Source organism: Oryctolagus cuniculus, chromosome 2 (assembly GCF_051225735.1).
Source record: "Oryctolagus cuniculus isolate XC-2025 breed Fujian yellow rabbit chromosome 2, ASM5122573v1, whole genome shotgun sequence".
NCBI classification, from domain to species: Eukaryota; Metazoa; Chordata; class Mammalia; order Lagomorpha; family Leporidae; genus Oryctolagus; species Oryctolagus cuniculus.
This window is the reverse complement of record NC_142868.1, coordinates 111,246,036-111,304,201: the sequence shown is the minus strand read 5'-3', so window position 1 is coordinate 111,304,201 and position 58,166 is coordinate 111,246,036. Positions and strand designations below refer to the sequence as shown.

Sequence of the window (58,166 nt, the reverse complement as noted above, 5' to 3'; positions counted from 1 at the left end):
TTTAGGCATCTGTGGAAAGACTTGTTGGTTTTCTTCTCTGAGGACTTTTATCTTTGAAATATGACTCTATAGCTTAGTGGAGTGTCAGCTTCCTTAGCATATATCCAGAGGAGTGTGCTGGGTGAGTCCCATGACCCTGGCCAGTGCTCAAGGGTGGTAGATCTCTCTTGTTAGCATCAGCAGGGGAATGGTACGATTGGGTTGGCTGGTATGCTCCCAGCCTCCACCCCGCTCTTCCAAGGTAAACCAGCTGCCCCTGGTGAATTCATAGTGCCTACACACTCCATAAATACTTTGATGACTTTTTATATTCTCGTCACTGGCACTGTTTCCACCAGACACTGTGAATCTGTAGATTCATGTGTCTGGAATGTTTTCCCCACACTCCCTGTTACTACTCTTGGAATAGGCCTGAAAATAAATCTCAGATTCTTCCTGCAATCCTAGGTAGACTTGTGACACGCAGTGAGTATATTTGAGGGCTAATTCTGACTATAATTGCTATTTCCTCTTCTGGCCTCCTATCATTCTAGATAAACATTTTGATCTTCATCCCAGAGTGAACTTAGCCTTCATTTTTGTGTTTTATATCATTCTGTGGTTGTGGGTAGCCCTAGTTTCATGTGTTCAGCTGCATCAGTCTTCTGTTAGAATTTTAGAATCTTCAGGGAGGATGATATCTCTTCTTAACAGAGACGCTTCTTAGATAAGCCCTGTATGACTAATAATGGTCTCAGAATGTTCTAAATATTAAGTTGTTATAGTGACTCTGTCAAAGAACAGAGACATTGCTAATTATATTCTGACACTTTTGCTTAATAGATACTTGGCAGGTGTTTAAGGCAGTGGTTAAGCCTCCATTTAGGATACCTCATCCCATATGGAAGCACCTGGTTTGAGTTTCAGTTATTCTTCCAATTCTAACTTCCTGCTAATATGCATACTAGAAGGCAGTAGGCGATGGCTCAAGTATTTGGGACCCTACCAAATTACTGGATTGAGTTCCTAGCTCTTTGCTTCAGCCTGGCCTGGACCCAGCTATTGTTAGTTTTTAGGGAATGAACTAGCATTCCTTTCCCTGCCTTTCAAATAAAATGAAAAATAAAATAAATTGATACATATCAACCTCAGTGAGTTTAGACTTTAAAGTTATTTTCTCTCTGTATTGAAAAAAATATTGCTTCAATGGGTGGTGTTAGAGGGCCTTTTTTTCTATAGAAGAAGAAGTCAATCACAAGAAAAGCTTCCGCTTTTATCTTAAAGGTTACCAGTTTGGGGGTTAGCTTCACAAGAAGAAAAAAAAGCCACAGCTGAAAACTTTGAATTGAGTGCTAATATTCTTTACAGGAAATTTCTGTAAAGGAAACACACTTACTCACTCTTTCAACTAAACCCAACCACAAGCCTTTTCTAATCAAGAAGCTTGGTCATAGAAGAGTTTTAGACACTTCACCTATCAGCCATTTCCTTCTCCTGATAGGGATAGTTAATTTGATTTTTTTCTCTATATGACCAGGTATTTCACAATGGCAATGGTCATTTATAAAATAACAAAGGATTGCTTTATCCCTCCAGGTGTAATTTCTAATTTCTAAATTGTGTGGGTCAAACAGCTGTGTTTCATCTCCTTCATATATATCTCTGGCTAGGAAGAAACTCTTTGAATATGGATATTTTTCACTTGCTTTTCTTCAGATACAAATCCAGCAGTCACTGAAAAAAGAACATGAACTTCCTTCTTCTTTTTGTGTGTCTTAAGAACAGGAAATAAAGGTAAGAGAACAATACATTGCTTTGCACTGGATTTCCTAACAGGATAATGTAAGTTGTAAAAGGAGCTTTTGTAATTTAAAAAAATGCATTGCTATCAAAATTATTTTTCATGAAATATTTTCATGAAATATTAGATAGCAGATATGCTATCTAACTAGCAACATTTACATCTCCGTATATAGCCTTTACTTAGAAAAAAACTGGTGGTTCCCTGTTGAGGGGACAGCCAAGTAAGGTCAGTAACTTTGCAGGCAGAACTGTAAATCTCCTTTTAGAGATTCCACCTAACTTTTCTTCAGGCCAGCTCTCCTCCCAGGCCAGCTAGGTAACGGAAGTCAACAGGGTGTCTTCCCTAAGGAGGTTCACTCCCCCTTGTTTGCCTCTTCCAGCACTCCATGTGAAGAGATGGGTAGGTCTGGCCAGGCCTTGGTGCCCGCCTGATTGTAATAGGCCCCTCTTGTCACTTTCTATTTTCTTCTCAATGTGGTTTGGATAACATCTTTCTTAGGTCCTCTAATAATGACTGTCCTTTGTTTTAGACTGTGCATTTAATCTGCTTGTTAGATTAATTTTCTCCAGATTGAAACAGTGAACGTCTGGATGGCCATGCAGATGAAACCTCAGATGGAAGCAGTTTCTGCAAGTTAGCACTATTCCCCCCTTGAGAGGCCACCTCCTGCTGGAACCCTGCCTTGACTGTCTTTCCCTATTCCACCCCTACTCAGCTTGAAGAAACCAGATTGGTCCTTGTCCTATACCTCCTAATGGACGTTAGGGTCCATTCTTGTGGGGGAAGGAATGTGAGGAGTTACACAAGTTAATAGACAGTCAAGTTGGTCCCAGTAGAAATGTAGAATGCACAATGCTTGCTTTCTCCAAAAGTTATCTTTAGCAAGTTCAAAAGTACCTGCTTCATTTCTTAAGAATTTCCAATTTTACCATGAGAATTGCAAGGGAGTGGTGATTCCACCCTTCTGAGCTCCCAATTTAATGTAAAACAAATTAAGTAGTCTACCCTTTTGTTTTATCATGAGCAGGCAAGAGAGGGTAAAAAGATTACAAATCAGGTCTTTTGATGGGTTTGTCCCTGCCTTGTACTGATTGACAATTTCTTCCCCAAAACTGTGCTTGAAAACCCCAATACACCAGCCCCTTTGGGTTTTTTCTTTCTTGAAGCCCCTCTACAGGCCACTCTGGCTGGAGGTCTCTGACTTAAATAAATCTTACTATTAAAAAAAAAATCCTGGTGGTTATAAAATAAACCTATCTATAGTGCTCTGAAAATTCATGAGATGCACTGAAGGCAAAGGTATTCAAGATGCTTGCTGATAGCACACCCCTCTTGACTGACTGTGAGGTCTGCGAAAGTAGGAGTTCTGTACTTTATTTTATATTATCCCTACCCAGTGGGATCTAAAAATACCATGGATCAACGAGACTCATAATGATGTTAGTCAGACTATTGCTGTTACTATTAGATCAGACCAAGTCTACTTATACGTGTGTTTTAAATCTGCCTCCGACTAAGAGTCCTCCTCCCCAGAAACCTGTTGACACCTGCTTTCCGTAGCACTGTGCTCTCTCCCAGCCATATCTTTGTCGGTAAAAATTTTGGTTCATTATCTTTCCCAAAGATAGTTGAAGGCATAGCCTTGAGTAACTGGAGGAGAAATCTTCATTGTCTCACACAAGATATTAAAAGCTGAGGCCAGGGCCAGGGCAGTGGCATAGGGGATAAAGCCTCTGGCACTGGGGCAACAGGTAAAGCCTGCTGCCTGTGGGGGTGGCAGCAGCAACATTCCATATGGGTGCCAGTTCGAGTCCCAGCTGCTTCACTTCTGCTCCAGCTCCTTGTTAATGACCTGGGAAGGCAGGCAGGTATGGCCCAAGTCCTTGGACCCTGTACTCATGTGGGAGACCCAGGAGAAGCTCCTGGCTCCTAGCTTTGGATGGGCTCAGCTTTGGCTGTTGTGGCCATTTGGAAAAGTGAACCAGCAGATGGAAGGTCTTGTTCCCCCCCGCCCCTCTGTCTGTCTTTCTAACTCTGCCCTTCAAATAAATAAATAAATAAATAAAAATCTTTTAAAAATGAAATTAAAAGTTCAAAAAACACACCTGGAAAATGCTTTGGGAAGGAGACTGCAGATTCTTAAAGTCATCCCACTGGGCTCTCATCTCCATGGTGGTGGGAAACTCAGAAGCTCTGAGACCATCTGCTTCTGTATAAGGGTCTCTGTCCTAATACTGACCAGGTAGGTGCCTGTCATTAATAATGGGACTGCTATTCTAGGCAATGCAAGTCTTGGTTGTCCAAACGTACATTGAGAAGGACAACACCCATCTTTCCAAGTGTGACCAGAAAGTAAGGAATTGATTCATTTAGTAAAATTGTCTGTCATTGTACTCCTAGCTTGGTTTAGCTTAAGTTGCCTGATGCTCAATGAACAAAATACTCTGTGCTTTGGGGATTCCTTAGGATTCAGTCAAGCACGTTGGTGATGGTGGAATAAGAGGCATCACTTAGCCTTTAGATGTTCTTGAAAATCAGGTAGATATTGACAACTAAGCCACATGCTGTGTTATCCTCCATAAATGGGATCTCCTGGATGGGCTGCTCCTGCATTGCTCAGTAGCCAACAATGCTGGTCACAGTTCTTGTAACTCACATGCCCAAGCTGTGTTCTTATCCCCATGGAGGGCTTCCCAAAGATATCTCCTGGGTCACAATGACTGCCCTGACGCTTCTTTACAAATTAGGGTGTAGCGTTCTCTCCTTGAGAAGGACAGAATGATTTAGGAAATCTTTGGGAGCCCATAAAGATGCATTTGTAGCTTGTATTTGGGGTGGTTTATATAGTCAAGGTAATTTGAGAAACACTCTCCAAGAGGCAAAGCTGCAGTTTGGGAAGAGCCCTGGGCAGCGTGACATTGGAGATCAGCAGGTGGATGCACCATGTAGGGAGAATCTATAGGTCAAGGTTGGGATGGGATTCCTGAGGACTGGAGACTGCTAGTGTTATTGGTCAAAATAAGATCCAGGCTGCTCGCCACTTGAAAACCATTACTCAATGCCAATTGTTAAATCAACAACGGGATTCACTGGGTTCATGCTCCCCATGCAGGATCTCTGTCCTTAATATGTTTATCTATGAAACTCAAAAACAACACTACTAGTCGAACAATACCCTATACCTGGTTCGGTTGTGTGAGTGCAACCTGTTGAAATCCCTGCTTAGTATATACTAAGTTGATCTTCAGTATATGAAGGTAATTGAAAATGAAACGTGATGAAGGGCGGGATGGGAGAGGAAGTGGGTGAGGGGAGGGCCACGGGAGGGAGGGAGGTCGGGGGGAAGCCACAACAATACAAAAGATGCATTTTATATTCTACTTAAAACTATTGGTTGAACTCTGTAATTAATACACAATTACTCTTAGGTGTTTAATCAATGCTATAACTAGTACTCAAATAGTATTTTACACTTTGTGTTTCTGTGTGGGAGCAAAATGTGGAAATCTTTACTTAACATACGCTAAATTGATCTTTTGTATATAAAGATAATTGAAAATTAATCGTGATGTGAAAGGGAAGGGGAGAGGGAGTGGGAGAGGGGAGCGTTGTGGGTGGGAGGGAAGATATGGGGGGGAGGAGGCTATTGTGATCCATAAGCTGTACTTTGGAAATTTATGCTCATTAAATAATAAAAAAAAAAAGAAAAAAAACCATTACTCAAGAGAAAAGAGCTGATGCAAAGATATAGAAGCCAGCATTCTTGGGGGATGGCAGACTTCTTTTTAGTCCCAAATATGTTCTTTGCAAATTGCAAACTAGCAAAAGGCCTTTTAAAATGAACATAAAGGAGAGATAAGGGCAGTCAGGAATAAGGAGAGTAAAGTATACAGCCAGCTGCATGTTGGCCTCCAGACACACCATAAGGGGCTGGGTGGAGTCACAGTGGCTACTTTCATCCTGTAGTCATAAATCTGATCCTCGGGCTGTGCTGACCAGGGAGGGCCAGATTACTTTGCAACTTCAGCTGCCAATCCCAAGGTCAGTTTGTGGAATTACAAAGCAAGCAATATTTGTCTGTGGAATTGAACACTGTGATTAGTCACAAGCTCAGTGGTTAGTGTTTGTTCATCAGAGCATGAAATGGAAAAGAGAGATGTGTTCAGTAGGGTTACTTTGGGTTTTGCGGTAACCAATTTGCTGCCAGCTTTGGCATTCAGACTCACAGAATGGGAGAGCTAGGATAATCTTACCAACCATCTAGTACTAGACCTCAGAAATCAGGGAGCTTTAAAAAGAAAAAAAATTCCCTGCTTAACCCCCCTAAAAAAAAATCAAATCCACTAGCTATAAAATAGAATAACTACTGAAACAGTGGAAACAATTTATTGTGCTGGTAAGAAAGCTAAAATCTAAAAAGAGCCTAAGTGATTTACCTGGAGTCCCACAGCAAGTGGATTGTGCTAATAGATTGGTGCGTATTTGTTCTGCTTACTCCCAAAGCATTTTTTTCATGTGTTCAGACCAATAAACTGATTTCTACTTAAGCATCAGCAGTGTTCCCCGGGCTGGATCTGACTTTTGAAACAGGGTCCCTGTGTTCCAGGATCTCCCTGTCCAGTGGGAAGACAAGGCCCACGGGCCCACAATTGCACTGCTGAGTGACCCACTGTGGGCAATGGTTACTGAGCTTCTGGTATCAGCCACGCACTACGCTGGACAGCGGATACAGGAGCCAGGAAGAGACTCAGCTCCTGTTGTCATGGAGTCTAGTTGGGGGAGAAGTTTTAAGAATAGGAGACTTCCAGGTAATAAAATGTGCTAACACAACAGGGATGCAAAACAAGCAATAGGAGAGATGGATTCTGGCTGGTGCCATGATGAAGAGGCAGGGGGATCTTTATTCAGATGGTAAGGAAAGGACTCTGAGGAAAGAGTAGGAGAGAAGACAGGAGAGAGACAGAAACTACAGGGTGCTGTTTATGGAGTTTTGGAATAACTTCCTTTTCTCAAGGGCCATGGGGCCTTGCAGTTTATGGCATGGAAATGGTTCATCCCTTGGAGCACTCTGTTCCTGGCCTTAGGGGCACAGGAGGGGGCAGTGTTCTACTAGGGCCTCAGTAGACAGAGGCAGGGAAAGCAGGAGACCAGTTGCTTACCCTGCCTCATTCCCTGACTCTGGTCCTCGTCAGATGAGTTCTCTCTTGGTCGTCACCACTGGGGATTGAGAGCACACTTTCAAGGCACTTCTCACGAAGACGCTCTGCCCCAAGCTTGTCCTTCTTCCCAGCACACGGCCAGGTGAGCAGCCAAGTGGGAACCTCCTGTACTCCCCTCTCCCACCTAGGCAGAGAAACCTGGGTAGGCCTTTTTCCCCTGCATAGCTCTGCCTTCCCCCTGCTTGTGATGCATTCCGCAGGGACCAGGGATCCTCTGTCTTCAGGCCTCCCTGGAGAAATGGGTGCCTGCAATGACTTCTCATCTTCATTTGGGTTCAACTCACCATCCTGCTGACACACTGCCTGCACAGAGGAACCCTCCCTGAAGCTCTGTCTTGTTCAAGATAGGAGCAGACACTCCTCTCATATCCCCCACTCAGAGCATCCCATGAGAGTGAGATTCTGCCCCCTCCCCCCATGCTCTCATCTCTTCCCTTCCCCCAGCCCAAAGCTGGCCAGAGTCTTACCCCCGTGCAGGGGCACACCTCTTGGTGTCCACACCACATGGACACACTTCAGTCCTTCTGTGCCTGCTGCTCTGCAATACTTGACATTGACATCTAGTCCCTTTCCCAAACTTTCTCTGTCCTCAGTGTCAGGGTGATCTCTCTACTTTGTTTTCCTTCCTTTAGGCTTTTATTGTTTGCTCTCCATTGTCCCTGCTCTGCTTTTAAAAGCTGGTGTTCCTCAGGGCCATGGCTTCTCCTCTGTCACTACAGACCCCCGTGGTTTTACCTCTCCCTTGGGCTGCTAACCCAACCCTAACCCTAACCCTAACCCTAACCCTAACCCTAACCCTAACCCTAACCCTAACCCTAACCCTAACAAGACCACGAGACCCCTACAACACACACCCTTGGGAGTGCTCTAGTTGGCTTCCCCAGTTGTTTCTGTTAGAGAAACACTGAGTATGAATAATTAACTTAGTTTTTAAAGATTTACTTTTATCTGTTTGAAAGGCAGAGTTACAGAGAGAGGATGGAGAGAGAGAGAGAGAGAGAGAGAGAGATCTTCCATTCACTGGTTCACTCCCTAAATGGCTGCAATGGCCAGGGCTGGGTTAGGTTGAAGCCAGGAGCCAGGAGCTTCATCTGGCTCTCCCATGTAGTTTCAGGGGACCACGGACTTGGGTCATCCTCTGCTACCTTCGCAGGCATAATAACAAGGGACTAGATCAGAAATGGAGCGCTGGGACTCTAATAGGTATCCACAACACTGGCCCCTAAATAGTTCATTTACATTGATTAAACTTATGCTCTCTTCCTGCATCTGAAGATGTTAGAGATGTGTGTGTGTGTGTGTGTGTGTGTGTGTGTGGTGGTAGTGGTAGGGGTGGTGGGTATGTGTGGAAGTGTGTGTGTGTGTTGCAAATGGTTGGATATGAAGACTTTTGTAAGGTTAGAAAAGCAAAGTACTTCTTTCTGAGAAAAGATGAAGCTATCTGGAGAGAAAGGTCTGGGAAAATCGGGGTGGGAGAGTGGTGGCAGGAATGGCCAGAGAGCATGAGAAGGAGGGAGTTGGAGTGAGTGCTCAGGTATGGGAGATGGGGAGGAGGGACAGAAAGACAAGAGACAGGCTTCCTCTGTTCTCTCCCAGTTAGCTTGGTAAACAAGAACTATTCAGACAGTCTCATATGCTTACGTAGGAACTGTAGCTCTAACTTCCCTCACCATGAAAACATGACATTTCCATCAGAGTTGCGTCATCATTTTGGGAAAAACTTACACTCAACTCTTTCTAAATTACTCATGGGGAAAACCATCAATTTAATATGTATATGCCTGTGGACCCCCCCCCCCACACACACACTCGTGTGTATGTGTGTACATACTAGATGAGAACATTAAAGAAAGAATTCCCTGAGGGAAAATGGCAATCAAGAGCACACGAGGGGTGCTTGGGTTCAGGGAGTTCATAGACTTGAGATGCTCCACCTCCTGTGGGTGTGTGACAAATGTCTCCACACCACTGAAAATACCCACAGAGCTTACAAGCATGCAAAGGCCCGTTGGGGTAGGACCTGCCCTTTGAAAGCTTCCTGTGTGACTTGCTTTTGGCCACCAGTTCCAGTTTCTCTATTTCCTATTTTTTGGTTTACAGAAATGAGGATGTCCCTCAGGGAAGCTTTCTGACTCTCGTGTTCTGCGCTGGCAACAGAACAAGGTCCTGGAGTGATGACAGCCACAAAGGAAAACCATGTGCTGCTTGGGCTGGATGTTTCTTTGGCTTGTTGCAGAAGAGAACATTCAGGGACTTTCTATTTCAGGTAGGAGTTTTCACTTTTCATATCAGCACCGGGAGTCTTGTCGTCAGTTGACAGGGACAGATAATCTGATCCAGCAATGGCACAACATGATACTCAGCATTTCCTCCCCACTGTCAAGGAGGGAGAGGGAAGGAATTATTGCAGTGAACGGCTTTCAGATGAGGCTAGGCATGGCTGGGGAACCCAGTGGCCACTGCTGGGTGTCCAGTGGAAACTGCTGAAGAGGAGTGAATGATAGTCCAGCAATAGTTTAAAGGATGCTAAGGTCCTTTGGTAGAGAATCAGAACATGAACTTGTTTTCTACCATGATATAGGCACAATTTAGATGAAAGACACACAAGGAAGCTTGATCCATTGTGAGATCAAGTATTCTTTGTAATGATAGCATTATCTTTTTTTTTTTTTTTTTTTGACAGGCAGAGTGGACAGTGAGAGAGAGAGACAGAGAGAAAGGTCTTCCTTTTGCTGTTGGTTCACCCTCCAATGGCCGCCGCGGCCGGCGTGCTGCGGCCAGCGCACCGCGCTGATCCGATGGCAGGAGCCAGGAGCCAGGTGCTTTTCCTGGTCTCCCATGGGGTGCAGGGCCCAAGCACCTGGGCCATCCTCCACTGCACTCCCTGGCCACAACAGAGAGCTGGCCTGGAAGAGGGGCAACCGGGACAGAATCTGGCGCCCCAACCGGGACTAGAACCCGGTGTGCTGGCGCCGCTAGGCGGAGGATTAGCCTAGTGAGCCGCGGCGCCGGTGATAGCATTATCTTCTAATAAGCTTCTGTGTCGCTTTGCTTATTGTGATTCTCAGAGTGCGCCACCAAAACACTCCTTTGGACATATTCGGCAAGCAGTGAAGAGGAGTTTGTCATATTTTGTGATTTAACAGAGGCAGAGAAATCATACTTACATCATAGAAGTCAATGCTCAACGACCCAAGGCCCTCAACGCCTGCCCTGCAGTGGCAGTAGGGACCTATCTGATGTGCAGTGGTACCTACAGCCACAGGATGGGGATCCTCTTGGCGAAATCACTCCAAGCCATCCTCATATCATTCAAGACAAGAGCACTCTTCGTTTTTTAGCCCCAGCGACGAATAATTCCGGGTTATATGTTTGTAGACCCAGGATTAGGTAAATTCCACATGAATTCTTATCTGAAAATATTCCCAAATTCTCTACAATTTAAATAAGATGTCTATGCTCATGGGACCTTGTTAATCTCCTAGGACCCCGTGGGATGAGGCCTGTTGTGTGAAAACAATCTTAAAAGTTAAACCTCAGACAAATGCGTCCTGCAAGAACCATGTCTCACATAAGCAAAGCCTTCTTCTCGGTAGCACCGCCTATATTTATTGCCCCGGTCTCAACTGCCAAAGTGATATGCAAAATCCAGAGATGACCTGGTACCAGGTAAGACTGACTTCCATGACATTTTTTAAAAAATATTTATTTATTTGAAAGGCAGGTTTACAGAGAGGCAAAGGCAGAGAGAGAGATAGAAGTCTTCCATCTGCTGGTTCGCTCCCCAGATGGCTGCAATGGCCGAAGCCAGGAGCCAGGAGTTTCTTTTGAGTCTCCCACATGGGTGCAGGGGCCCAAGGACTTGGGCCATCTTCTACTGCTTTCCCAGGCCATAGCAAAGAGCTGGATCGGAAGTGGAGCAGCCAGGACTCGAACTGGCGCCCATATGGGATGCCACCACTGCAGGTGGCAGCTTTACCCGCTATACCACAGAGCTGGCCCCTCCATGACATTTTAGTAGGAGTGTTTGTTCTTATGGTAACATCTCTGTAGGTGCTTCCTAGAAATGTGTGTCTGAGAATCTGAGGTCCAGAACATACCAGGAGACCTGACTTTCTCACGTGGTCTTGTCCCCTAGGTAGCCACAGCACCTGGAATTCCAATTATTGGAGCCATCCGTTTGTTCCATGCCAGAAACATTTCTAAAATCCAAGTATATTGAGGTGAGACAAGCTCACTAACAATGGCTAATGCAGGAGAACACGCTAGTTCACGTGCACTATTTGTGAAAAGCAATGGCTATTTCTAAAGGGAAGACAGCAAGCATGTGTTTGAAGGGTTTGTGAAAGAAACTGGAGAGTTGAAGACTTTCCAAAGAGGACACGTCTGGGAGGACAGTTAGGACAAACGTGGGGTCCACCTGGGGAGCAAGTTTCTTGCCTAGGTGAGATGATAGGGAGAGAGAGAAGGCTGCTGAGAGGAAAAGGCTATGAGAGGCAGTTTCGGAATGACACTGAGGTAGGAACCACAGCTGAGCAAACATCACAACTGCATGCTTTCATTTTTCCCAAGTGTTAAGCAGGTATTTCACGCTGCTTAAGAGTCTTGCCCTGCAGAGTCCCTTGTCAGTGGAAACCCTCCCTGTGGAATCTGGGAATGGAATCTGAGTCTTCTCTGGCAATCACAATGGCTGTATGAAGCCTGATATTTTACCTTAAAAATCATGCAAAAATCCTTTTGATTTCATAAAATACAAAGGAAATTTTAAAAGTTAAAGGAAAAATAGAATTAACAGAGAAGTTTATTTTGGTGCAAGAATATTTTAAAATCCATGCATAGGTTTTGCATAATATGCATTTTCTAATAATGTTTGGAATATTTCTCATTTGTGTTTTATTATGATAAAATAGTATTTTAAATTGTCACTGATGAAAGACAGGAAGGTAAATTATGTTGACCTGGTAGTTTCGTTTTTTTTTCAAGATTTATTTATTTGAAAGGCAGAGCTACTGAGAGGCAGAGGCAGAGAGAGTGGTCCTCCATCTGTTTATTCACTCCCCAGATGGCCCCAATGGCCTGAGCTGTGCTTCTCGGAAGCCAGGGGCCAGGAGCTTCTTCCGGGTCTCCCATGTGGGTGCAGGGTCCCAAGGACTTGGGCCATATTACACTGCTTTCCGAGGCCACAGCAGAGAGCTGAATTGGAAGTGGAGCAGCCAGGACTCCGAACAGGCGCCCATATGGAATGCCTGCACTGCAGGCAATGGCCCCACCCAATACGCCACAGCGCTGGCCATCTCTATGCACTTTCAAAACTGAGAGACTCTTGGGAATAGTTACTGTGGTGAAGGATGACATTTTCTTCACCTAATTGGCCTGACATTGTAATGCCAGGTAGACGGGTGTTAAGTCCATTACAGAGAGCAATGTACAGAGAGAGTGACCAGTGTGGTTTATAGCCTTACTCACATTTGTATTTAGAATGACAAGAACAATACTGGCTGTGGTGGCATTTCATTTAGAAAACACTTTCATAATCTCTTAAAAGAGGCTAGTAGAAAGAGCCAGTGGTTCTGTTCACATTTTCAGTTCTCTCTTAAGATCAACACTTCCCTCGGGTCACAGTATCTGAATTCCGGGATGGCAGATGTCTTGCTCTCTAGAGGGGCTGTTTTCAGGCCACAAAGCAGCCTTCCTTCCATTTTTTTCCAGATGAAAATGAATTTGCATTTTTAATTAATGGCATACCTGTGAATAAAGCTATTTTTCCTTACAGGTGCACACAAGCTGTATAGTGGTCTCTAGCTCTTAGCATCCACTGCTCTTAAAAGCTAAACCAAGGTAGCTTTGTTTCCATTCTCTGAGGCTTGGACAGCAAATATCAGTATGTGTTTAATTGTGAACAGGCAACAGCCATCCTAAAATCCACTTAGCAATGGCTGTGATGAACCTGTTGCTTTGGCACAGATTTGGAGAGGTTATGTTTCATGAGTTGCATGCCCTCAGGAATCTGGAAGTCACAGATCTCATGGCACTGGTCAATCATGCAAAGCGATGATGTGAGGAGAGAAGTAACAGCTAGCATCCTCTCCTGCATGCTAAACCCCAGGTTCTCAACTGTTGCTTGGGTCACACCCAAGAAGAGATGAAGCCGACAGGGATGAAAGGATAAAGGCACAGCACTGTCCAGGTGAAATGGTTGACCAGAAATACGCCCCACAGACGCTCTGAACATTACCTTGAAATAAATCCGAGGGTATAGGGTCTCTGGAAGTACATCAAACAGTGTAGGTTTGATGATACTTTTTTTCCCCTCAAAATCAACCATATTTATTATTTTAAATTAGTAAATCATAATTCCCTAGATTTATGGGGGCTAATATGATGTTTTGATGCATGTATACAATGTGGAATAATTAAATCAAGCTCATTAGCACATCTGTCCCTTTGCTTACTTACTAGCTTTTGTGATGAGACTTTTGAAATTTACTGTTAGCTATTTTGAAATATATAATACTTCATTATGATTACAATAATAGTTCTCAAAATGTATTACTCTGGGGCTGACGCCGCGGCTCACTAGGCTAATCCTCTGCCTGTGGCACCAGTACTCAGGGTTCTAGTCACGTTGTAGCAGCGGATTCTGTCCCAGTTGCTCCTATTCCAGTCCAGTTCTCTGTTGAGGCCTGGGAGTGCAGTGGAGGATGGCCCAAGTACTTGGGCCCTGCACCCACATGGGAGACCAGGAGGAAGCACCTGGCTCCTGGCTTCAGATCTGCACAGTGCGCCGGCCATAGCGGCCATTTTGGGGGGTGAACCAATGGAAGGAAGACCTTTCTCTGTCTTTCTCTCACTGTCTAACTATGCCTATCAAAAAAAAAATGTATTACTCTTCTCTGATGCTGTGTACTCTGACCAACCATTTCCCCACTCCTCCCTATGCCAGCTCCTGGTAGCCATGGTTCTGCTCTCCACCTCTGTCATTCAGCTTTAGGTTCCATATATAAATGAGATCATGGTGTGGTTTTCTTTCTGTGCCTGGCTTATTTCATTTAGTGCAATGTCTTCCAGGTCCATCCATGTTGTCACAAATGACAGAATTTCCTTCTTTTTAAGCTAAATGGTATTCCATTTTATTTTCAATGCCACATTTTTCTTATCCATTAATCTGTTGATAGATACCTAGGTTGACTTTGTATCATGCTTTTGTAAATAATGCTGCAACAAACATGGGAGTTTAAGCTATCCCTTCAACATATTGATTTCAATTTGTTTGGCTATGCACCTCAGAGTGATACTTCTCCCCAAATCCTCTTCAATGCTCTTTTTCACTCATCTTTTTGATAAAGGTCCTTCTAACAAGTGGCTCGTTCTTCTAGTTGTACGTTGACAAGAAATGGGGAGTGCACATTTTTGTATCATCCTTGATCTTATGGGAAAAGCATCCCAGTTTTAACAGTTTAATCTCACGTCAGCTATGGGCTCATCATAAAACAGCCTTTATTGTGTTGTGATAATTCTCGGTTTACCTAATCTGTTGGGAATTTTTTATCAAGAAGATGTTGAATTTTGTCAAATACTTTTTCTGCATCTTCTGAAATGTCACAGTTTTAATCCTTATTTTGTTAGTACTCATACGGTGTACCACACTTGCATGTGTTGAATGATTCTTGCATCCAAGGGGTAAATATCACTTGCTTTATAATGAATGCTTCTTTCAATGTGTGGTTAAGTTTGGTTCACTAGTACTTTGCTGATGATTTTGAATCTATGTTCTTCTGGGATATCTTTAATTTCCTTTCCCTGTATAATCCTTGCCTGGCTTCAGCAGTAGGGTGATGCTGGTTTTGTAAAATTAGTTTGGAAGTATTTGCTCAATTTTGACTTTTTTGCAAGAATTTAAAAAGAATTGCCATTCTTTTAAAAATATTTTGTAGAATAAAGCAATGAGGTCTTGCAGACCTGTGTTTTTCTTTGATGGAGGGCTTTTATTACTGATTAAATCTCCTTACTTGTTATTGGTCTGGTCAGATTTTTCATTTCTTTGTAATTCAATCTTGATAGGTTGTATGTGTCTAGAAATTATTTACATTGTGTAAATCTTATTGTTTTGTTAGCATAGAATTGTTCGTAGTACTTTTTTATTTATATAAAGGGGAAAAATTCATGTTTTTCATAGTTTTTTTAAAGATTTATTTTTTTTTAATTTTTTATCTGTGAGGCAGAGTTACAGAGAAGCAAAGGCAGAGAGAGAGAGAGAGAGAGACAGAGAGAGAGAGAGGTCTTCCATCCACTGATTCACTCCACAAATGGAGTTGCAATGGCCAGAGCTGAGCCAATATGAAGCCAGGAGCCAGGAGCTTCTTCCAGATCTCCCACGTGGGTGCAGAAGCCCAAGGAGTTTGGGTCATCTTGTACTGCTTTCCCAGGCCATATCAGAGATCTGGATCGGAAGTGGAGCAGCTGGGATTCAAACCAGCATCCATATGGGATGCTGGCACTGCAGGTGGTTGCTTTACCCGCTACACCACAGTGCTGCTCCCCATATATAGGGTTTTAAGAGCACCATGATACTTCTCACCATACCCATCCTTCTTCTTTTCTTATGTTTCTTTAAAATTTTACAATGACAAATGTTCAATTTACTTTATAATCACAAGCTTAACCCTCCACTAAATAAAGAATTCAACAAGTAGTAAATATTAAAGCCATTATTCCTCAAGAATATAGACAAGGGCTATAAAGAATAGTCAAATCTCAAAATGTTATTTTTGCTCACATACATTACACTTTTTGGTACTCTGCATATTAGTTATTACAACTCAAGGAAAACATATTTGTCTTTTGGAGACTGACTTATTTCACTAAACAAAAGGGTCTCCAGTTGCATCCATTTTGTTGCAAAAGGCAAGATTTCATTCTTTTTTTACATATATATGTACATATTACAATTATACATATATAAAAGAAAGATTAAATTCTACTGGGTATGTTAAAGGGATAACTGCATTATTTTGGGCCTTTCTGGTTCACTATATATTTAAATTTAAAAAGCTGGAGAAGGAAGAAGTTGTTTCAATTAGGAATGAAAGAGAGGTGATGTATACAAATCTAAACCCAGTGTATCCATGACGCGGGAACATTAAAACAGATTGAGAACTTCAAGTCCATCATGCTGGACTGAGCAGAAATGTAGCTCCTTGGAGTTCTCCCAGACTAAGGTGATGGTAGCCCAGGTAGGCGATCCATTGAGTCGCCCAGTTCCGGGAAGCACCATTTGCATACAATAACACAACAGTATTTCAAAAAGTCGTGAAAAATTAAAAGTAAATTCATGTGAAAAAACTTTGAAATCCAGGTGTAGTTTTTCATAATACAGCCTTTCCATGACTTATCTGAAATGGCTTGTACAGAGTACGTGGTGCTCCTTGGAGTAGCTGTGCTGCCTAGTTGCACAAGAACATGATGATACTATATTACAATATTGTGTAACTATCCCCACTAATGAGAATAAGTTTGTTCTTCTTGCTTCATACATATTTTGCAAGTTTTTGATCTTCAGATTTTTTTTTATCCTTTAGTTCTTTTTAAGACATATCAACACTATTCATACAGATTAACAACAGAGGATGCTCCTCCTTTGATATTTTGTTTGTTTCACATCTGAGCATAACAAAGATTTACTTGCAAAGCTACCTTAGCCTCTCTCTTTTCTATTAGGATCAATTGTGATTATGTTACTAAGCTGATTTTCCCATGATCCTTGGTGTAAACTTCTGCTCCCTGATGGCTTTCTTATCCTGAATGTTTTCTTTGTGTTCTATCTCAGGCAGCCCTAATGATATGTACCGAAGCATATTTATCTTTTTATGAGAAAACAATCAAGTCCATCTTATTACCCGTACTCTTGGTGGCTCAACTGAGTTCTCGGTGACAACTCTGCATCCTCTCTCTATCACTTTCTCAGGTGATATGCTACACACCTCCAGTCTAAATTGTCACTTGTGTGGTATTGCTGAGTTCTCCAAAGTCGTATTTCTGTATCACTCTTCCCTACCCTTACATTTCCTTCTAAGTGTTCGCAACCCTTGAGATCACTTGGTAAATATTTAAGCTTGTCTCTCTTCAACTTTTGACTTTGCTTTACTTCCTATTGCAGCTACCTCTCTCTGAGCAGTTTGGCCCCTCTCAGACTCTTTGCCAACCTACTGGAAATTCCTTTTTTGGACCACAGAAACCACACCAGAGACTTGGAATGGGGGAAGTCCTTGCTTCTACCAGTTAGCAGGCAAAGTGGGAGGGAAATTAATCAGAACAGGAAACTCACAGTTAAAAGGTGTAGGCTGTCTGTCAGTTTTCTCACTAGTCTCTCACTTGCTAGCTTTTATTTCATTCCAACAGCGCTATTTTCTTATTTATAAAATGGAAGAAGTATAATCTGTACAGTCCAAGTTAGGGAATTCTTGGATGATTATATGCAATAATACATGAGAAAGAATTTTATAATCTCTCTTTAGGACAGGTCTTTATTATTTTATTACTTTTGTTGCTTATTTCTTTTCTATCAACTACAGTGCTAAGAGATATGCTCCTGGTATTCTTATTGAAAATTGGAAAGTCATGTGCCATGGAAATATTACTATACTCAGTCATGGTGCTGAGGTGTTTCAGGATGATTGGTGCAGTGATAATCAATCATCCAACAAATACTTATGGAGCCTCTTCTATGCCACACTAATAGTAATATAAAGCTGAGTAGGACAGTTTTTCTTTCAACTTTCAAGAGCTTCCATACCTAGTTACAAGGGTTTTATTTTTTCCCCAAAGTATTGATCATGTGATTCTCTTGCTTCAAAACCTTCCCTTCAAGTGTACCTTTATTTATCCGCTCATCATTTACAAAGAACTTACCATCACTGTCTCACTCATTGTATGCTGGAACACAAAAGCTCATGGACAATATATCCCTGGTTCAAACTTCCGAGGTTTTTCTACAGATGTGACTAATAGGAATAAAAACTTTCCAGTTCAATAAAGCTATGCCATTTTCTTATTTTGGGATTAGAATGGAAGACTCCTCTCTGACAAAAGGAATAACCCCATGATGGTGGATGAGATTTATGACTATCACCAGGGCACGTATGTGTGTGATTACACTCAGTCGGATAATGAAGGCTCATGGATAGTCAGAGCTGTTGTTCAAGTAAGAACCATTGGTAAGCAAGATTTTACCTTAACAATTCATATCTGAATCCCAGCTTCCTATTACTTTGTCTTAGTATTTTTTTCCTTTGCTTGTAGCCATGCAAAACCTTGATTTGGGAAAAGCATCAGTTCTTCCATTAACTCAGATCCCATCCCCTAAGGAAGACTTTCTTTTGGATCAGGATCAAATTGGGTTGTTCCTGCATTGATCCCTGATTTGGTTTTTATAAATAGTTTTAAAACGTATTAAATATTTCATACATAAGCTATTACATGACAACTGTGTACCTTTCACCAACTTTAACACATTAATGTTTTTTCATATGCTTAAAATCTTATTTTCTTTAAACAAATCTTATTTTCTTTAAACAAATAACACATTGTGGATATAGTTGGAGGTCGTCTCAATCCCTCCCACATCCTGCTCCAGTGCAGTCACAATCTTGTGGTTTATATATCCTTTCCTTTCATGGTTTTATGCCTTTTCTACCTCCCTATGTATCCAATAGTGACACAATATTATTTTGTGCTATAAAATGTGTTTTGTGGTCATGTATAAATTCTCACTATTCCCAAGTAATAGGAGAATGTTTTAAAAATTTTGTGGAACATGGAATTGAAAGATGTTTATTTTAGTGTGAAAAAAAATTCAAACTTTTTCAAGGGCATGCATTTCCCATGCACTGTTTGAAGGCTCTTAATGTTTGGTGTTGTCCGACTTTTTGACTGATGTCAAGTGTGTGTGTTGGTTTCTTCCCGATTTACATCTCCCTGACTAATGAGATGGAGCCTCCTGCCATGTTTATCAGTGCACTGAATTTCTTCTTTAGTTTTTTCTATTTTGCCCCACCCTTTCCTTTGGTTCACTTTTACTAGACCTACAAACATAAACATGGAGAAACTATATGATGTAGCTAATTTAGGCATGGCCTGTGGAGTCAGAACATAACTGAGCCAGTAAATGTATGGAAGAGCTGGAAGTGTTGACTTCATTCTTAGTTGAGTTCTCAGTCAACGTTACATCTTCTTCTTTTATTGCAACATTCACATGGTATAGAACAGCTTAGGATCAAGTGAAACATGTCTGTCAACTCCATGGCACTTACTCTTTCTACCACTTCAGATCTCAGTCATTTTCTTTTTTACATCAATAATTTGAAAAGAAGTTAGAGTGTGAATATTCCACTTATACCACACAACTCTCCAAATGATAGTTTCTCTTTTAGTCAGGCGTTACTTGGCTCCTCAAATTCTCACTGGCTTAATCTACTTTCCCCTCCCCCAAGGAACATCTGGCACCAATTTTTGCCTCTAAATCAGTCAAAGCTTCTTTGTTACCACTTCTATCTTCTCTATTCACTCATTTCTCCTTATGGCTATTGATTCCCACACAGATATTTATTGAATATCTGATTTGTAGCAAGTTTGGAGCCCAGGATGTAAGAATGAGGGCACTTTCTCTGACCTCCTGAGAACACAATCATTTTGTGGGACAGATAGGAACCAGGTGAGCACAGTGAGTGAGAGACAGAGGAGCAGTGAGTATATAAGGCACCTTCCAGATGCAACCAGCTCCAAATAACTCAGGAGTGAGGTCAAATAGGCTCAATTACACTGTGCGAGATGCCATTCCAAGCATAGATGATGTCCCTGAAGTGAAAGAGAACATGGCTCAATCCAGAATGAGACGTAAAGTCAATGGAGGGAGAAGGTGTTGAAGCAAAGCCAACCTCACACTGTTCCAATAAGTTGAGAGCTTCATACAAGAAACAAAGGAGGAGATTCCAAGATGGTGGAATAGTGACAGGGTGATCTGAATTAGGCTGAGTAAAATTAACATAAAAAAAGTTGAGGCAGGCACCGCGGCTCACTAGGCTAATCCTCCGCCTAGCGGCGCCAGCACACTGGGTTCTAGTCCCGGTTGGGGCACCAGATTCTGTCCTGGTTGCTCCTCTTCCAGGCCAGCTCTCTGCTGTGGCCAGGGAGTGCAGTGGTGGATGGCCCAAGTGCGTGGGCCCTGCACCCCATGGGAGACCAGGAGAAGCACCTGGCTCCTGCCATCAGATCAGCGCGGTGCGCCGGCTGCAGTGGCCATTGCAGGGTGAACCAATGGCAAAGGAAGACCTTTCTCTCTGTCTCTCTCACTGTCCACTCTGCCTGTCAAAAAATTTTTAAAAAAAGTTGAGAAAGTAAACTCTCAGAGTAAAGCTGCAGGGGAAACATCAGTGGGAGATCCTGCAAAAGCAGTAGAAATAGCCCAGACCTGTATGGAAAATACAGACACGAAGCAAGGTGCAAAAAGACAATGAAAGACCCAGCAGCTTGGCTGGGGGAAGAAAGCGCCCACCTTGGCAAACCAGGTGAAATTGGATTGCACAGGCCCACACCACTGTTGATGTAGCAGGAGAGAGAGCTTAGTGAACTGCACCTTTCTGAGTCTGGCCTGATTCCCTCAGGTCAGTGGGGCGACTGCACATCCAGAGAGGGGGAAAGGTGGTGCAATTCTCTTTCTCCCCATCTCCCTACACAACAGTGGCCTGCAGCCAGTGGAGAGAGGGCTGGCACCATTTTTGGACACAGGAAGGTAGTGACTACTCCAGCTCCTGTGCATGTACCCAGCAGTTATTGGGCTCACCCTCCACCCAGTTGGTGGGGGCAACCATAGCAATTCAAGAGCAACTGACAGGCCGGCGCCACGGCTCATTAGGCTAATCCTCCACCTTGTGGCTCTGGCACACCGGGTTCTAGTCCCGGTTGGGGCGCCGGATTCTGTCCTGGTTGCCCCTCTTCTAGGCCAACTCTCTGCTGTGGCCAGGGAGTGCAATGGAGGATGGCCCAAGTCCATGGGCCCTGTACCCCATGGGAGACCAGGAGAAGCACCTGGCTCCTGGCTTTGGATCAGCATGGCGTGCCAGCCACAGTGCGCTGGCCACAGCGGCCATTGGGGGATGAACCAAAGGAAAAAAGGAAAAAGAAGACCTTTCTCTCTGTCTCTCTCTCTCTCACTGTCCACTCTGTCAAAAAAAAAAAAAAAAAAAAAAAAAAAAGAGCAACTGACAGAGATGGTCTCCACCATGCCAGTTGCACCTGCCCAGCAACAGGAGGGGAGAGAGAGCCATCCATATTGAAGGGAAGTGCTAGCTGAGGCTCTCTCCTACACGCCTGGCACAATTGTGAATGGAGTGGGGCTGTGACTGGCAGATATTTTGAGCAGCTGTGATCGAGAGATCTTACCAGAGAGAAAACCCCGTGTTCCCCACTGACATCGAATCTGGTTGGGAGGACCGGACAGCGGCTCTCGGAACACTTCTACTTCCTTGTGGACAGGAAGGGCTAATCGGGTGCAGCAGCCCCACTGGCACTCCTTGGCCCTAAGAGCCCTGGGAGCTGAGACTGAGAAAACACTGTGACTGTGTGAGAGAGGCAGGGTGCAGCTGGTTCTAGGCCATCACAGAGGGCTGCTGCACATGCTTGGAGTGCCTTGGTTTTCAAGAGCAGCTCACAGTGAAGGGAATGGTGCTCACAGGAAGGACTGCACAGATCATATGTGCAGTTCATACAGCAGTGCTGATGAGTGTTGAGCACACTGGAGGCTAACACCTGGGCATGCCTCAGCTTGGAGAAGGGCTGGTGGCACCAACAGAGATGACAATTCCTCTCCATCCAGTTAAGCAGAGGAGAGCTACCACACTCAGCTTGGGTGTTACCATGGATACTCGCCCCATCCTGGAGCACTGACCAGAGTTCCCTGGCCACACCCACCATACACCTCTTGCTATTCACTGAAAGAGTAGACATCCCACTAAGCCACAGAGGCATAGCTTAAAGATAGAAACCATCAGAGGGGAAAAAGAAAATTCTATAAATGCCTAAAAATAAATGCAGAAATTCAAGAAGCAAGGAAATGATGCTATGATCCAGGATGTAGATCGTGCTACAGATAAGACCTATGTCATTTTACTAAAATTCTTCCCTTTTGTTTTTTTATAAAGCAGGTGTTGTATGGGATTACATTGGCCCCAAAAATCCAGGAGGGGTAGAGGGATGATGATCTGTCTTTTAGAGCTATTTCCTGCTGACATGGGGTGATAAGGTACTCTCCACTGGCATGGTGCAATGTCTCAAGCCTCAATCTCTTGGGTGGGGACCCAAGAGTATATCCCTGTAGCAGCATTTGGTTGACCATCTGGTTGGTGAAGGCTTTGGTTCATTCCATTATCACCTCCTGTAAACATTTAAGCAGACATGGTAGTATAAAAGACAGGGTGAGAATTGCAGCCAATGATACTAACAGTGGCATTAACCAAGTAATGAGAGGATTTCATGGAGAAGAGGAAATGAGTCGGGGGACTCTCGACCCTAGTGAAGGCTCTTTGATGGATGTGGTTTTGCCTGGCCTGATTGCTTAACATAATAATAACACAGTTAAGGCCCATCTGTAAAGCAATCTTAAACAATAAAAAAAAAAAGCATGAGTCATCACAATACTAGACCTCAAGATGTACTACAGGGCAAAAATAATCAAAACAGCCTGGTACTGGCACAAAGTTAGACATATAGACCGATGGAGAAGAATAGAAACTCCAGAAATTAATCCATGCATCTACAACCAACTTATCCTTGACAAAGGAGCAAATATCAGCCCCTGGAGCCAAGACAGTCTCTTCAACAAGCAGTGCTAGGAAAACTGGGTCTCTGCGTGCAGAAGTGTGAAGTAAGACCCTTACCTTATACCTTACACAAAAATCCACTCAAAATAGATCAGAGACCTACATGTGATACCAGAAAATTACTAGAGAACATTGGGGAATCCCTACAAGACATTGGCATATGGACAGACTTCCTAGAAAAGACCCCAGAAGCACAGGCAATCAAAGCAAAAATTAACCTGTGGGTTTACATCAAACTGAGAAGCCTCTGTACTGCGAAAGAAATACTTAGAAAAGTGAAGAGGTAACTGACAGAATGGGAGAAAATATTTACAAACTATGCAACTGACAAAGGATTAGCTTCCAGGATCTGTAAAGAGCTGAAGAAACACAGTAACCACAAAACAAACAACCTAGTCAAAAAATGGGCAAAAGACCTGAACAGACATTTTTCAAGAGAGGAAATTCAAATGGCCAATAGACACATGAAAAAATGCTCAGGATCACTAGCCATCAGGGAAATGCAGATCAAAACCACACTGAGGTTTCATCTCACCCATATTAAAATGGTTCTCATACAGAAATCAATAAACAACAAATACTGGTGCAGATGTGGGGAGAAGGGTACCTTAATCCACTGTTGGTGGGAATGTAAGCTGATACAGCCACTGTGGAAGACAGTTTGGTGATATCTCAGAAATCTGAATATAGACCTACAATATGACTCAGCCATCCACTCCTGGGAATTTATCCAAAGGAAATGAAATCAGCATATTAAAGAGTGATCTGCGGGGGCCGGCGCCATGGCTCACTTGGTTAATCCTCCGCCTACGGTGCCAGCATCCCATATGGTGCCAGGTTCTAGTCCTGGTTGCTCCTCTTCCAGTTTAGCTCTCTGCTGTGGCCCAGGAAGGCAGTGGAGGATGGCCCAAATGCTTGGGCCCCTGCACCCACATGGGAGACCAGGAGAAGCACCTGGCTCCTGGCTTCGGATCAGTGCCGTGTGCTTGGCACAGCATGCCAGCCGCAGCGGCCATTGGGGAGTGAACCAACGGAAAAGGAAGACCTTTCTCTCTGTCTCTCTCTCCCCATCTACTCTGCCTGTGGAAAAAAAATATGCCTCTGACTGATCTGTGAGTAGATTTAAAAAATGGGAGAGGAGGTAAGTATTAGTCTTAAAAGGATATTTAGCCACCTAAGTCATAATGACAAATAGATATTTGAATTAACCAGACTAGATAAAAACTTAGGGGGCTTTCAGCTATATAAATCAAAGAGTAGACATGCATCCAAATCTTTTGCAAACAGGCTTTCAGATTTCCCAATGTACATGACTTTTTCCTCTTTTTTTTCCCCCTCTTTTAGTGAAAAACACTAATCTCAAACCAGATATTCTGGAACCCATCAAGGATACCCTGGAAGTAGAACTTGGTACGTGGTTGCATTGTCACCTTTGAATGACATTGTATTTCTGGGACCAGCTCTTAGAGTCACCCAAGGAAGAGAGCACTGGGGCCTGTAGTCGTCCAGAGTTGGGCATGCAGCTTGGTTCAGCCGCGACTACTTCTGTGGACATGCACTGTGACTTAATCCTTTTAAACCTTTAATTTGCAAAACAAGCACCATAAAAATGACCTTATAAGGTTACAGTGAAACATATTGGGAAAATGTCTGGTAAATAGCCAGTGCCTTGGATATGATCAATATATTTTACATATTTCCTTACTCCTCCCAGGAATAAGTGGTTATGTAAATTGGTGAGGTTTATTGATTATTCCTATAAGATTACCAACTTGAGTAGTGTTAACCCTTATGAATGTGATACTTGGTCTTGCCTTTAAGAGAATATGGTGGAATTATATAAACCTTGTTCAAAAATTTAGTATTGTCCAGAGTTTCTTTTGTAGAGAGGGGAAATTGACTCCCCTGCAGTTTCATTTCATTTTGTCAACATCAATAATATTCATCTCTTTCCATACAGCCAAATAAATTTTTGTATTTATTTTTGTTACATAACCATTATAATTTAGTGAATATGACATGTATAATTTAAATATCTATAAAATAATAAGGTATCCACACACTGTAATACACACACACACACACAAACACTTGAGAGAAAAACATGTGGTATTTATCTTCTGTGTAGATGTAATGGAATATTACTCAGCCATAGAAAAGAATGTAATCCCAACATCTGCAAAGAAATGGATGGAACTGGTGATCATTATGCTAACTGAAATTAGCCAGACACAGAATGGCTGTATGTAAAACCAAATGCTAGTGTTTTAATAAAATAAGTTATCCTTTAAACACTAATAAAAGATTTATTATTACAGGAAGAAACATAAACATAGATATTACAGCATAAGGATATTGGTTAGCGGTACTATTATATTTTAACTGTAGAAATAGTGATAGCAATATTTGCAACATCACAAGGATCCGTGGAAAAGGAAAGAACAAAGAAAAATTAATGAATCCAAAACGCATAGTCAAGTCACTCATGGCATAAGTGAATTTCAGAATATTACTGAAGTAAAAGCATTAACGTACAAAGGTGCATTTTTGAATACAGTTCCTAGTGATATCATGGTAAAATATTAACTTTCAGGTAGAACATATTTGAATAACATTTATAGAAAAAGTGAGTAGTAAAATAATAATAACAATAATACACATGCCCATCCCTGAACAGCTAAATATCTGAATAATTTCCTCTTTAAATTTATGCTACAGTAACTTCAGGATTTTCATTTCAATATGTAAATATTGGTCAATAAAAATGTTATAAGACTTATTTTTTTTGAAAGGCAGAGTGAGAAAGAGAGAAGGAGGAAGAGAGGGAGAGAGAGAGATCTTCACTCTCCAAATGCCCTCAACAGCCAGGGCTGGGATAGGCTGAATCCAGAAGCCAGTAACTCCATCTGGGTCTCCCACAAGAGTGGCAGGGGCCCAAGCACTTGGGCTGTCATCTGCTGCTTTCCCAGGCCACGAGCAGGGAGCTGGATCAGAAGTAGAGCAGTGGGGACTCAAAACTGCCCTCCTCTATGGCATGCTGGTATCTCATGCTGAGCCTTAACCCACTGTGCCACAACACCAGCCCCAGTAAAAAGTTTTTTATCAGTGCACCTTGAACTTGAACACCTGGAGCTCTGCATTTCTGAAAGAGGAGTGGCAGTATCTAGTTATTCCTGGCACCTTTGCTTCATCTGCACACCTGACTAAGCCAGGAAACAACGTCTGGTCACATCTTCCTCCCCAAGATGACACAAAGCCTTCTCACACCCTCCCTTCCTATTTTCTCCCTTGTCTGCATTTTCAGGAAAACCTTTAAGTCTTCACTGCAAAGCACGATTTGGCTTTGAAAGGGACTTTAACCCTGTGATAAGGTGGTACATCAAAGAGTCCGACAATGTGTGGGAAGTCCCAATACCTCAGGGAAAAAGGTAAGAAGGAAACTAGTGGACTTCAATCTTGGTAACCCTGAGTAGATGCTCACATTTTAAAGAAACAGCTAAAATACTCAGTTCTTGGGTTAGTCTCTAGCGCCAACTAGTGGTCTGGTTAAAGTTAAACATGGGGGCCTCACAGTTTGTGACAGGACTGTAAAATAAAATCTTTAAGCTGATTTTTTTTAAACAACTTCTATTGTTGCTTCATTTGTAGCCACAGTTTGATGTGACTTTAAAAAAAATGAGCCATGGGGGCCAGCGTTGTTGTGCAGTGTGTTAAGCCATTGATGGTGGCACAGGCATCCCGTATCACAGGACTGGTTCGAGTCCCAGCTGCTTTGCTTTCTGATCTGGCTCCCTGCTTATGTGTCTGGAAGGGCAATGGAGATGGCACAAGGGTTTGGGGTCTGTGCTACCCCTGTTGGAGACTGGGCTGGAGTTTCTGGTTCTTGAATCTGGACTAGCTCTGGCTGTTGGAGCCATTTGAGGAGCGAACCAGCAGGTGGAAGACCTCTCTCTCTCTTTGTAACCACCCCCTCTCTGTTGTTATGCCTTTCAAATAAGTAAACAAATAAATCTTTAAACAATGGAGCTATGCACACAGCTATGTAGACATGGGCTGCCTGAATACAGAGTGGCCTTATCCAACAAATGGGAAAGGGTGCTGCCCACCCTACACCCTGTTTTCACCAATGCCATATGTGGCAATGTCAAGGATCCAAATCTGGAGAGTCATTAAGGGCCTGGAAAGAATAAAAAAAATGGTACCATCATAAGGAATCTGACAAAAATAGGAGCAGCGAGGAGCAGTTGAAGCAACTTAATCAGGAAAAGGAATCTCAGAGGTGGCTTATCTGTCTGGAAGTACCTAGGAGCTAGCATGGTTAAATGAGAAATTCATTTCAGTTCACTGGCCTCTGGAGCATAGAATCCAGGTCAATGGACAAAATTTGCTGGTGAGAGATGAGTGCCTATGGAAAGAAAGACTATAAATATTTGGAGCTACTATGAGCCTTGGAAAGCTGGTCTCTAGCCCCTGGAAAGTCAAAGGGCTTGCATTCAATCATGTCCAAACCAATGTGTCACTGAAGGATGTATTCTATCAGTTTCTCAAAGTCTGACCCATTACAACAGTCTGCATAGTAAATATTATCTTCTGAATTTTGAAGCATTTTAATGAACAAATGTTAACATCACTTCAAAAAGTGCATATTGTTAGAAAAACAAAGGAATATATCTTGGTAGCACAATAAGATTTCGGGGGAATTTCTAAGATCAGAGAAGTCATTGGGCCCCATCTTAAGCTGGCATTGCAACAACAATACGAAATGCAACAACAAAGAATATGTTGTCACCCATCCTTGGGTGTGAATCTTTGTTTTCCATCTAATGGCAACATGGCCCCTAACCCTTGTGAGTGTCTGTCATCCCATCTATAATCCATGAGTATTAGCTCCTACTTTGCAAGCTCATGGTAACGGTGGGTACAGTAGAGTGTACTTATCACAGCTTATCATAGCTTGTCGCAACTGTGGCAGGGAGGAAGCAACTGGTGGATAAGAGCTGGTCTTGCGGGCTCAGAGCCACACAGCCTAAAACATCATCCATGTAAACAAGACTCCCTTTTTAAAAGTTTTTGTTGTTTATACTATTAATTTCAGAGGAAGAGAGAGAGAAAGGCTTATGCATGCGTGTGTATGCATACACACACACACACACAGAGAGAGAGAGAGAGAGAGAGAGAGAGAAAGCCCCAATCTCCTGGTTCACTCCATATGCCTGTAATGGCCAGAGCTAGGCCAGGCCAAACCTAGGAACTCAATCCAGATCTCCCTCATGAGTGGAAGATTATCCACTTCTACACTTGTGTCTCACCCATGGTCAAGTTAGGAGGCTGTTATTATTATTTTGTAAGGTTCCTGTGAAGTGAGAAATAGAGGAAATTAGTCCATGTTCAGTGCACAGAACAAAACACCTGATACATAGTAAATACTCAGTAAGATTTAGTCATTCCTAATATTATTCTTAAATTATTGTTATTGTCTGCTCTTCTTAGAATAAGAAGGTCAAGAGATCCAAATGTAACAATGTAAAATAAATGCCCAGCAGAATCAATAAGTTAATCATGGATGCATTTCTCTGATCATTGTATCTTCCTCTATTGTTGATTCCATAGCTTTTCTGAAAGCCAAACCAGCTGCTTGTGTGCTGATACTTCAAAAGCCATGGAAACTGGAATGACGAATATGTTGTTTTAGGTGCAAACATTTTTGAAATCCTTGCATACAAGAGATCTTCAAAAAGTTCATAGAATATACCATATATGTTATGAAAAAATTATGCATAGATGTCAAGAAGTGTTTGCACCAAAATGACCTAATCTTTTTAAAAAAATCTATTTATTTGATTGAAAATCAGAGCTACAGAAAGATGCAGGAAAAAGAGAGAGAACTTCTATCTGCTGCCTCACTCCCCAGATAGCCACAACAGCCAGGGCTGGGCCAGACCCAAGCCAGGAAACCTGAGCTTCTTCCAGGTCTCCCAAGTGGGTGGCAGGGGCCCAAACACTTGGGCCATCTTCCGCTGCTTTTCTCAGACCACTAGCAGGGAGCTGAATTTAAAGTGGAGCAGCTGAGACATGATCCAGTGCCCATATAGGATGTCAGTGTCACAGGTGGTGGCTTAACCTGCTATGCCACAATGGTGGTCCCCAAAATGAGCTTATCTTTTAATTCTGTTTTACATAATCTTTTTAAAAAAGATTTATTTATTTACTTATTTATTTGGAATACGAGTTACAGAGAGAGAGAAAAAAAGAGAGACAAAGGCAGAGACAGAAAGACAGAGATATTCCATTCACTAGTTCACTCCCCAAATGGCCACAATGGCCAGAGCTGGGCCTGGCTAAAGACAGGAGTTAGGAGCTAGGAGCTTCACCCAGGTCTCCCAGGTGGGTGCAGGGACCCAAGCACTTGGGACATCTCCAGCTGCTTTTCCAGGTGCCTTGGCAGGGGGCTGGATCAGAAATGGAGCAACCAGAACTTTAATTGGTGCCTATGTGGGATGCTAGCATCAGAGGTGGCGGCTTAATCTTCTGAGCACAATACCAGCCCCATGTTTTCCATAATTTTTTGGAAATACTTTTGGGCAACCTCCAAATACTGCCACTGAATGTCAAGTTGTGTTATGGGTACAGCATTTTTCTTCCTTTCCTAGTGTTAAATCCACATTTGAGGATGAAATCATTGAGCGTATTTTCTTCTTGAAAGAAGTGACTCAGCGCGATCTTCGCAAGAGATTCCTTTGCTTTGCTCAGAACTCCATCGGGAACGCAACCCAGTCCATTCAGCTGAAGGAAAAGAAAGGAGGTGAGCTGGAAGTTTGCCCTGGAGAAATGGGTGCCCCAGCTTTCGCCTCTGAGAGGAGGAATTTTCCTAAAGAATGGTTATGATGAAGATAACAGTGAATATTTTCTAGGTGCCAGACCCTGCATTAGCCTACTTACTGCCCTGATGAAACACACAATCTGGTAATTCCTTGTCAGTGACTCAGAGCTGATCCTGTTAGCTAGCATCCTGTGTTGGAAAAGCCTGTCATTCGTTAAATCATTCATTCATTCCATCTACAAATACCTACAGGGCATGCCCTACATGGCAGGGACCATGTTAAGATGAAGCTCCCTTTCCTCTTAACCTTTGCTGGCTTCCAAATCCAGAAAGCACAATGGATTCCTGTTTTGGTGGATGGAGAATGGAGGAGAGAAGTAATCTTTCTCAATGTGTAGAATATTTTTAAAATCACATATCATAGCCTGTTTAATTTTTTTTGATATTTATTTTTTATTTTATTTGAAAAACAAGGTTACAAAGAGAGGTAGAGCCAGAGAGAGAGAGGTCTTTCATCCGCTGGTTCATTCCCCAAATGACTGCAACAGCCAGAGCTGAGCTGATCCAAAGCCAGGAGCCAGGAGCTTCTTCTGGGTACAGGGCCCAAGCACTTAGGCCATCTTCTGCTGCTTTCCCAGGCCGTAGCAGAGAGCTGGATCAGAAGTAGAGCAGCTGGGACTCGAACCAGCGCCCAAATGGGATGCTGGCATTGCAGGCCAGGGCTTTAACCTGATATGCCACAGCACCAGCCCCATATCAAAGCCTTTTAAACCAATACAGTAGGCCAGTGCTGTGACTCACTTGGCTAATCCTCCACCTGTGGCGCTGACACCCCAGGTTCTAGTCCCAATTGGGGTGCCGGATTCTGTCCCAGTTGCTCCTCTTCCAGTCCAGCTCTCTGCTGTGGCCCCGGAGGGCAGTGGAGGATGGCCCAAATGCTTGGGTCCCTGCACCCACATGGGAGACTAGGAGGAAGCACCCAGCTCCTGGCTTCGGATCAGCGCAGTGCTGGCCGTGGCAGCCATTAGGGTAGTGAACCAACGGAAGGAAGACCTTTCTCTCTGTCTCTCTCTCTCTCACTGTCTGACTCTGCCTGTCAAACGAAAAACAAACAAACAAACAAACAAACAAACAAAAAAACTAGAAATTCTAGGTAAGGAACTCAGTAGAGTCCTCCCCATCCCACCCCATCTGCCATTATACTTCCTAAGATTTTAAGAACCTGTGATCAACCGAAATCTGAAAGCATTAAATGGAAAATTCCAGAAATAAACAGTTGTAAGTTTTATATTACACATCTTTTCATAATATGATGAAATCACAAGCTAGTCCCCACCATCCTGTCTCATGTAGCTCATGACTTTCTTTGCCCAATGTATCCATGCTGTATGTGCTACTCTACTTTTACTATCTTGATTATCGGATCAGCTGTCATAACATCATGGTGCTTACATTCAAGTTACTCTCCTGTTCTTAAAAATGACCCCAAAATGTAAGAATAGTGATACTAGAAGCTTGTATGTACCAAAGAGAAGTCAAAAATACCTCTCACATCATCACAAGAAGAAAGATGAGTACAATTCAGGAAGACTTTCTAAGAGTGAGATCCAATTCACAACTTTCATGTCAGTACCTTGTTATAATGGATCCTGCCTAATTTATAAATTAAACTTTATTATAGGTATGCATAGGAAAAAACAATATATCTAGAATTCAGTGTTATTTCTAATTTCAGACATCCACAGGGCCTTTTATAAAAAGATTTATCTATTTATTCGAAAGGCAGAATTACAGAGAGCGAGAGCGAGAGCATGAAAGAGAGAGAGGTCTTCCATTCGCTGGCCCAGTCCCCAAATGGCTGCAATGGTTACAGCTGGGCCAGTCTGAAGCCAGGAGTCAGGAGCTTCCTCCTGGTCTCCTACGTGGGTGCAGAAGCCCAAGTACCCGCGTTCCCGGGTGCATTAGCAGGCAGCTGGAAGGGAAATGGAGCCGCCAGGATCCAAACCAGTGCCCACATGCAATGCCAGTGCTGCAGGCAGTGGCTTTATTTACTATGCCCCAGTGCCAGCCCCAGTCCACAGGGTTCTGAAACATGTCACCCCGAGCTGAAGAGGAATCTTCTCTGGCTTTTACTATTCTTAGGATGCCCCGAGATGAAATGGGTGTCACTCATTCATTCAATCTACAGAGAGGGTTTGAATATTTGTGAGGCTTACAGGAGACAGAGTTTTGCCTGCCCTGGGCTTCCTTCAGCTGAGGTGTGTAAAACACCCCTTGCCTCAGGTCCCACGGAGGCTCCAAAGGTAACTCCTGGTCTCAGGAAGTTTAAACGTTCGTATGGATGTCAGCACGTGCGAGTAGGTTACACGGATGCGAACGGCGTGTGTGGCTGTTTATGTGAGGGAAAACCCGTCACGTGGCTACGGTAAATCAGGTCACCCTGAGTAGGAACTTCTCCTGGGATCTCTCGAGTTTCCTGTAAGGTGCTTCCCTCAACCATACTTTGAGATGTCCTCGGGTTCCAGAGAGAGACTGCCATAGCAGGTGATCTGGGTAAGGTAACAGCGCGAGGGAACGCCGCCTCGGCTTCAGCTCACGGCCGCCACTTTTCCCCAGTGGTGTTCGTGTACATCCTGCTCGGCACCGTGTTGACCCTGCTGGCCGTGCTCACGGCGAGTGCTGTCCTCTACACGTACTGGATTGAAATAGCGCTGCTGTGGCAGAGCTGCCAGAACAAGGATGAGACGCTCGGAGGTAAGGCCACCCAGCACGCCACCCAGCATGCACCCTTCCAAGCTGGTGTTGGTGCTACGTTGTCCAGGATGGTAGGGCATACCACCGCTACCCGTCAGCTTCCCTCCCTGAGGGAACTTAGGAAAGACTCTCAGGTGCTCCCTGCCCTAGGGGGCAGAATAGGAGGGAGGAGCTCAAGAAATGACTGCTTCCTGATGGACAGAGTCATGTCCCACAGCTTTGGAGACCTTCTTCCAGGTCTGGGGGCTTCACACTGGGCAAGGGAAGGGAAACATTCGTTTTTTACTCCAGTTAACAAGGCTCTTGGATAATGATGCTATTGGGGGAGTATATGGGGGTATGAAAATGATATCTCTCTCTGCTGACCAACCTAAAGAGCAACTCAGCATCCTTGGGCTTTGGTTTTCTTCTCTATAAAATAAGATGACAATAGCTTCAGCCCCAAAGATGCTGAGGCCTCCTTGAGTTGAGACGTAGCAAGCATTTAGAATGGCACCGAGCAGGTGCATCCCAGCATGCGGCAGCCACGTGTATTAATTACATTAATTGTCACAGCAATCTCGCAAGCTAGACAAGGAGAGATGAAGTCATTTGCCCCAAATTGAACCACTGGAAGCTATGGGAGCCAGGTCATATGACTTAAGAAACCCCATTAGCTATTAGTTAGCCTCGTCTTCAAAATGAGGAGCACGGTGCAATGACACCAAAGTAGTAGGTGTCATTTTATAGAAGTTCTATAAAATGCAAGTGCAACTACTATTAATGGAGTATTTCTCATTTTTCCTATGAGACAGCATGAGGATCATCATTCATGTTTGCTTCTTTAAGATAGAGGAGCTGCTTCTGTTCTCCAAGGTTAGAATGTTTGTGGTTTTAGTGAATGATTCTGCTGTTTGGAATGAGCTTTCTGCTGCATTTCAGGGATAATTATTATCTCATGGGGAAGCTCCTCCAAACTCAAGTACTTTTCTCTCATAAAGAATCCAGGAAAAGCTCTCAGATCACTGGGGAGAAGACTAATTTTAAGAGAAATAATCAAGAGGTTGGTGTTTGCCGCAGTGGTTGGCACACTGGTTGGACATTGCTTCCCATGTTGCAGGGCCTTGGTTCAAGCCCATCCTCCACTTCTGACTCCACCTCCTTGCTAATGTGAGCCTTGGGAGGTAGCGGAGGATGACTCAGCTCCCACTCACATGGAAGACCCAGGTGGAGTTCCTGGTCCCTGGCTTCAACCTGGCCCATACCCAGCTGTTGAGGGTATTTGGGAAATGAATCAGTGAATTGGAAATCTCTCTCTCCCTCTCTCTCTTTTTCATGTTCCTCCTTATCAAACAGTTAAAAAAAGGCATCAGTCACATCTGTGTTTAGGCTAATTTTTTTCAGAATACATTCTAGAAATCCTTAAGCCTAAATTGTTTTGACATCTATTTTTTAAAAATACTAATTTTTCCAAGTTGAGCTGATTAACCAATGGCTTAATGTTTTCCCTAGGCGACTTCAGACTTCTTTTACTGAAATGCCATTCACCTACGATGCCAGAGCTTCTGTAGAAGAATAAACCCACAGTGAAACATTGTGTACTTTTACTTTGCAAAGGCTCCTTAATCAAACGTGAAGCAGTCAAGTTTGTAAGCACAGTGATGCAGCGCCATCTGCTGGCCAAACCGATATTGTTTAGCTTCATGCTGAATGTTCAACATTTTTTCTTTTTTAAAATATTTATTTACTTACTTGAAAGGCAGAGTGATGTGTGTGTGTGTGTGAAAGAGAGAGATTGAGAGAGAGAGAGAGAGAGAGAGAGATCAATCTTCCATTCACTGGTTCACTTCCTGAACCAGTAGCTGCAAACTGGCGCTGGTCCAGGCCTAAGCCAGGAACCTGGAGCTCCATCTGAATCTCCCACATGGGCGGCAGGAGCCCAAGCACTCAGGCCATCTTCTGCGGCTTTCACCGGCAGGGAGCTAGGGTGTAGGGAGAACAGCGATTATTTGAACCTGTGCTCTGATAAGGGATTCTGGCATCCCAAGCAGTGTCTTAACCAGCTGTTCCAGAATGCTGGCCCTTCCTCAAAACTTTAGAGATGCAGAATGTTAGAATTGTGGTGGCCCTACTCTACACTCTCTAATTTTATCACTGAAGAAATTGAGTTACCTGATTATGGAGAAATCCTGGTTTTCTGGGGTTCCACATGGATACGGAAGGAACAGTAGCAACTTGGGATGTTTCCCTGCGCAGCATGTACCTGCCCGCCACAAGCGAGTCTCTTTCTTCCCGACCTGGGCTCCTGGTCTCTGGGCCCTGCCTTCTCTGTTGCTGGTTTTCTCTCCACTGACACCTCTGAGAGCCCTGTGGAACAGGCATGCCGCCAGGTGGCATCAGCCCCGGCGCTGCCGTTTGCTGTGTGGCAGCAACATGAGGCTGGGAGAGGTCTTCCAATAGTCAGTGGAAAAGATGGAATTAAAACATAAGTTGATTTTGGTGCAAAAAGTAATAAAATCCAAGCATCGTTTTTTCATAATACACTTTGTCCAGAAATTATTTTGAAGACTTCTCATATGCATGGGATTCAAAAGTCATTTGCATCAAAATAAACTTACCTTTTATTATTATTATTTCTGAATTAGCCTTGTACCATTTCTTAGGGGGTGTGGGAAGTGTTGAAATGTGAACTGGCCATGACCCCTTCTCAAGTTTATGATTTTCTCTTGTATTTTCTATCTTTCTTTTCTTTTTTAAAAGATTTGTTTATTTATTTTAAAGTCAGAGTTATACAGAGAGAGAAGGAGACACAGAGAGAGAAGTCCCCCACCTGTTGGTTCACTCCCTTGATAGCCACAATAGCTGGAGCTGAGCTAATCCAAAGCCAGGAGCCAGGAGCTTCCTCCAAATCTCCCATGTGGGTGCAGGGGCCCAAGAAATTGGGCCATCTCCCACTGCTTTCCCAGGCCATAGCAGAGAGCTGGATCAGAAGTGGAGCAGCCAGGACTTGAACCAGCGCCCATATGGGATGCTGGCACTGCAGGCGGTGGCTTTACTCGCTACTCTACAGCGCTGACCTCCGATTTTCTATCTTTCTTCCAGTTACTTCTTTAGCATTTCCCAATCACCAGTGAGCGTTTATGATCATATAATCAAAAGAAGGATATCGGCTTTAAAATATCCTAAAACTGGTTGCATTCATATGGCTTCCGGTCTAGAAGGAAAGGGAGGGGGATATTTATCTCCTATCTGCTCTATGAGCCAGACACAGAGCACTTGCATCACGCAACCTTGGAGACAGCTGGCTTGCGAGCTAGTGTCCTTTTTTAGCTGTGGGCATTCAGATGTTGGTAAGGTGCTGTCAGCTCTCTTGGGGGGAGTTTGTTGTGCGGTGGAGGCCATGTGTTGAGTCTCAGCTGTGCCTGGCTCACTGGATCCTGTCACCTTTGATGGAGCCAACCCCTCTTTGATCTGTAGCTAATGAGACAGAAACACTGCAGAGGCACAGAGAACTCCCAGGAACTCCGGAGCAAGTGTGATTTTATCACAAAGGGTCCCTGCTGTGTGATCCAAACCCAGAGGGCTTCCTGAAGGAAAGTTTGGTTTTGGATGGTCAGTCGTACCAGTCAGCAGTAGGATTTCTGGAGATTTTTAGTTTTTAAATCCATTCTATGAGGATTCTCAGTTTCTTTCTTCCCCATTTACCAAGTGCTTCAAGCATGTGCATATGGACTATGATATTAGAAAGAGTGGCTTATGTTGCTTATGGTGCCTCTTTCTCAGATGAAAAGGAATTTGATGCCTTCGTATCCTATGCGAAATGGAGCTCTTTGGAGGGTGTGGCCTCGCCATCGCTGAGTGAGGAACTCCTGGCTTTGAATCTGTTCCCTGAGGTTTTGGAGAACAAGTATGGATACACCTTGTGTTTGCTGGACAGAGATGTGGCTCCGGGAGGAGGTAGGTCCCTTGTGCTAAGACAAAACAAAGAATGCAAAGGGCACCTGGAGGCTTGCCAGCTCTCAGTTGGTTCTTCCTTTCTGTTGGAATGTACAACTTCTAGGCGTTGTCATGAATTCGTCTATCTTGAGTGGCTCCCCAGATCAGCATGTTCCAGAGACATATGTCATCATTCAGAGAAAAAAATAATAATGTGGGGGCCCTTTGGGGACTTTCCAGAACCAAGATGCCCTTCCTGCCCCTTGCACAGGAAGGTGTCTCTCTCATTCCAAAAAGCAGGCCTGTTGCTTTCTGGGGCTCTGCTCTAAACCTCAGCACTGGGTCAGGCATGGGTAAGCTCGGATCTCCCATGAAAGGGCTAGACTTCAGCCTGTCTCTCTCCCGGGCCATTCTACAATCACCATTGTCCTTGCCAGCCCTGGGGTTCCCATGAGTTCTGTTCCTGGTGGAATCAATAATTTGGGGTGGCTGATACAGAGGAGGAATGTAAAATTGGGAGTCACTAGACACTAGAGTGTATCTTTAATTACTGATGGTGCTAGATTAAATCTTGTCTCCTTTGCTCCTTACATAAGAGTATCTATCCCCAGGAAGCCTCTGGTTAGAACTGCCATCCTAGGTTATTGTGACCCAAGGTTTAACTGTATTAATTACAAATGATTAAATTCCTTATTTCCAGTGTATGCAGAAGACATTGTGAACATCATTAAGAAAAGCAGAAGAGGAATCTTTGTCTTGAGCCCCAACTATGTCAATGGACCCAGTGTCTTTGAACTGCAGGCAGCAGTAAATCTTGCCTTGGATGATAAAACTCTGAAACTAATTTTAATTAAGTTCTGTGCATTTGAAGAACCAGAATCTCTACCTCATCTTGTGAAAAAAGCTCTAAGGGTTTTGCCCACTGTCACATGGAGAGGCATAAAATCCGTGCCTCCCAGTTCCTGGTTCTGGACCCAGATACGCTACCACATGCCTGTTAAAAACACAAAAGGATTCACATGCAACAAATTCAAAACTATGTCATGAATTTTTTTTTTCCACTGGAAAGGATTCGGCAAGACAGACACCACTGGGAGGAGCTCCCAGCTTAGAGAATGTGGACTGGGCAAGAACACCCTCCCCTCCAGCCCCTGGGAGGAGAGAGGACACACAGCCTGAATCAGACTCATGGAAAAGCAAATCTTCTTCCTGCCCCAAGCAGGCTGGACAGGCACAGGAAGGAGCCTAAGGCTGTGGTTTAGAGTCTCTGACTCCTGGACAGGACAGGGAAAGTGTGAATTCTTTCGAACTCTGTGTGCGTTCAGCTCACAATGCCCCCAGCACGTCCCCAGTGGTCTGAGTGAAATCTGCAGGTACAGGTGCCCCTGCTTTGTGGCTATGGACTGTCATGGCTGCCATGTATTTTACACTTGACTTCTACACATGCAATCAGATAAACACCATTTCATTAGAACCAAGGGATTTTAACTGTGCCCAAACGTTTTCTATACAGAAGACAATTCATTTAAAACACACATATTTTTATTTTTAATAGACATATAGAGATTAGACAGATTTGTGTGGTACAGTGTAACACTTAAATGCATGCATACAGTATCAGTTCAGGGCATTTGGCAGGCCCATCGCCTTAAACATCCATCATTTCTTTTGTGTTGGGAACATTTACAATCCTCTCTACTGGCTGTTTTGAAATATTCACGCACCTGTTGTCAGCCATAGTTACCTGCTATGACTCTTGCACTATGTTCATTCATCGACTCTGGAGTGTGGGAATGAAGTGTGAAAGAATGAGAGACCAGTGAGACACAAAGTGTTCAGGGCTACAATCAGTGTCTGCTGTGTCCTTGTGGGCAATAACCCCTCTGGGTAAATGGACTACAGACACTCCTCAGCTTACGATGGGGTTGCATCCAGATAAATCCATCGCTAAAATAAAAAAAAAATCACAAGGCCAAAAACGTGCTGAATCTGCCTAACTGACTGAGCATCCTGGCTGAACATCACAGCACACTGTAGAGCGGGAGCATTTCCCTCCTGACCTCAGGGCTGAGGGGAAGCTGCCGCTACTGCTGCTTAGCATCACCCAAGAGGACGCACAGAGCCAGACCAGGAGAAGATCCAGATTCCAAATTCCAAGTGTGATTTCTACTGAGCACATGTTGCTTTTGTACCATTGTAAGTCAAAAAAACTTAAGTCAGACCATTATAAATAAGGGACTGTTTATAGAAAAGGGGCACCTGCCACTGGGCAGATGTGGTCTATCCAGTCTATGGGTATGGGGGACAAGGTAGGGATAATTTCAATTCTTTATTGTTCTGCTGGCCAGAGGCCTTTGGGAAGAGCTTAAAGTACATAGCCTTGCTCTGTGCTGCTGGCGGTTGAGACCAGCTGAGCCCAAATCATCAAGGTCCCTGAAGAGACAAGGCATTGACCATCAACAAACTAGAAAGGTGGTGGCAAGGGTCAGCAGTCATGCAGGTATCTGGGGAATAAGTGTGTATGCAGGTAAAAGGCAGCAAGACTGGAGTTGGAATAGAGCTGTTGTCCGAGCCCTTGGCCTGTTAAGGCTGGCACTCCTGTGTGTTTCTGGACCTTGTAATGGCAACTTCAGTCCACTGAGTGGCAGGCTGGTGTGCTTGAGGGCCAAGTTGTTCCTGGTAGCCAAGGCCAATTTCCTTCCTATCCATTTCTTTATGAGACCTCATTGTGCAGCTGAAACAGGGTTGTATGTAGTTCTGCATGGACCACGTAAAGCCTTCACGCTCTGTCATCCTCAGTGGGGTGGAGTGATTCATCAACTGAACAATAAAGAAAAGCAACGTCTGGTCTCATTCGTGTGCAGTGTGTCATGGCCTCCATTCTGAAGGTGATCCGCATTCAGAGTGGCTCTTAGAAGCCATTGTCATGCGGCCCCTTGGGTCCTGGGTGAAATGCTCTTCTGATCTTTCTCCACAGAGGCACCCACATCATAAAAACCGCGGTGGCTTTGGCACCAAGTGGCATCCTTGTTGGAAATGTCAGTGATAAAGTTAACGAGGAGTTACAGGGTATAGATTACGCCTGGAGGAAGTTTCTTGTGGGGAGGATCATTGCAGGGTCTCAGCAGGGAGGAACCCACATTGTCATTGTGCCCTTATGCTTTGGTGATGGCCAGGAGCCCAGGCCCTCCTGCCAGCCACTCTGTCAGATCCACAGCTCAGAAACCTCCGGGTTCATCAGAGGCCAGTCCATCCAGGTTTGCCTTATTCTAGGATAGATACTGCCACAGCATAGCCATTTACAAGGCTAGAGCTTTGTCCTTAGCTTTGTGAAGAAATCTCAGGTTTGGACCTACACAGAGTGAGACCTATTTAGCACTGACACTAATGGCATGCACTCTTTCTCAGCTAGAGGGTACAGTGAAGATGACAAATTAGCATTCCGGATGAAGGGTTATATATACTTATTACATGTAAATAAACCAAAGTAAAAAGGTCAACCAAAACAAATATTCCATGAGTGGGACACTGTGATTGAACAACTGGACTTAGTGGAATACAATTAGAAATAGAGTATGATTTTATCACAGTACCTGCTAAATCTGGCTCCTGGCTTACACCTGTTGGTTGTGTATAATTTTTCAACAGTCTTTTTCACTCTGAAAAAATATCCTACTTTGTGTGATGGCCACCCTGCCTCTCACACACACTGTAGAATACTCGCTACTGACTCTGCATCATATCTCAGTTCTCTCAGCTTGCCAGTCTCTGGAATTTTTAAAAGACTAATTTATTCAAAAGGCAGGCTGACAGAGAAGGGGAGACAGAGAAGATGTTCCATCTGCTAGCTCCCCCAAAGGTTATAACAACCTCATCTGGGCCAGGCCAAAGCCAGGAGCCAGTAACTCCAATCTGGTCTTCTACATGGGTGGAAAAGACCCAAGGACTTGGGCCATCTTCTGCAGCCTTCCCGGGCATGTTAGCAGGGAAGCAGGATTGGAAAGAGAATAGCTAATACACAAACCTGTGCTGCAATACAGGATGCTATCATGGCAAGTGGTGGCTTAACGTGCTGTGTCATCATACTGGCCCCCTTTGGGGATTTTAATATCTAGCTTTGTCATCTAGATTATTTCCAGGTTGTAATTCCAGGTAAGAAGAAATAAACATACATTGCCCTGTTTCTCCCTCTCGTTTCAGTCTTAAAACCTGGATAAGATGTGTAGATGATCAGTCTGATCTGAAAAGTAAACAGAAGTAGGCTTGCTAGAAGAGCCAAGAGTTCAACTCCACAAGTCTACATCAGTGATAACAAAACAGGTCCAGAGGAGACACTAGTTCTGGTCTGAAGACCAGGAAACGGGTTTCCTCCCACTTCGGCATTGTTTTCCTTCTCTATCTCCCAGTGCCCAGCCCATAAGCTGTCCTGTGCTGGAAGCAGTAGTACCATCCACAGCGGCGGCATTAAGAACCTTCAAGAAGAGGCTGATGGTGTGGCGTAGCATGTAAAGCCACTGTCTGCAATGCCAGTATTCCATATGGGTGCCAGTTTGAGACCTGGCTGCTCCGCTTCCGATGCAGCTCTCTGCTACGGCCTGGGAAAGCAGTGGAAGATGGCCCAAGTCCTTGGGCCCCTGCACCCATATGGGAGACCCAGAAGAAACTCCTGGCTCCTGGCTTCGGATTGGCTCAGCTCTGGACATTGCAGCCATATGGGGAGTGAACTAGTGGATGGAATCTCTCTCTCTCTCACCCTCTCCCCCCACCCCTTCTGCCTCTCTAACTTTTCCTTTCAAATAAATAAATCTTTTCTTAAAAAAAAAAAAAAAGAACCTTCAAGAGCCCATATTTCCTAAAAGGGGAAGAGTCCAGCACTTGGATATAAGAAGCTGGGGTCACAAGAGGGTGTGGCAAATCTCCCCCAGTATTTTCTCTCTGCCCTCTTATCATTTGGCTGCATGGGTGGAAGAAGAGTGGGGCCCCAAGCCCCAGTGCCATTTCCAAATGGCAAAGAGGAGGTGAGGAGACTCAGGGAAGCAGAAAGCAGTGTGGGAATTGAAGGCAGAGAGGAGCTCAGGAAAACAAATCTGTCAAGCTGTTGATGGGGCTCTGCCCCAGACTGCCCATGTCTGCTTTGACCCTGAATGGGATATCATGAACTTTGAGAATTGCATTATGGGATGTACCACTTCCTGTGAGGCTTAGACAGGCCACTGGAAGGTGAATACCTGAGCTGGCCCCAAATAGAGCCAAAAGGTTGTGAAACATCATGAAGACTGAAACCACAATGCTGATTGATGTTTGCGAACTTCATCCCACTGGGTCCATTGCCTGCCACAGCAAAAACTAACACACCCTACCTGGGATTTCAGTAAGACCTGAGTTGTATAACAATAATACTGAAAACATCCAAGAGTAATCTGTTGAATGAAAAACAAAACAAAATCAATCAAACAAAAAGAAGTTATTTTCTGGTAGGATTTTCACTGTAGGTACATGTAACACATAAAAGTAATATCAACACGAATGAAGGAGAGTAGGAAGAATTGTATGGTGTAAGATTTGTACAGAAAACTCCAGTGTTTTGATTCTATGTAGGATATGAAAAAATAGTATATTTTAATACATTGGACAACTACTAAGAAAACAAATATTGAGCTTTGCATGATGAAAAAGGAATAGATTTGCCAAAAGGACATTCGGTGCGTGCACCGAATAACAATGCTTCAAAATGTTTGAAGGAAAAACTAACAGATGAAAAGGAGAAATAGTCAAATCTACAATTACAGTTGGATTTTTTCTCTCAGAATTACATTGGAAAAGAGAAATGCAAGCAAGATATGGAAGAATTGAGCAGCACCACTTGGTTGGTGGATCTGAGGATCTGCCTGGCAATTATACCACACTCCATCTAGCAACAGCAGAACACAAGTTCTTTGGATATGCTCATAGAACTTTTGCCAAGGTATACCATATCCTAGATCATAAAAACATTAGCAAGAATTTAAAAGCTGGAATAAGGGTCTGTGTTGTGGCGCAATAGGTTAAATTTCTGCCTGGGATGCCAGCATCCCATATGAGCCCCAGTTTGAGTCCTGACTACTCTACTTCTGATCCAGTTCCTTGCTAATGAGCCTGAGAAATCAGGGGATGATGGCCTAAGTACTTGGGCCCCTGCTCCCACGTAGGAGACCCAGATGGAGTTCCAGGCTCTGGCTTTCAGCCTGTCCTTGTTCTGGCTGTTGGCAGCCATTTGGGGGAGTGATTCAGCAAATCTCTCTTTAACTCTGCCTTTCAAATAAATAAATAAATGAATATTTAAAAAACTGAAATAATGAGAAGTAGTTTCTGTGTTTATAGTGGGTTTAGACTAATAATTATTAGCAGAAAGATGCCAGGAAAAATCTCAGAACACTTGGAAATTAAACAACACATGGATAAATCCATAGGTAAAAGAGGGAGTCTTGAGGGAAATTGATAATGTTTTCAAGTGAGTGCAAATGAAAATAGTGCTAAAATCTATAAGGTGAAACAAAAGCTGTGTTTAGGGGGAAGCCTATGTTGTTAAGTGTTTATGTTGGAAAAGAAAAATATCTCAAGATAATAATCTAAGTTTTCACTTTAGGAAGAAAGAAGAAAATAATACATAAATAAATAAATAAAAACAGAGACTGATGCCATTGAATATCAGAAAACAATAAGGAAAATCAATATATCGAAAGCTTATTTTTTTGAAAAGATCAATAAAACTGAAAGAAACTTAGCAAGATGAAACAAGAATAAAGGAGAGAAGACACAATTACTAGTATCAGAAGTGAACGGATCTCACTATAGATGCTGCAGGTCTTCAGAGGATAATAGAGGGATATGTAATATGTTGTATGGTTACATATTTGACAACCTAAACAAAATAGATTCTTAAAAACCACAAACTTGGGCCCAGTGTTGTGGCTCATCAGGTTAAGCTGCCACTTGCGATGCCAGCATCCCACATGTACATTTGTTCGAGTCCCAGCTGCTCTGCTTTCAATCCAACTCTCTGCTCATGAGCCTGGGAAAGCAGTAGATTGTGGCCAAAATTCTCAGGTTGCTACCCGCCATCCGGGAAACTCAGAATTCTGGACCTCTGGCTTTAGCCTGGACCACACCTGGCTGATGTAGCCATTTAGGGAGTGGGCCAGCAGATAGAAAACCTCTGTCTCTGTCTCTCTCTCTCTGTGTCTCCTTTCTCTGTATGTAACTCTACCTTTCAAATAAATAAATAAATAAATATAAAAAAAAAGTTGAAAAGCTCACCCAAGATTAAATATATAGCCTGAATTTAGCTTGAATTGGTCATACTTATAAAATAAATATATATTAACAATTCCAAAAAAATTACAGACCCAGATATTTTCACTAATTCTATCAAACAGTAAAACAAAAACAAAATACCAATTTCATAGTTTCTTCCAGTAAAAAGAAGAGGGAAGAACATTTACCAAATTGTATTTTGAGGTCATTATTTTCCTAATATCAAATCATAACAAAAAAAAAGTATAAGAAAAAAACTCATAGACCAACATTCTTCATGAATATTAACACAAAATATCAAGAAAATATTATCAAATTAAATTCAACAATATATTGATAAAATAATATACAATAACCAAATGGAGTATATCCTGGGTAAAGCTTGGCTTAAGAATCTTTGAAGGGGCCGGCACTGTGGCACAGCAGGTTAAAGCCCCAGCCTGCAACTCCAGCATCCATTATGGGCTCCAGTTTCAGTCCTGGCTGCTCCACTTCCAATCCAGCCCCCTGCCAATGCACCTGGGAAAGCAGCAGAAGATGGCCCTAGTGCTTGGGCCTCTGTACCTGCCTGGGAGACCTGGAAGAAGCTCCTGGCTCCTGGCTTTGGCTTGGCCCAGCTCTAGTTGTTGCAGCCATTAGGGGAGTGAAGTAGCAGATGGAAGACCTCTCTCTCTCTGTCTCTCAAATACATAAATAGATCTTTAAAAAATATATATATATATATGTGTGTGTGTGTGTGTGTGTGTGTATAAACTGATCACATAGGGGCAAGTCTCTGACCAGAATCTTTGTTCAGTTCAGCATCAACCACTGGCTTGCCCAACCTTTCTGTTCTGGGTCAGCTACCACCATGGAGAAAAACTATTCACAGAAGTACCAGGGCATCACAGGGTGCTGAGAACATACCTATCTATATTTGTGCATTTAAAGAGAGTTTTATGCATACCTGTCTGTATTTTTACATTTAAAGAGAGTTTTATCAATGAAGGGAAGCATTTATTTTGACTTGTAAAGCAGAGAATTAAAGAATTATTCTGAAATTTTAGGTCAATGCAAGCTCTTGAATCACCTGAAGTTTTTGTTCTAATTATCCAGAATTGACATTAGAGTCCTGTCCTTCTTTATCTCCTTTTTGGTGCCAATCCAAAGAATCCTGGTGGTCCTTGCCATCTGTCTGGAAACCCATCCATCTCCCAAGGCCAGTGTTGGGGAAAGAATGGCCTGACTTCCTTTCCTCAGTGTATCCTTTATAATTTAGGTTGCCATGTCCTTCCGTACTCAGGCAACTAATTGAGGATGGTACACCCTGCAGGAGACTCCCCTATCTGCAAGGCCTTAGCTGTGCCCAGCTGGAAGCAGGGTTTTGGGGGATTCCTTCTCCTGTTACCCTCACTTTATTGCTTCAGAGAAACTTCAAAAGAAGCAGAAACAAGCCTGATGCCATATTCTGTCAGGATGAGTTAAAAGGTCATCGTTCCCCAAGAACAACTTCCAACAGAATAATCAGTGTACCTGTCTTCTTTCGCCTGGTGTAGTTGTACTTGACTTTGCCAGGCAGCATTTGCACGCACTGTTGGAACTGAAGTCTGTTGCTTCTTCCTGAGCTCTTGTTCCTTTGTCAGGGCTCAAATTTCTATTCTTTTTTTAGGAAGAAAAGAGAAAACAGTGATAGAGAATTGGTCAGTGCTGTCCAGAAAGACGATTTGCTTTCCAAGCCTTTAGCTAGCAATTAAGCTGAATGGCCATAGATCAAGTTCTGGGCCATCAGCCCCCTAAATTGAAAGCCTGCATCCTGAGTTGGAGAGAAGTCAAGAGTTTTGACCTTGCTTTCAGGACAACAAATCTGAGCTCTGTTTCTCCTCCCCAGTGTCAAACTTGCACTCTTCACAGAATAACAAGTGGGACTGGTGAAGGGTACAATCAACTATAAAAGATCCGCCAATGCAGGAAAGAGAGGATAGATGCCACAGTGCAGTGGGGATGGTGAGTTTTGGGATGAGGAAGATTTGCACAGCAGAGTTAATGTCATTTTCTAGCTTTGCTAAGAGAATAGGAGTTTTGTCAGAAGCTATGTGATTTAAGGCGTGTCTGATTCCTTCAAGTCTCTGTGGCTTTATTTGTGATAATGATGTCATCTATCTTTTGTTAAAGGTTTGTTTATTTATTTGAAAGGCAAAGCAACCGAGAGAGAGAGAGAGAGAGAGAGAGACCCAGAGAGGGGAGATCTTCTATCTGCTGATTCACTTTCTAAATAGTTATAATCCAGGAGCCATGAACTACCCGTGCAGGTGTACTGTGTAGGTGACAGGGGCCTAAGTGTCTGTACCACCTTCCTCTGCTTTCCCAGGCACATTGGCAGATTAGAAGTGGAGCAGCTGGGATGCCAATCAGCATTCTGACATGGGATACAGGCATAGCAAGCTGTGACTTAATCTGCTGTGCCACAACACTAGCTCCAATGATGTCTACATTAAAGATACATAGAGTTTGAAGATTAAGAGACATATTATATCAAAGGGGGAAATTCTCACTTTATAAGAGATACACTATAAGTAAAGCAGAGGGTTCCAAGATGGCAGAATAGGGAGGGAGCTCACTATAGTTTAATAAATGTGGAGATACTGTAGTCTCAGGGAAGAGTTAGGGAAAAAATGCAGAGGAAACTTCCAGAATTAGAGGGACATGGTGGACCTATGTGGAGGGCATGGGTGCCCATGGTTCGGGACCCCAGCTGCTGAGTCTACACACCAGTGCTGGAAAGGGAGGTGAGGCAAAACTGCAGTAGCCCGAGACATTAGTGGAAAAGCAGCAGGAAGAGCCTAGAGGGAACGAGGCTTGAAGCCCTGTGGAGGAAAGTACACCAGCCTAACTAGAGGAGAGAAAAAAAATAAAAGGGACCAGTATGGACACTATTCTTTCTCTCCACTCACCTTACAAAGGCAAGCAAGACAATAGAGCAGGCGCCATTTTGGACGCACATAACAGCTGTGCCAGCTTGGGGCTGCACCTGCCCTCAGCCAAGCAGAAAAACCTGACTCTGGTGGGGAGAAATAACAGGAGACTAAGACCTAGTGAATGTGTGGAGCTTATGAACCAGGAATGTGAAAAAAAAAAAACAACCCTGAGGGTTTGTGGAAGAACTCATAGTGTGGCTGAGACATGAGTAGTCTCGGTGGGAGATGCCACAAACTCAGGCACCTATGGCTACCCGGTGAGAGACATTGCAGGGGAATCTGAGCTTACACTGAGGACTGAACAGATCCTTTGTGTGGTTCTTGGGACAGAGCAGAAAAATATTATACCCACTGGGGCTAGCGCTCAGGCACTGATTGCCATCAAGGAGAAGAGCTCAGCTGAGCAGAATTGCTTCCCTTCTGGATAAAGAGAGAGAGAGAGAGAGAGAGAGAGAGAGAGAGAGAGAGAGAGAATTTACCATGCCAAACCTGGGTGTGTCACTTTTGGAACACCCTTAACCCTGAAGAACTGAACAGAGCTCTGAACCCACCACAAACCTCTAGAGATTCACCAAAAGCAGACAGTTCACTTAATCTAGAGTCATAGTATAACGAGAAAAGCCACCACGGCAAGAAAAAAAGAAGAAGAAACCAAAGAATATCTCCACAATGCCAAACAACAAATGAAGAAACTGAGGAAACAACAAGGAAGACATCATGCTCCCAAATGAACATGACACTCTAATGCAAGATTATGAAGATGATGAGATAGAAGAAATGCAAGATACGGATTTCAAAAAATTTATGATAAGAACATTTAGAAGTTATCAAAAACAAACGCATGAACTACAGAAATCCTTACTGGACAGGATAGAAAAACCTCTCTTTTTGAAAATGAAATCTTAAGGAGGAATCAAAATGAAATGAGGAATTTAGTAGAACATGAAATTGAGATATTGAAGAGAAATCAAAATGAAATAAAGAATTCTATAGAACAAATAAAAAACACATTTGAGAGCCTTAAAAACAGAATCAGTGAGGCAGAAGAGAGAATATCAGACTTAGAAGACAGAGCACAGGAAAGTATACAGTCAAACCAAAGAAAAGAAGAGGAAATTAGAAATCTGAAAAATATTGTTGGGAATCTACAGGATACTTAAAAAAAACCAACATTCGGGTTCTAGGAGTTCCTGAAGGCATGGAGAGAGAGAAAGGTATGGAAGGCATTTTTAGTGAGATACTAGCAGAAAACTTCCCAGGTTTGGAGAAGGAAAGAGACAGCCAAGTACAGGAAGCACATAGAACCCCCAATAAACATGACCAAAAGAGATCCTTAACACGACACAGTGAAACATAAAGAAAAGATTCTAAAATGTGCAAGAGAGAAACATCAGATTACTCTCAGAGGATCTCCAATTAGACTCACAGCAGACTTCTCATCAGAAACCCTATAGGCTAGGAGGGAATGGCGAGACATAGCACAAGTACTAAGAGAAAAAAACTGACATCCCAGAATATTATATCCTGCAAAGCTCTCATTTGTGAATGAAGGTGAAATAAAGACCTTTCATAGCAAACAGAAATTGAAAGAATTTGTCACCACTCATCAAGTCATGCAAAAGATGCTTAAAGATTTGTTACACACAGAAACACGGCCATCAATATGAAAGAAGGTGAAGGAAGAAAAATCTCTCAGTAAAAGATCACAGGAAGTTCAAAGCATATATTAGAAATATCTTTGGAAAAATGGCAGGGCAAAGTCACTACTTATCAATAGTCACATTGAATGTGAACAGCCTCAACTCTCCAGTTAAAAGACACAGACTGTCTGAATGGATTAAAAAACAAAACCCATCTATTTGCTGCTTACAGGAAACACATATTTCTAAAAATATGCATGCAGACTGAAAGTGAAAGGTTGAAAAAAGATATTCCATGACAACAGAAACCAAAAAAGAGCTGGCATAGCCATCTTAATATCAGACAAAATTAACTTTAACACAAAAACTGTTAAGAGAGAAAAAGAGCTGCACTAAATAATGATTAAGGGATCAATTCAACAGGAAGATGTAACTATTATAAACGTATATGCACCTAATTACAGGGCACCGGGTTATTTTAAAAATATGTTAAGGAATTCAAAGAGAGACTTAGACTCCAATAAAATAGTATTGGGGGACTTCAATACTCCACTTTCAGCAATAGACAGACTCCAATACAATAGTATTGGGGGACTTCAATACTCCACTTTCAGCAATAGACGGATCAACCAGACAGAAGATTAACAAGGAAACAGCAGATTTAATCGACACTATAGCCCAAATGGATCTAACGGATATCTACAGAACTTTTCATCCTAGACTTAAAGAATACACATTCTTCTCAGCAGTACATGGAACCTACTCTAGGATTGACCACATACTAGGCCATAAAGCAAGTCTCAGCAAATTCAAAAGAATTGAAATCATACTATGCATCTTCTCAGACCACAGTGGAATGAAGCTGGAAATTAGCAACTCAGGAATTCCTAGAGCATATGCAAACACATGGAGACTGAACAACATGCTCCTAAATGAACAGTGGGTAATAGAAGAAATCAAAAGAGAAATCAAAACTTTCTGTAAGTAAATGAGGATAACAACACAACATATCAAAACTTATGGGATACAGCAAAAGCAGTGTTAAGAGGAAAGTTTATAACAATAGGTGCCTACAACAAGAAATTGGAAAGGCACTGAATAAATGAGCTATCAATGCATCTCAAGGATCTAGAAAAACTGCAGCAAACCAGACCCAAATCTAGTAGGAGAAGAGAAATAATTAAAATCAGAGAAGAAATCAACAGAATTGAATCAAAAAAATTACAATAGATCAGCCAAATGAAAAGATTTTTTTTAAATAAACAAAATTGACACCCCATTGGCCCAACTAACTAAAAGAAAAGACCCAAATCAATAAAATCAGACTTGAAAAAAGGGAATGTAGCAGCAGACACCACAGAAATAAAGAGTCATCAGAAATTACTACAAAGAATTGTATGCCAGCAAACAGGGAAATCTATCAGAAATGGATAGATTCCTGGACACATACAACCTACCCAAATTGAACCATGAAGACATAGAAAGCCTAAACAGACCCATAACTGAGAAAGAAATTAAATCAGTAATAAAGGCCTCCCAAAAGAGAAACACGGGATCGGATGGATTCAGTGCTGATTCTACCAGACATTTAAAGAAGAACTAACTAAAATTCTTCTCAAACTATACAGAACAAATGAAAAAGAGGGAATCCTCCCAAATTCTTTCTATGAAGCCAGCGTCACCTTAATTCCTAAACCTGAAAAAGATGCAGCACAGAAAGAGAATTACAGACCAATATCCCTGATGAACATAGATGCAAAAATCCTCAATAAAATTCTGGCCAATAGAATGCAACAACACTTCAGAAAGATCATCCACCCAGACCAAGTGGGATTTATCCCTGGTATGCAGGGATGGTTCAACGTTCGCAAATCAATCAATGTGATCTACCACATAAACAAACTTGCAGAATAAAAACCATATGATTATCTCAATAGATTCTGAGAAAGCATTAGATAAAACACAACACCCGTTCATGATGAAAACTCTAAATAAATTGGGTTTAGAAGGAACATTCCTCAACACAATCAAAGCAATTTATGAAAAACCCACAGCCAGCATCCTATTGAATGGAGAAAAGTTGGAAGCATTTCCACTGATATCTGGTACCAGACAGGGATGTCCACTCTCACCACTGCTATTCAATATAGTACTGGAAGTTTTAGCCAGAGCGATTAGGCAAGAAAAAGAAATTAAAGGGATACAAATTGGGAAGGAAGACGTCAAACTATCTCTCTTTGCAGATGATATGATTCTTTAGTTAGGGGATCCAAAGAACTCTACTAAGAGACTATTGGAATTCATAGAAGAGTTTGGCAAAGTAGCAGGATATAAAATCAATGCACAAAAATCAACAGCCTTTGTATACACATGCAATGCCATGGCTGAGAAAGAACTCCTAAGATCAATCCCATTCATGATAGCTACAAAAACAATCAAATACCTTGGAATAAACTTAACCAAGGATGTTAAAGATCTCTACGATGAGAATTACAAAACCTTAAAGAAAGAAATAGAAGAGGATACCAAAAAATGGAAAAATCTTCCATGCTCATAGATTGGAAGAATCAATATCATCTAAATGTCCATTCTCCCAAAAGCAATTTATAGATTCAATGTGATACGAATCAAAATACCAAAGACATTCTTCTGAGATCTGGAAAAAAATGATGCTGAAATTCATATGGAGGCACAGGAGACCTTGAATAGCTAAAGCAATCTCGCACAACAAAAACAAAGCAGGAGGCATAACAATACCAGATTTCAGGACATGCTGCAGGGCAGTTATAATCAAAACAGCATGGTACTGGAACAGAAACAAATGGATAGACCAATGTAACAGAATAGCAACACCAGAAATTAATCCAAACATCTACAGCCAACTTATATTTGATCAAGGATCTAAAACCAATTCCTGGAGCAAGGACAGTCTATTCAATAAATGGTGGTGGGAAAACTGGATTTCCACGTGCAGAAGCATGAAGCAAGACCCCTACTTTACACCTTACACAAAAATCCACTCAACATGGATTAAAGGTCTAAATCTATGACCCGACACCATCAAATTATCAGAGAACATTGGAGAAACCCTGCAAGAGATTGGCACCGGCAAAGACTTCTTGGAAAAGACTCCGGAGGCATAGGCAGTCAAAGCCAGAATTAACAATTGGGATTACATCAAATTGAGAAGTTTCTGTACTGCAAAAGAAACAGTCAGGAAAGTGAAGAGGCAACCAACAAAATGGGAAAAAATATTTGCAAACTATGCAACCGATAAAGGATTAATAACCAGAATCTACAAAGAGATCAAGAAACTCCACAACAACAAAACACACAACCCACTTAAGAGATGGGCCAAGGACCTCAATAGACATTTTTCAAAAGAAGAAATCCAAATGGCCAATAGACACATGAAAAATGTTCAGTATCATTAGCAATCAGGGAAATGCAAATCAAAACCACAATGAGGTTCACCTCACCCTGGTTAGAATGGCTTATATACAGAAATCTAGCATCAACAGATGCTGGCGAGGTTGTGGGGGAAAAGGGACACTAAGCCACTGTTGGTGGGAATGCAAACTGGTAAAGCCACTATGGAAGTCAGTTTGGAGATGCCTCAGAAACCTGAATATAACCCTACCATACAGCCCACCCATTCCACTCCCTGTAATTTACCCTGAGGTAATTAAATTGGCAAATAAAAGAGTTGTCTACACCTCAATGTTTATTGCAGGTCAATTCACAATAGCTAATACATGGAATCAACTTAAATGCCCATCAACAGTAGACTGGATAAAGAAATTATGGGACATGTACTCTATAGAATACTATACAGCAGTAGAAAACAATGAAATCCAGTCATTTGCAACAAAATGGAGGAATCTGGAAAACATCATGCTGAGTGAAACAAGCCAGTCCCAAGGACAAATATATGTTCTCCCTGATCTGTGACAACTAACTGAGCACCTAAAAGGAAACCTGTTGAAGTGAAATGGACTCTGTGAGAAACAACGTCTTGATCAGCCCTTGTCCTGTCATGGAATAACTTACTACTTTATTCCTTTTAGTATTTTTTTTGGTTCTACTTAATACCATTGTTTGAACTCTAAGTAATACACAGTGATTCTTAGGTGTTTAAATTTAACTAAAAACTAATCCCATAAGAGAGGGAGGAGATGTACAGTTTAGGACATGCTCAATCGGACTTACCCCTAATAGTAGAGTTAGAAACGTGCCAGGGCATTCCAATTCAATCCCATCAAGCTGGCAAGTACCAATGCCATCTCTTTAGTCAAAGTGAACAGTTTCAGTTCATAATTGATCGTAATGATAGCATTAAGTGTCAAAGGGATCACATAAGCAAGACTAGTGTCTGCTAATACTAACTGATAGAATTAAAAAGGAGAGAACAATCCAACATTGGAAGCAGGATACACAGCAGACTCATAGAATGGCAAATGTCCTAAACAGCACTCTGGCCTCAGAATCAGCCCTTAAGGCATTTTAATCTGGCTAAAACTCCATGAGAGTATTTCAGGCATGGAAAGCCAAGACACTCTGGAAAAAAAAAATGACCTTAATGAAAGATCTCTGTGAGTGAGATCTCAGCGGAAAGAATGGGCAATCAAAGAAGGAGGTACCTTTCTCTGAAGGGAGGAGAGAACTTCCACTGTGACTATGGCCTTGTCTAAATAAGATCAGAGTTGGCGAAGATCAAGAGGCTTCCATAACCTTGGCAGCTCATGACAAGAGCCTCGGGTGATTACTGATGTCATAAATAAGAGTGTCAATTGTTAAATCAACAACAGTAGTCACTGTGCACTTACTCCCCATGTAGGATTGCTGTCATTAATATGTTGTACTATGTGATTTAACAGTATAACTAGTATTCAAACAGTACTTTTTACTTTGTGTTTCTGTGTGGGTGCAAACTGTTGAAATCTTTACTTAGTATATACTAAATTGATCTTCTGTATATAAAGACAATTGAAAATGAATCTTGATATGAACGGGATGGGAGAGGGAGTGGGATGGTTGAGGGTGGGAGGGAGGTTATAGGGGGAAAAGCCGAGCCGCTATAATCCAAAAGTTGTACTTTGGAAATTTATATTTATTAAACAAAAGTTTAAAAAAAGAGGTACACTATGAGTGTTAGATCAATTTTATGTCAAATAGATTACAAATTCCATACCATTAAGTCTTATATATCTCAATGTCTACAATATTGCTAATAAGTTAGTTGTCTATCAGGTTCCCTACATGTGTTGGACGGTTAAAGTGAGGTGGCCAGTGGTTAAAAATGAAATGCATCAGTCCGGCACTGTGGCGCAGTGGGTTGAAGCCCTGGCCTGAAGTGCCAGCATCCCATATAAATGCCAGTTCTAGTCCTGGCTACTCTTCTTCCAATCCAGCTCTCTGCTATGACCTGGGATAGCAGTGGAAGATGGCCCAAGTCCTTAGGCCCCTGCACCCACTTGGGAGACCCAGAAGAAGTTCCTGGATCCTGGCTTTGGATAGGCTTAGCTCTGGCCATTGCAGCCATCTAGGGATTGAACCAGCAGATGGAAGACCTCTCTCTCTGTGTCTCTACCTCTCTCTTTCAAATAAATAAATAAAATAAATCTTTAAAAAATTAAATACACATTCTTGCTCTATCTTTTCACATTATCACCAATTACCACTGTTCAGAAAATCAAAAATCACAAGGCTAGTTGAGTCCCAACTAGAATGTACCTTGTCCATTCAGCTAGCAATTGCATTTAGTTAATATTTTAATTTTTTTGTATAAATAATTATGTCACCTTCCATTTCTGTCTGAATGCCTTTTATTTGTTTTTATTGCCTAATTGCCCTAGCTGGAGCCTCTTGTAGAATGTTGAATAGAAGTGGCGAAGACAGACATCCTTTTCTTGTTTCTGATTTTAGGAGAAATGCATTTAGCCTTTCAAAACAAATATGTTGGCTGTGGGGTTTATCATTTTGTGAAAGTTTCTTTTTATGCCTGGTCTGTTGCCTATTTTTAAAATAAAAAGGTGTTGATTTTTGTCAAAATTTTTTTTATCAACCTATTGAAAGGGATGTGTGGTTTTATCTTTTATTCTATTGGTATGGTATGTTACAATAAGTATCTTTGGGGATATTAATACAACCTTGCCTTCCTGGGATGAATCCCACTCAATACATAATAGTTTGTAATTGTTTCATCTTCATTTATTGAGGTCTGTTTTCTAAAATGTTTCTCTATCTCTAGGAACATTTGTTATCTTAAATGATATTTTATCAGTTATTTATAAGATGACTTTTTTTCAGACTATTTGCTTGTTCTTACCTATCCTTTTACCTTCAATCTATTTGTGTCTTCGAACCTAAAAATGTGTCTCCTGTAGACATATAGGCTCATTTTACTTGCTAATGCTGGATATTTTATACACTACCTTTTAGAAGTTCTTGTTCCTCATTTCTGCTCCTTTCCAGTCTCTAGAATTGCTAAGAGTTGATTGTTTGCTTCTTGATTTGTTCAGCAACTCGGAGAGACTATTTTGGTAAAGTCTATTTTCAAATTTACCACTTTGCAGCCCCTATGGTTTTGGGAACGTTCAGAATCCCACTACGTCCCTCTTTCTCCCCCAGGATGACAGAAACTTTAGCAGGTTTCTCTTTGACTCTTTTCCTTCACTCACCCTCTGTTAAGGTTCTAGCTGGGTCTGTTGTCTGCACTGATATACTACTCAGCTATCAGCCTCCAGCAGTTGCTGGCTGAATGGTCTATTGTTTTTAACAATGCATTGGCTCATAAATTGTTATAGTACAGACTGGTCCAATTAAAGTCAGGTCCCTTTCTAGGGTAGTTTTTGAGGCCAATCTTTGAGACTTGCTCTGACCTCAGGAGGATCTTGTCAGCTGTCTCTCTCCATGGTTCTTCTGTTCATCTATTTGGTCTGCCCTTTTATTTGTTGCTATCATGGAGCTATTAGCTCTTTTCCATTGCTCACAAGCTAATTATCCATTATGTTTTGACAGTGCCCATTGGGTTGAACTTCTCTATCCTTTGTTACAAATCAGGTTAGTGTCCCTAACGACAGCTATACTGTTCTCCAGTCCATGGGCTGCTTCCTCGCTTTAACAGACCTCTCTTTCTCTACTCTGGAGATGTCACATGGCAGCAATCTTCTTCTGTGTAAGTGCTTGCTTGATGAGCAGGGTGCTGGGCACTTGCAGTGGTCCTGAATCTTCTGTTTGTTCCTCTTGGTGTCAAAGCTTAGTCTGGGCGGGCGGCGCGGCTCACTAGGCTAATCCTCCGCCTTGCGGCGCCGGCACACCGGGTTCTAGTCCCAGTCAGGGCGCCAGATTCTGTCCCGGTTGCCCCTCTTCCAGGCCAGCTCTCTGCTGTGGCCCGGGAGTGCAGTGGAGAATGGCCCAAGTGCTTGGGCCCTGCACCCCATGGGAGACCAGGAGAAGCACCCGGCTCCTGCCATCAGATCATCAGATCAGCGTGGTGCGCTGGCCGCAGCGTGTCAGCTGCGGCGGCCATTGGAGGGTGAACCAACGGCAAAGGAAGACCTTTCTCTCTGTCTCTCTCTCACTGTCCACTCTGCCTGTCAACAACAACAACAACAACAACAACAACAACAACAACAAAAGCTTAGTCTGCTAAGCAAGCAAGGGTGAGAGTGATTGGAGTCCACTACTCCTGACTTGCTATGCCTTGGGTAGAACTCAACCCTATGATTGAGTCAGTATGGCAAAAGGGACCTCAGTCACATTTGCCTGTAATGGGGCTTTTACAGTGCATTCTGGGGGTGATACAGGACATGGTTTGGACATACATATGGAAAGCTGGACTTCAATGAGTAGAAACTGCAGCCCTACACTAGGATTAGAGGAAACCAGTCCTCTTGGCTCCACCCACCCAGTATACAGGTTTCCTCACTTTGAGCTGAGGGGTGGGGAGAGCAAACAGATCATGTCACAGACTCTTACAGGTCTTATAGATGTTTAGGACATTTGATTCATTTGTGGTGTGCCCTTAGTACAGTTTTCAGAGACTGAATGATTGCTTCTGTTTTCAGCAAGTAGATTGGTTTGTCTAGAGAGAGTCTGCGGAGCCCCTCATTGCTGTAGCTGTGGACTTCCTTATCCCTAGCTTCCTTTTGGCTCTCATTTCTGCCATCCTTAGTGCGTGCCACCCATGGAAGCTTCCATCTCTCACTCTGGGTGCTCTATTTTCTATTAAGAAAGCATTTTAGAAGGAATGTGCTCGTGGGATGATTATAGGTTTTAGCCCTTGTTTATACTCCTGTGGAACTGTGGTCTTCCTACTTTTTACTTGTTGAATGTTATGGCTAGTGGTGAATTCAACCTGTAATTGTAGAGTGGATTAAAATTATGTCTTTGCAAACATTAATGAAAAGGAAAGAAAGGAGGGAAGGAGGGTGTTTGTGTGAGAGAGGGGGAGGGAAGTATGGTTGTCTTCTTAGAACTGTACCTATGAAATACACAAAATCTGTTCTCTTTATATTAATACAAATTTATAAAAAGGAAAGAAAAAAAAGAAAGTGTTCAGACATCTGTGTGAGACATGCCACCAGTGGAAATGATGACAAGGATTGATGAGGTGATCAGCTGAACCTTAACCTTTACCCTGAGTTAGTGGGTTGCTGCTGAAATCAAGCTGTTCCACTACCTGCCCTATGTTGGTGTCACTTGTCTAACACTGATTTATTGTCAGGTAATATGTTGTCATATACTCACCATGATTGGAATCACAGAGCGGGAAAAGGGAACCTGGTGGATAGCATTTTTGTTCTACAGAAAACTGAGACTCAGACAGGGATCACTCAAAATAGAAGGCTTCCATTTCTTTCTTTCATTCTTTCTTTCTTTTTTTTTTGTTTGGTCAATCTTTCTACAGATCACCTTGGGAAAAAAGTTTTCCCATTTTATTTTAGAAGCAAAGTGAAAAATAAAAACAAATATGTAATTATATATTTGTTTATAAAAGATATTATAAATAAATTCTATTTTTAAAATATTTTTAAAATTTATTTGAAAGGCAGAGGTACAGAGAGAGAGAGAAGGTAAGAGAGAGAGAGAGAGGTCTTCCATCCTCTGGTTCACTCACCAAATGGTCAGACTGGCTGGAGCTAGGCTAGGCTAAAGCCAGGAACCAGGAGCTTCTTCTGGGTCTCCCTCATGGATGCAAGGGCCCAAGCACTTGGGCTATCCTCCACTGCTTTCCCAGGCATATGAGCAGGGAGCTGGATTGGAATGGAGCAGTCAGGACTCAAACTGGCACCCATATGGAATGCCAGTACTGAATGCAGAGGCTTAACTTTCTATGCCACAGCGCTGGTTTCAAGACATTTTCTATAACAAGGCAATTTAGGTATTCTTTTCTTTCTTTAGAGATTTATTTATTTATTTGAAAGTCAGAGTTATAGAGATAGAAGAGAGAGACAGAAGAGAGATCTTCCACCTGTTGATTCATTCCCCAGATGGCCGCAACACTGGGGCCATCTTCCACAGCTTTTCTCAGGCCGTTACTGGGGAGCTCAATCAGAAGTGGAGTAGTTGGGACCATATGGGATGCCAGCTTCACAGGTGGCAGCTTTACCTGATGTGCCACAATGCTGGGCCATCCTGTATTCTTTCCTGAGAAAAGTAATGGATCTAATCTATCTCAGGGTCCAACAGTAACAGAAGGAGGGGAAAAATCCATGTAAGTTTTTAATTCCATTGTCCTATGAATTTCCATATGCTATTAGTTCTTCTCAACAATTCCTCCTCAATTTTCCAATGTTCTTAGTTGAGTGTGTATGTGTGGATGGAACTAAAGGAACTAAGAGAAAGACACTAACACACTCTCTTACAGTCTGGTGTGGAAGAGGTGTTGAGGTCGTACATGAATTATTGATAA

At 42.6% G+C, this 58,166-nt stretch overlaps 1 protein-coding gene across 3 annotated transcripts; it reads left to right on the top strand.

Annotated features, from left to right (window-relative positions):
* The first annotated feature begins 1,633 nt into the window (after nucleotides 1-1,633).
* On the top strand, nucleotides 1,634-39,216 carry IL18RAP (interleukin 18 receptor accessory protein). 3 transcript variants are annotated; one of them, XM_008253197.5, is made up of 11 exons: nucleotides 1,634-1,773; nucleotides 9,103-9,268; nucleotides 10,071-10,392; nucleotides 10,488-10,671; nucleotides 18,065-18,215; nucleotides 24,219-24,284; nucleotides 26,179-26,302; nucleotides 29,525-29,676; nucleotides 32,311-32,448; nucleotides 36,211-36,384; nucleotides 37,064-39,216. In XM_008253197.5, exons 2-11 carry the CDS (start codon nucleotides 9,199-9,201, stop codon nucleotides 37,408-37,410), a joined length of 1,728 nt encoding a protein of 575 aa, XP_008251419.4. In that variant the 5' UTR covers nucleotides 1,634-1,773; nucleotides 9,103-9,198; the 3' UTR covers nucleotides 37,411-39,216.
* The last annotated feature ends 18,950 nt before the right edge of the window (nucleotides 39,217-58,166 follow it).

Coding starts and splice junctions, on each gene's coding strand:
- IL18RAP (XM_008253197.5), top strand. CDS start 9,199: ATGTGCTGCTTGGGCTGGATGTTTCTTTGGCTTGTTGCAGAAGAGAAC. Junction 24,285..26,178: donor TACCCTGGAAGTAGAACTTG/GTACGTGGTTGC, acceptor CTGCATTTTCAG/GAAAACCTTTAAGTCTTCAC. Junction 36,385..37,063: donor AGATGTGGCTCCGGGAGGAG/GTAGGTCCCTTG, acceptor CCTTATTTCCAG/TGTATGCAGAAGACATTGTG.